The following is a 72089-nucleotide window of genomic DNA, read 5'->3' on the forward strand; positions in this document are numbered from 1 at the left end:
CCATACGTGCATGCTATGGGAATCACAAACCTCAACACAAGTATTTATACAATTCACAACCACCCACTAGCATGACTCTAATATCACCATCTTTATATCGCAAAACTATTGCAAGGAATCAAACATATCATATTCAGTGATCTACAAGTTTTATGTAGGATTTTATGACTAACCATGTGAATGACCAGTTCCTGTCATCTCTCTAAATAGATATAAGTGAAGCAAGAGAGTTTAATTCTTTCTAAAAAATATATGCCCATGCTCTAACAAATCTAAGTGAAGCAAAAGAGCATTCTACAAATGGCGGTTGTCTATGTAAAGAGAAACAGGCAATCCAAACTGCAAATGATATAAGCGAAGCACATGAAGGATTCTATAAGGCCATACTCAAAATATATAGGTGAAGTGCAATGAGAATTCTATAAATCAACCAAGGACTATCTCATACCAGCATGGTGCATAAAAAGAAAAATGAAAACTAAATGCAAAATACGCTCCAAGATTGCACATATCGTATGAACGAAACGAATCCAAAAACATACCGATACTTGTTGAAGAAAGAGGGGATGCCTTCCGGGACATCCCCAAGCTTAGACGCTTGAGTATCCTTGAATATTTACTTGGGGTGCCTCGGGCATCCCCAAGCTTGAGCTCTTGCCTCTCTTCCTTCTTCTCACATCGAGACCTTCTCGATCATCGAACACTTCATCCACACAAAAGTTCAACAGAAAACTCGGTAAGATCCGTTAGTATAATAAAGCAAATCACTACTCTAAGTACTGTTTCAAACCAATTCATATTTTGTTTTTGCACTTTGTATACTTTAATATAACTTTTTCATGGCTTAATCCACTGATATAAATTGACAGTTTCATCAAAACAAGCAAACTATGCATCAAAAACAGAATCTGTCTAAAACAGAACAGTCTGTAATAATCTGAGCATTCACCAAATTAATGATACTTGAAAAATTCTACCAAAATTAGGAAAAATAAACAATTTGTATATGAATACAGTTCAAAAATAATCAGAACCATTTGACGTTCCAGCTAAAAACGTAAAATCGCGCACTACAGCCAAAGTTTCTGTCCTGCACCGTACAAACCATCAAGCAAATGTAAACATCCTAAAGGCAAAACTTGGCACATTATTTTTATATTTAAACTTTATAAAAGAACACAACAGAAATAAATGACTCTCTAAAACTTCCGAGTTGTCTCCCTGGCAGCGCTTTCTTTAAAGCCATTAAGCTAGGCATATAGTGCTCAAGTAATGGATCCACCCGGATCCCAAGGTATATCAAAGCCAATTTTAATTAACAATTATTTGTAATTTAGTGGTGAGCACAAGGTAACATATATCATGTAATGACGAAGTCTAACTCTCTTCCTATGCATCGGCATGTCATAAAAGAACAATTCATGCACACAAAGTAAAGGCCAATGCATAGTATAAACAATTTCTTGCAATTTTGTCATATTGGAAACATAGAGAGGTGGAGATATAGTTCCTCTCTCATAATACTTGCAAGTAGGAGCAGCAAGCACATGCATATTATATTCATCAAAATCATCATGTGCAACGGTAAAAGGTAACCCATCAATATAATCCTTAATAAGTGCAAACTTCTCCTATATAGTGTAATCGGGAGAATTCAAAAGGATATTAGGACTATCATGCGTGGGTGCAATAGCAACAATTTCATGTTTAACATAAGGAACTATAGCAAGTTCATCTCCATAAGCATAATTCATATTGGCATCTTGGCCACAAGCATAGCAAGCATCATCAAAAAGGGATATTTCAAAAGAATCAACGGAATCATAGCAATTATCATAGCATTCATCCTTCGGTAAGCACGAAGGGAAATTAAACAATGTATGAGTTGAAGAGTTACTCTCATTAGAAGGTGGGCACGGGTAGCTAATCCGCTCGTCCTCCTTTTGTTCTTCGCTCTCTTCCTCATCTTTTTCATCCAATGAGCTCACAGTTTCATCAATTTCTTCTTCCATAGACTCCTGCAAAATATTAATCTCTTCTTGGACAGCGGAGTAGTACTCAATATATGGTTCAACATGGGCATTAGAAGCATAATTATCATAGCAATATTTAAGTATGGCAAAATTTTCAGATTTGTAAAGAGTAGCATCATACTTTTCAATCAAAGAAGCAATTCTGTAAGCATCCATAAAAGCAACAAATTCTTCAATTTGTTGAACATCATAGTAACTATAAACACCCTTAGCATAAGAGGATACGATTCCATTATCACTAAACAAACATTGGTAGGTAAGGTGTTTCTTAGGGTCTTCAGAACAACAAGTATAATCATATATTTCACATAAATTACAAGCATAGCATTGCAAACGATGAATTTGATCCAGTAAAGTTTTCCCTTTTTCATATATTCGGTGTCGCACAAAACAAGCATGCTCATCTAAAGATTTGCCCTCAAGTAAGCTAGTTGGGGTTTCAGCATGAGCACATAGGGATCGAAGATGATCCAAGTAATAAGCTTCAGCAGTGTGATAGATTTTGAGTGGTTCTTCAACCATTGGTTCAGTAGGTACAACTAATTTTTTTGGTATTTTGCGTTTCCTACCCATAACTAAAGATAGAAAACAACTTAGAACAGCAAATAAAAATTACTTAGTGATAAAGCAAACAAGCACACACGAGAATATTCACCCCACGCTATTGCTCCCCGGCAACGGCGCCAGAAAAAGGTCTTGATAACCCACAAGTATAGGGGATCACAACAGTTTTTGATAAGTAGGAGTGTCGAACCCAACGAGGAGCTAAAGGTAGAACAAATATTCCCTCAAGTTCTATCGACCACCGATACAACTCTACGCAGGCTTGATGTTCGCTTTACCTAGAACAAGTATGAAACTAGAAGTACTTTGTAGGTGTTGTTGGATAGGTTTGCAAGATAATAAAGAGTACGTAAATAAAAAGTAGGGGCTGTTTAGATAAAGAAACAATAAGGTAAATATATCAAGTGTGGAAAAGTGGTGGTAGGAGTTGCGAAATTGCCCCTAAGCAATTGACTACTTTACTAGACCGATAGCAAGTATTATGTGGGAGAGGCCACTGCTAGCATGTCATCCCTGACTTGGAATTCTATGCACTTATGATTGGAACTATTAGCAAGCATCCGCAACTACTAATGTTCATTAAGGTAAAACCCAACCATAGCATTAAGATATATTGGCCCCCCTTCAATCCCGTATGCATCAATTTCTATGCTAGGTTGAAGCTTCTGTCACTCTTGCCCTCCAATACAAAGTCCTACCAACATACAACTAACCCTAGGGTGTGATCCACGCGCGCAATCATATGATGGGCACCAAAGGACAGCAACATAACCACAAGCAAATTAAATCAATCATAGCAATTCATCAACCACCGATAGGACAATGAAAATCTACTCAGACATCATAGGATGGCAACACATCATTGGATAATAATATGAAGCATAAAGCACCATGTTCAAGTAGAGGGTACGGTGGGTTGCAGGAGAGTGGACCGCTGTAGATAGAGGGGGGAAGGTGATGGAGATGTTGGTGAAGATGGCGGAGGTGTTGGTGTAGATCGTGGTGATAATGATGATGGCCACGGCAGCGTTCCGGCGCCACCAGAAGCGAGGGGGAGAGAGCCCCTTCCTTCTTCTTCTTCCTTGACCTCCTCCCTAGATGGGAGAAGTGTTTCCCCTCTGGTCCATGGCCTCCATGGCACGGGAGGGGCGAGAGACCCTCCGAGATTGGATCTGTCTCTCTGTCTCTCTCTGTTTATGCGTTCTCAGATTCTTCCCTTTCACCGTTTCTTATATTCCCGGAGATCCGGAACTCCGATTGGGCTGAAATTTTGACACGATCTCTATCCAGAAATTAGATTTCTTGCGGCGAAAGAAGGGCACCAACCGCCTTACGGGTGGCCCACGAGGGTCAGGGGCGCGCCCAGGGGGCAGGCGCGCCCCCTGCCTCGTGGCCACCTCGGGCACCGTCTCGCGTGGATTTTTCTTCCCAAAAATCATACATATTCCAAAAAAATCTCCGTCAGTTTTTATCCCGTTTGGACTCCGTTTGATATGGATATTCTGCGAAACAAAAAACATGCAACAAACAGGAACTGGCACTGGGCACTGGATCAATATGTTAGTCCCAAATATAGTATAAAAAGTTGCCAAAAGTATATGAAAGTTGTAGAATATTGGCATGGAACAATAAAAAACTATAGATACGACGGAGACGTATCAGATACCAGCAGGCGCTGCGGCAGTACCACTGCCGCAACATCCGCTCCATGACGCTCGAGGTGGGTGACCTCGTCCTGAGGCAAGTGCTCTCCAGGGAAGGGCTGCATAAGCTCTCACCCATGTGGAAGGGCCCGTTCAAGGTCCTCCTTGTCTCCAGGCCTGGCGCCGCGCGCCTGGAGACACACGACGGGGTACCCATCCAGAACGCCTGGAACATCCAGCACCTCCAGAAGTTCTACCCATGAAGAAAGGCCCAGCGTCTGTGAAGAAGGCCCAGTGCCTGTGAAGATCTCCGCTTGTGACACTCTCACGTAATAATGAGTGGGGCTGTACACGCCCCGTAGTCTCAGGAGTGCCGCCCTCGGGCCTCGGGGGCTCCCTCCCACGTCCTAGTGGTAGCACTTAGCTCCGCGCTGGTGAGAAGACATGAAGACTAGACTAGGTGTCGGACACGGCTTTTCATTTGCTTTCTGTAGTTGGCTCGCCTCTTTTAATTGAAGTTTGCTTTTGGTGTTCTTTGCTGATTTGGTTCCGTCGCCTTCTGCCTCTGTTTCTGTCTTCAGTTTAGCCTGTACACTCTCTCACATTCCTCGCGAGGGGGCTGGACGGGTGCCCTCGTGAGCGTTTTTCCTTTCCTGCCTTTCATCTGCTTTTCGCGAGGCACCCTCATTCGAGCCCACAAGCTGGCGCACCTCTCCTAATCCGTGCCCCTCGGGTACCGCGATACGAAGCGCTGGGTCAAGGCCAGCGGTGCATGTGACCAAGGCTCGGGTGATTGAAGCCTATTAATGAATTTTTTTTGCAGTTCCGAAACGCCTACCAGGCCAAGGAGGCCTCGGCAGGCACCAGGAAGCAAGCGCCTCATGAGGAGGAGAATACTCTGAGCAAGTCAAGCTAAGTTATCTCTACATAAAACGACGATGTTGCAACACAGCACAGGAATGATAAACATAGCATAATACTTGAGAAATCATAGTTTGTTGCACGCCCCTCGAGGGCCCATACTGGCTTCTTTCTTAATACAGGAAGGAAAGGAAGAACGGAATAAAAGCGGTGCGTGCCCCTACAGCGATCTGTGAGGGCGGGATCTTGGTGCTGTCCCGAGCTCATCCAGACCCCTCCTCGCGCTTCACGGAGGCGCGGCGACGAGATGACCCACTGCCACCTTCAAAGCGGGCGCGGCGGCTGGTCGTAACCGCCGCTGTTGGAGCTATCGCCGGAGGAAGAACCATTGTAGCTGGACGAGACATGGTCGGCCCCAAGGGCGGGTTCGCCCTCAACCTCATCACGACCATCGCCAAGGCCGAGCACCTCCTCGTCGTTGTTGACCTCGGGGCAGCACCCGGCGCGGCGACCATCTTCCCCAGACACCCTCATGTAGAGGGTCACGTCACCGTCATACTTGAAATGGAGGGTGCACCGCCTGCCCTGGCCGCGCGCGCGGGCAAACGTCTGCCAGCCACGGGCCAGGGCTATGTTGCCCGCAACGGAGACCTCAACCGCGACCCAGGAAGCCCTACTGCAGCAGTCGTCCTCCTATAGCCAGAGCCCGCCTGGACCTGTGGCCGGCAGCTCATCGGCGAAGAAGCGCGGGAGCTGAAGCCAGTTGCCGGCCGGGTTCTCCGACTAGACGACGAACTCCGGCAGCACCTCCGCCGAGTGGAAGCGTGGCCGGGGAGGCCGCGCGACCGCGGCACGTTTCCCTTCATCAACAGGACTGCCATGATCGGAGCGACCCCTGCCACGTGAAGCGGCACCGCCACGGCTGCGCGGGACCGTGGTGGGGGTCGCGGTGCGCTTGCGAGGACGGCCGTGTCCACGCTTGGGCACCGGAGAGCCGGGCCCCTCGCGAGGGGCCTTCCCCTTCTCTGTGACGGAGAACCTTTTCGACGGCGTCATTGGTGTCGCAACTGACAATGGAGCAAAGGGGGAGAAGCGAGCGGAATGGGAGAGATGGGCGACGGGGGCCCTGCCCCTCCCCATTTATAGCAGAAGAAGGCCAACCAGCGCCCCCCACGATCACAGGTAATGATGGTTTTTCCTTGCATGCAGTAGGGACTCGTCAAGTCGGGCAGTTGTCAAGGCAACATGGGGAAGCGGAGACGCTCACGTCCAATCAACCGCCACGCGTCGACCAAGGCCGTGATGTCTACTACACAACCTTCTTCTTGTAGACGTTGTTGGGCCTCCAAGTGTAGAGGTTTGTAGGACAGTAGCAAATTTCCCTCAAGTGGATGACCTAAGGTTTGTCAATCCGTAGGAGGCGTAGGATGAAGATGGTCTCTCTCAAACAACCCTGCAACCAAATAACAAAGAGTCTCTTGTGTCCCCAACACACCCAATACAATGGTAAATTGTATAGGTGCACTAGTTCGGCGAAGAGATGGTGATACAAGTGGTATATGGATAGTAGATAAAGGTTTTGTAATCTGAAAATATAAAAACAGCAAGGTAACTAATGACAAAAGTGAGCGTAAATGGTATTGCAATGCTAGGAAACAAGGCCTAGGGTTCATACTTTCACTAGTGCAAGTTATCTCAACAATAATAACATAATTGGATCATATAACTATCCCTCGACATGAAACAAAGAGTCACTCTAAAGTCACTAATAGCGAAGAACAAACGAAGAGATTATGGTAGAGTACGAAACCACCTCAAAGTTATCCTTTCTGATTGATCTATTCAAGAGTCCATAGTAAAATAACATGAAGCTATTCTTTCCGTTCAATCTATCATAGAGTTCGTACTAGAATAACACCATAAGACACAAATCAGCCAAAACCCAAATGTCACCTAGATACTCCAATGTCACCTTAATTATCCATGGGTATGATTATACGATATGCATCACACAATCTCAGATTCATCTATTCAAACCAACACAAAGTACTTCAAAGAGTGTCCCAAAGATTCTACCGGAGAGTCAAGACAAAAACGTGTGCCAACCATTATGCATAGGTTCATGGGCGGAACACGCAAGTTGGTCACCAAAACATACATCAAGTGGATCATAGAATACCCCATTGTCACCACAGGTATCCCACGCAAGACATACATCAAGTGTTCTCAAATCCTTAAAGACTCAATCCGATAAGATAACTTCAAAGGGAAAACTCAATCCATTACAAGAGAGTAGAGGGGGAGAAACATCATAAGATCCAACTATAATAGCAAAGCTCGCGATACATCAAGATCGTGCCACCTCAAGAACACAAGAGAGAGAGAGATCAAACACATAGCTACTGGTACATACCCTCAGCCCTAAGGGAGAACTACTCGCTCCTCATCATGGAGAGCGCCAGGATGATGAAGATGGCCACCGAAGAGGGATTCCCCCCTTCGGCAGGGTGCCGGAACGGGTCTAGATTGGTTTTCGGTGGCTACGGAGGCTTCTGGCGGCGGAACTCCCGATCTATTGTGCTCCCCGAAGTTTTTAGGGTATATGGGTATATATGGGAGGAAGAAGTACGTCGGTGGTCCTCTGGGCTGTCCACGAGGCAGGGGGCGCGCCCAGGGGGTGGGCGCGCCCCCCACCCTCGTGGGCAGTCCGGGACTCTCCTGGTCCATCTCCGATACTCCTTGGGCTTCTTCTGGTCCAAAAATAAGTTCCGTGAAGTTTCAGGTCAATTGGACTCCGTTTGATTTTCCTTTTATGCGATACTCTAAAACAAGGAAAAAACAGAAACTGGCACTGGGCTCTGGGTTAATAGGTTAGTCCCAGAAATAATATAAAAGTGTATAATAAAGCCCATAAACATCCAAAACAGATAATATAATAGCATGGAACAATCAAAAATTATAGATACGTTGGAGACGTATCAACATCCCCAAGCTTAATTCCTGCTCGTCCTCGAGTAGGTAAATGATAAAAACAGAATTTTTGATGTGGAATTCTACCTAACATATTTATCCATGTAATTCTCTTTATTGTGGCAAGAATATTCAGATCCATAAGGTTCAACACAAAACTTTAATATTGAAATAAAAATAATAATACTTCAAGCATACTAACAAAGCAATTATGTCTTCTCAAAATAACATGGCCAAAGAAAGCTATCCCTACAAAATCATATAGTCTGGCTATGCTCCATCTTCACCACACAACGTATTCAAATCATGCACAACCCGGTTGACAAGCCAAGCAATTGTTTCATACTTTTGATGTTCTCAAACTTTTTTAATCTTGACGCAATACATGAGCGTGAGACATGGATATAGCACTATATGTGGAATAGAAGGGTGGTTGTGGAGAAGACAAAAAGGGAGAAGATAGTCCCACATCAACTAGGCGTATCAACGGGCTATGGAGATGCCCATCAATAGGTATCAATGTGAGTGAGTAGGGATTGCCATGCAACGGATGCACTAGAGCTATAAATGTATGAAAGCTCAACAAAAGAAACTAAGTGGGTGTGCATCCAACTTGCTTGCTCACGAAGACCTAGGGCACTTGAGGAGGCCCATTGTTGGAATATACAAGCCAAGTTCTATAATGAAAATTTCCCACTAGTATATGAAAGTGACAAAACAAGAGACTCTCTATCATGAAGATCATGGTGCTATTTTGAAGCACAAGTGTGGAAAAATGATAGTAGCATTGTCCCTTTTATTTTTTATTTTTTTATTTGGCCTTTCCTTTTTTTTATTTGGCCTTTCCTTTTTTTGCCTTTCTTTTTTTATTTGGCCTTTATATTTTTTGGGACAATGCTCTATGAATGATTATCATCACACTTCTATTTATTTACAACTCAATGATTACAACTCGATACTAGAACAAAGTATGACTCTATATGAATGCCTCCGGCGGTGTACCGGGATAGCAATGATGCATGAGTGACATGTATGAAAGAATTATGAATGGTGGCTTTGCCACAAATACAATGTCAACTACATGATCATGCAAAGCAAGATGACAATGATGGAGCGTGTCATAGTAAACGGAACGGTGGAAAGTTGCATGGCAATATATCTCAGAATGGCTATGGAAATGCCATGATAGGTAGGTATGGTGTCTGTTTTGAGGAAGTTAAATGGTGGGTTTATGGTACCGGCGAAAGCTGCGCGGTACTAGAAAGGCTAGCAATGGTGGAAGGGTGAGAGTGTGTATGATCCATGGACTCAACATTAGTCATAAAGAACTCACATACTTATTGCAAAAATCTATTAGTTATCAAAACAAAGTACTACGCGCATGCTCATAGGGGATAGATTGGTAGGAAAAGACCATCGCTCGTCCCCGACCGCCACTCATAAGGAGGACAATCAATAAATACATCATGCTCCGACTTCTTAACATAACGGTTCACCATATGTGCATGCTACGGGAATCACAACCTTCAACACAAGCATTTCTCAATTTCAGAACTACTCAACTAGCACAACTCTAATATCACTATCTCCATATCTCAAAACAATCATCAAGTATCAAACTTCTCTTAGTATTCAATGCACTTATATGAAAGTTTTTATTATATCCCTCTTGGATGCCCATCATATTAGGACTAAATTCATAACCAAAGCAAATTACCATGCTGTTCTAAAGACTCTCAAAATAATATAAGTGGAGAATGAGAGTTCATCTATTTCTTTAAAATAAAACCACCACCGTGCTCTAAAAAGATGTAAGTGAAGCACTAGAGCAACGACAAACTACTCCGAAATATATAAGTGAAGATCAATGAGTAGTTGAATAATTATGCAACTATGTGAAGACTCTCTAACATTTAAGGATTTCAGATCTTGGTACTTTATTCAAACAGCAAGCAAAACAAAATAAAATAAATTGACGCTCCAAGCAAAACACATATCATGTGGTGAATAAAAATATAGCTCCAAGTAAAGTTACCGATGAACGAAGACGAAAGAGGGGATGCCTTCTGGGGCATCCCCAAGCTTAGGCTCTTGGTTGTCCTTGAATATTACCTTGGGGGTGCCTTGGGCATCCCCAAGCTTAGGCTCTTGCCTCTCCTTATTCCATAGTCTATCGAATCTTTACCCAAAACTTAAAAACTTCACAACACAAAACTTAACAGAAAACTCGTAAGCTCCGTTAGTATAAGAAAATAAATCACCACTTAGGTACTGTTGTGAACTCATTCTAAATTCATATTGGTGTAATATCTACTGTATTCCAACTTCTCTATGGTTCATACCCTCCGATACTACTCATAGATTCACAAAATAAGCAAACAACATGATGAAAATAGAATCTGTCAAAAACAGAACAGTCTGTAGTAATCTGGATCAAACGTGTACTTCTGGAACTCATAAAATTATCAAATAAATTTCTGGACATGAGTAATTTATATATTAATCATCTGCAAAAATAATTAATTAAATATCACTCTTCAATAAAGAATGGCAGCAATTCTCGTGAGCGCTAAAGTTTCTGTTTTTTACAGCAAGATCGCAAAGACTTTCCCCAAGTCTTCCCAAAGGTTCTACTTGGCACAAACACTAATTAAAAGCATAAAACCACATCTAAACAGAGGCTAGATGAATTATTTATTACTAAACAGGAGCAAAAAGCAAGGAACAAAAATAAAGTTAGGTTGCCTCCCAACAAGCGCTATCGTTTAATGCCCCTAGCTAGGCATGATGATTTCAATGATGCTCACATAAAAGATAAGAATTGAAACATAAAGAGAGCATCATGAAGAATATGACTAGCACATTTAAGTATAACCCACTTCCTATGCATAGGGATTTTGTGAGCAAACAACTTGTGGAAACAAGAATCAACTTGCATAGGAAGGTAAAACAAGTATAACTTCAAAACTTTAAGCACATAGAGAGGAAAATATTATTGCAATTCCTACAAGTATATATTCCTCCCTCATATTAATTCTCAGTAGCATCATGAATGAATTCAACAATATAACCAGCACCTAAAGCATTCTTTTCATAATCTTCAAGCATAGAAAATTTACTACTCTTCACATAAGCAAAATTCCTCTCATCCGGGATAGTGGGAGTATCATAAGAGACTTGAATACTATAAATTGTTTCACATTAAAAGAGTAATGTTCAAAAAAAGGGTAATCATAGTCATGACTAGTTTTATAAATATAATCATCACTACTTTTTATAGCATATGTATCATCACAATAATTATCATAAGTAGCAACTTTGTTCTCATCATAATCGATTGAAACCTCTTCCAAGATAGTGGAATCATCACTAAATAAAGTCATGAACTCTCCAAATCCACTTTCATAATTATCATAATAAGATTCAACATCCTCCAAAATAGTGGGATCATTACTTCCTAAAGTTGACACCATTCCAAACCCACTTTTATCAATATAATCATCATAAGTAGGAGGCATGCTATCATCATTATAAATTTGCATATCAAAACTTGGGAGACTAAAAATATCATCTTCATTAAACATAGCTTCCCCAAGCTTGGGACAAACATTAATCGCAGCAAATATATTCTCAAAAACATCATCTTCATCAAACATAGCATCCCCAAGCTTGGGCCTCTTCATATCATAAGCATAATCATTCTCATCATTAATAGTATGGATAGCACCAATAGTATAGCAATTATCATATTCTTCCAAGCAAGTGCCAAAAAGATTTTCAAGATCATAAGAAGTATCACTATCTTCCACAATTATATTTTCATGAGGCACAACAGTAATAGGAGTAGCACTATTTGAGAGAGATATCTTTTTACCTCTCTTCCTTTTTCTTTTCTTCTTCTTCACCACATCATGTGTGGGTTCAATCCTCTTTTTGGAGCTCCTTATTAATGAGATTGGTTGAATAGGAGGCTCCTCCTCGTTACCTGATTCATCATAAGAAATAATAGGAGGGTATTGGGAAGTCTCTTCCCTTTCATTAGTATTCTCTTCATCTTCTATTTGTTTTCTTTTCTTTATGTAGTTGGCAATATAAGGATTTTCAATACAATTCACTGCACAATACATATAAATTTCCTCTAGATCAAAGCCAAGAAGTTTATCACGGGCAAATACTGGAAGATAGTTAGTTATACGTTTCATTTGTTCATAATCCATAAGCAAACTAAGTTCATTATGATGTGCAAGAGAAATCAAGTCATCACAATTTTTGGAAACGATTAGATCATGAAACAATTTGCATCGGATGGTTAAATGACCATGTTCATTGCAAAGCTCACAAGTATGGCCAAGAAAAATTCAATTTCCAGCACAAACATCTAGCCTTTCTTGCAACAATTTAGTTTCTAAATGCTTATGCCTCTTGCAATATCTATCTTCCCTATTTGATGTGTACTTGCAAACCCAATGCACTCGACAAAAATTGACATGTTTATAGGAGACATTTTAGTCATAACTAGTGCAATCATAATTAGTACTATGGATATTCAAGGAGTTCATACTAACAACATTGCAATCATGCTCATCATTCAAAGATTTAGTGCCAAACATTTTAATGCATTCTTCTTCTAACACTTTGGCACAATTTTCCTTTCCATCATACTCATGAAAGATATTAAAAAGATGAAACGTATGAGGCAAACTTAATTCCATTTTTTTGTAACTTTCTTTTATAAACTAAACTAGTGATAAACCAAGAAACTAAAAGACTCGATTACAAGATCTAAAGATATACCTTCAAGCACTCACCTCCCTGGCAACGGCTCCAAAAAAGAGCTTGATGTCTACTACACAACATTCTTCTTGTAGACGTTGTTGGGCCTCCAAGTGCAGAGGTTTGTAGGACAGTAGAAAATTTCCCTCAAGTGGATGACCTAAGGTTTATCAATTCATAGGAGGTGTAGGATGAAGATGGTCTCTCTCAAACAACCCTGCAACCAAATAACAAAGAGTCTCTTGTGTCCCCAACACACCCAATACAATGGTAAATTGTATAGGTGCACTAGTTCGGCGAAGAGATGGTGATATATACAAGTGGTATATGGATAGTAGATAAAGGTTTTGTAATCTGAAAATATAAAAACAGCAAGGTAACTAATGATAAAAGTGAGCGTAAAAAGTATTGCAATGCTAGGAAACAAGTCATAGGGTTCATACTTTCACTAGTGCAAGTTCTCTCAACAATAATAACATAATTGGATCATATAATTATCCCTCAACATGCAACAAAGAGTCACTCCAAAGTCACTAATAGCAGAGAACAAACGAAGAGATTATGGTAGGGTACGAAACCACCTCAAAGTTATCCTTTCCGATCGATCTATTCAAGAGTCCGTAGTAAAATAACATGAAGCTATTCTTTCCATTCAATATATCATAGAGTTCGTACTAGAATAACACCTTAAGACACAAATCAACCAAAACCCTAATGTCACCTAGATACTCCAATGTCACCTCAAGTATCCGTGGGTATGATTATACGATATGCATCACACAATCTCATATTCATCTATTCAAACCAACACAAAGTACTTCAAAGAGTATCCCAAATATTCTACCGGAGAGTCAAGACGAAAACGTGTGCCAACCCTTATGCATAGGTTCATGGGCGGAACCCGCAAGGTTATCACCAAAACATACATCAAGTGGATCATAGAATACCCCATTGTCACCACAGGTATCCCACGCAAGACATACATCAAGTGTTCTCAAATCCTTAAAGACTCAATCCAATAAGATAACTTCAAAGGTAAAACTCAATCCATTACAAGAGAGTAGAGGGGGAGAAACATCATAAGATCCAACTATAATAGCAAAGCTCGCGATACATCAAGATCGTGCCACCTCAAGAACACGAGAGAGAGAGAGAGAGAGAGAGATCAAACACATAACTACTGGTACATACCCTCAGCCCCGAGGGAGAACTACTCCCTCCTCGTCATGGAGAGCGCCGGGATGATGAAGATGGCCATGGGAGAGGGATTCCCCCCTCCGGCAGGGTGCCGGAACGGGTCTAGATTAGTTTTCGGTGGCTACGGAGGCTTCTGGCGGCGGAACTCCCGATCTATTGTGCTCCCCGAAGTTTTTAGGGTATATGGGTATATATGGGAGGAAGAAGTATGTCGGTGGACCTCTGGGCTGTCCACGAGGCAGGGGGCGCGCCTAGGGGGGTGGGCGCGCCCCCACCCTCGTGGGCAGCCCGAGACTCTCCTGGTCCATCTCTGATACTCCTTGGGCTTCTTCTGGTCCAAAAATAAGTTCCGTGAAGTTTCAGGTCAATTGGACTCCGATTCCTTTTCTGCGACTCTAAAACAAGGAAAAAACAGAAACTGGCACTGGGCTCTGGGTTAATAGGTTAATCCCAAAAATAATATAAAAGTATATAATAAAACCCATAAACATCCAAAATAGATAATATAATAGCATGGAACAATCAAAAATTATAGATACGTTGGAGACATATCAGGCCGCAGGCTATTGGGGCCCGCGGCGCTTTGCACTTGCCCTTTGGCTTCGCCTCGAAGCCAAGCCCGAGCGCGCCTTGGGCCCACGGGCTACTGTTGGCATTCTGGGAACGGGGGTCCCTAGACTTGCCTGCCTGCGACCCACGGCGTGGCTCTGCGAGCGGGCTCGTACGACCCATCTTCACCAACAAGCATTCAAGACCCTCGTGTGGGGCCAAGCCTCGCGAGGTGGACGACACAAGACCTCCTCGGGAGCGGCCTCACTAGGCTGGCTCGTGAGGAGCAGAGAGATCAAGGCAAGTCAAACCTCGTGAGATTCCAATGACGTGAGCAATGACGATCGAAACCAAGCGGGCGCCAGCGCGCACAGTGTCCTTGTTTCCTCTTTGGTGCTAAGAAGGCAAGCGCAGACGAAGAGTACCGAGGCGTCAAGCAAATGTTTCCATATTGGCGGGACTTAGAGCGGCGCCGCTGACGTTGGCGCTTGGGTTGCTTCTTGGAGGGGTCATCCTCCGCTATCTCGTCGTCATTGCCTTCTTTGGGTGTATCCACCATGTATATATCGTATGATGAGGTGGTTGTCCAGTGCCTTGTGGGCGGTGGTTCCTCTTTGCCTCCCGCGTCGTCGTCCATACCGTCGATGTCTTCGGACTCGAAGTCGATCATGTCGGTTAAGTCATCGACAGTGGCTACTAAGTGGGTGGTGGGTGGGCCTCGAATTTCTTCGTCGTCCGCATCCCAGTCCTGCCGGACATAGTTTGGCCAGGATCCTCCTGACAAGGAGAGAGACCTTAATGAGTTCAGTATGTCGCCAAAGGGCGAGTGCTGAAAAATATCCGCGGAGGTAAACTCCATGATCGGCGCCCAATCGGATTCGACAGGAACGGGTGCAGGCAGTTCGGAGTCCGTGGCCAGAGAAGGATCCGGCAGTTTAACAGCACGGCTCTCGTGCAAGGTAAGGTCGATGTTTGGCTCGATCGCCACTGAGGGTAAGGCCTCTGTGGCGGGGTCTATCCACCCATCCATGGTTGGCGCAACTGGCTCCGAATTGAGAATCGGAGCGGCTGCCTGTGCGATCTCCTGGACACTGTCCGATGGTAGAGCTAAATCGTACTCATCGTGACCACATGACGCACAAGGTAGAGGCTCGAATCTGTCGAAGATCAAGTCTCCACAGATATCGGCCATGTAGTTTAAGTTTCCAAACCTGACCTGGTGGCCAGGGGCGTAACTTTCAATCTGCTCCAGATGGCCAAGCGAATTGGCCCGCAGTGCAAAGCCGCCGAACACGAAGATCTGTCCGGGGAGAAAAGTCTCACCCTGGACTGCATCGCTATCGATGATAGTAGGAGCCATCAAGCCTACGGCAACGACGTAGAGGAACTCTCAATGAAAGCACCAATGTTGGTGTCAAAACCGGTGGATCTCGGGTAGGGGATCCCGAACTGTGCGTCTAAGGCGGATGGTGACAGGAGGCAGGGGACACAATGTTTTACCCAGGTTCGGGCCCTCTTGATGGAGGTAAAACCCTACGTCATGCTTGATTAATATTGATGATATGGGTAGTACAAGAGTAGATCTACCACAAGATCACAGAGGCTAAACCCTAGAAGCTAGCCTATGGTATGATTGTATGTTATGGTTGTTGTCCTACGGACTAAAACTCTTCGGTTTATATAGACACCGGAGAGGGTTAGGGTTACACAAGGTCGGTTACAAAGGATGAGATATCCATATCCGTGCTGCCTAGCTTGCCTTCCACGCTAAGTAGAGTCCCATCCGGACACGAGACGAAGTCTTCAATCTTGTATCTTCATAGTCTAACAGTCCGGCCAAAGGATATAATCCGACTGTCCGGAGACCCCCTAATCCAGGACTCCCTTAGAGACCAAGACCAGCAGGACGGCAAGATGGAGGTCACCATGGAGCCCAAGGCAGCGTCACCACCAGAGCCTTTGGTAGGCGAAGACTGCTTTTGTCAGGATAACTTGTACTAGTTGTCCCCTTTCAAATTGGCCGTTGTTGGCTCCTTTCTCGCTCAATATTTGGGGAGAGGACCAGGGCCTCTATAAATAGGATTAGCTACCACAGTAGGAGGCAACCAAGAGGACGACGAACATAGAGAGCCTCAGCCATCTCAACTTGGACTATATCCAACCCATCCTCACACCCACCAAGCACAAGAACACCTCATCTCAGGAGGCTGTTCTTCCCCTTGTATTGTTCATCCTAAGCCAAGAGACAATCCATCACACCACACCGGAGTAGGGTATTACACCACAACGATGACCTGAACCAGTATAAATCTTGTGCCCCTTGTGTTGCGAGTTCGTCGAGCTTGCCTTTAAGATCGTGGCAGGGTTGAGGGTGCGAGTTGGTAGGGGGAGATCTTCGCGCGCACCCCAGTGTTCGAACCTTGAGGGTTTTGCTGGAACCCGAGATCTGACACTAGCATTATCGAAGGGCGTGTGGAGGTTTTTCTCCGACGAATCTCCCGGGATTCTGTTGGCGGTTGTCTTCGTGATCCATGTGGATCCTGTCTTCGTTCGTTTATGTCCGTGTGTCTACAGGTTGACCCTTTCGATCTACGCTTCTTTTAATTGGCGGTGGTTGCTATTCTGGTGCGCTGGTCCCATAAGGCCTTAGCACGACGACTTTCCGACACCCGTGCTTATAGTCATCGCTAGGTGTTCTACGGGCCTGGATGTATTTTTTTTACTTATGGTGTTCTTTATACTACCTTAACAGCTGATGAAGGAGCTATTCGGGATCCCTCCGCTCTGCAACTCCGCTGCGAAGCGGAATGGCATGCAGTTATATTTCGACGAGTTGCTAACAGGGTGCTCTGCGCGCTCCGTTCCTTACCGAAGGAGCAGGGGTTGCCGAATAGATTAGAAGTTTTTCTCGCAAATGTTTTTTTGGAGTACATAGAAATAAGCCACAAGGAAAAATTATTACTCACTAAAATATTTTTAGTAAAAACTAAAATATCGACGCCTGAGAGATTCGAACTCTCGCGGGGAAACCCCATGTACTTAGCAGGCACACGCCTTAACCACTCGGCCAAAGCGTCTTTGTTGTTATCTTTCGCAACTTTGCATCTTTTAAAATCACAAGATCTAACTCCGATTCGTTCCTCGAAACCCCCACTAGCCAGGACACAGCAATCAGACCATGGACAGCGGCGGTGTGTGGCCATCGCTTCCGTCCGCGGCAGCGGCGGGAGGAGCCTCCGGCCCGGACGAGCCTCGCGACGCGCGCGTGGTGCGGGAACTCCTCCGGCCGATGGACGATGGGGCTCGGTGAGGGCGAGTACGAGCCGCGCGTCGTGCACCAGTTCCTGGACCTGGCCTACCGCTAAGTCGGGGACGTGCTCGGCGACGCCCAGGTCTACGCCGACCACGCGGCCAAGCCCCAGCTCGATGCCGACGACGTCCGCCTCGCCATCCAGGCCAAGGTCGACTTCTCCTTCTCCCAGCCGCCGCCATGCGAGGTACGAGTTCGATGAGTAAATAGCATAAAACTACTAGTTTACAGGTTAGGGTTCCAAAAAACTATCAGTTTTTAAATTTTCTCAGAAAGCTACCAAACGTGCGGTCCGCTGTTTCAAAAAACCAAACCCGCGGTGACTAGCGATTTAACCATTTTTCTGACGGATTGGGCCCATCTGTCAGCCCACGTGGCCACACGCGCTCACGGCGCGACAGTTGACGGCCGTTAGCCGACGCGGTCCGGTCGGAACCAAAGTAGGCGGTCGGGCCACACACTCTCTCACTCCCCCTCCTCTCCCCCTCCTCTCCCCCGCAGTGACCTAGGTGGGCGATGGCGGCGGCGTAGTCAAATGTCGTTGGCGGCGAGCTATTGAGCCAAGGCGGCACCGGCCAGGAGGGCGGTGGACAGTCAGAGGTGGACAAATGGCTAGGCAGCTCGAGCTTCCCGGCGCAGCGGTCGCAGCAGCCATCACCGCCCGCGGCTCCTGTGGATCCGGCGAGCTTAGATCTGGAAGTCCGCGCGGCCAGGGCAGTGGCGAAGCGCATCCATGCTGATCCAGCAGGCGGCCACCATTGGGCGTCGTCCTTTGGTGGAGTGAGGTAAACACTGGTCAATGTTTCTGGTCTAGGTCCTTTAGTTAAAATTTTTGGGTGCTTTAGTTCAAATTAGAACTAGAGATAGTAATTGTTTGTTCTTGGCATGCTACTGTATTTTATTGGTTAAGTCAATGTAGAAGAAAGTGCATTTGGTTAGTTCATTTGGTCAGTGCATTCACTGTAATTAGAAGAAAGTTCAGTAATGTTCAGTGACTTAAAAACGGTTGTTTGTCAATTTAATCCTACATCTTAGATGAAGAGATTTGGGACTTGAGGCTACATTTCCAAGGAATAGATAATATGGAGAAAAAGTATTCAGTTTCCTCAGATATCAGTTATCTGACCATATTAGCATTGGTTGAGTTGGAGGGCTATGGCATGGATGCATTTCTGACATATGTAAAGAAAGAGGGAAAGGGGCTGGAGGGTGTGGAGGCCCTGGATAGTGAGGAGGCATTAGAGGAAATGCTTAACTTATTTGTTGATAATAAGGTACTGAACATCAGTGTCAGAAAAGCTACTGATCCAAGCCCAGCAGATGAGGAACAGATCCCCATTGATCATGTTGGTGATCCTGTTGTTTACAGAGTTTCACAAGAAGGTGTTCTGTACCCTGCCTCTAATGCTAGTTTGCCAGCTTTAACCCCTGATGAGCCCTACATGAACACACAGCAAAGCAGCAATTTTAACAAAGGGAAAAAAGTTGTGGAAGAAGAAGATGTAGAAGAAGAAGCAGATGAAGAAGAAGAAGATGTACCAGAGGAAGAAGATGAAGTTGAAGATGACAAATCATCTTCAGATTTTGAGTTCTTTAGGGGTGATTACAGAGGGGAGAAAATTTCTTACAAAGCTTGGTGCAGGGGTGAAGATGAGGCTGGCACTAATACTGCAGAGCACTTTTGTGTAGCTAACTCAGAACCTTCTGAGTTTTGGGAGGAAGAACCAGTTGTTTCTGAAGATGAAGTAGTAGAGGATCCTGCTGTAACTACAAAAGCAGCCAAAAAGCTTAAGCCAGTTAGAAAACCTGGCCCAACTAGCAAGTCTCACAGTGAGCCTGAGCACATCAAGTTTGAAGATTATGTCCCTGAAGCTGATGAGTACTGTTTTCCAGGTGATTTTGGCATAAGTGATGAAGATGATGCACCAAGGCTGCCATCTGGAAGGAAGAGTAGGAAGAAGCAGAAGAAGGAGAGGATATGGTATGATTCATCAAGGCCTGATGCACATGAGCAGTTTGCAATGCATTTTGCTTTGAAAATGTAGTTGAGTTCAGAGAAGCACTTAGAAATTTTTCATGTGAGGACTCTTAGGAATTTTGAGTATCACAGAAATGAACCAACTAGGGTTATCGCTTGGTGCTCTGACAGAAAACATGGTTGTGAGTTTTACATAGTTGCCTCCAAGATAGCTCATGAGGCAACTTTCAGTATCAAGAAGATGAACCTGGATCACACTTGTGGAGCAAGTGGAGAGAACACAAAGGTGACAGTCAATTGGGTTGCAAAGGTTTGTGAGGATACAGTCAGATCCAACCCTGGAGCTGGTGTTGACACAATTATGTCATACACAAAGAAGAAGTTTGGTGTGCATGTGCCTAAAAGCTTGGCATATAGGGCAAGGAAGCAAGCAGTTGAGGTTGTGCAAGGAGATCACAAACTCCAGTATCACAGAATAAGGGACTACCTGCAGTGTGTGCTAGATACTAACCCTGGCAGTAGGTGCATAGTAACAACACATGAGGACCCACTTAACCCAGCTCCTACCCTAAGGTTTCACTATATGTTTTACTGCTTGTTTGCATGCAAGGAGGGTTTTCTGAATGGATGCAGGCCATTTATAGGTAAGTATTCAGAAATTTATATGCTTTTTAAACATTGATGTACTTAGGCACTCATGTTATCATGTTAGCAGGTCTGGATGGTTGCTTCATCAAGCTAAGCACTGGTCAGCAGATATTGGCAGCTACAGGGAGGGATGGCAACAATAACATCTTCCCAATAGCTTTTAGTGTTGTTGATAAGGAAGAGACAGACAGTTGGACATGGTTTCTCACATAGTTGAGAACAGTCATTGGAACTGGCAATAAGTTTGGCAAATACACAATTATGTCTGACAGGCAGAAGGTATTGTTCTGAACCTAGTCTTTACATTTGCCTTTACATTTGCCATGAGTAAAATGTTATTCAGTAGATGAGTAACACTTAAGATTACCTTACATTGAACAGGGATTGTTGAATGCAATAGATGATGTATTCCCTGACTCTCCACAAAGGTTTTGTCTTAGACATATTTATGCCAATTTCCAATCTGCTGGTTTCAGAGGAGAGGAACTTAAGAAACATTTAGATCAGGCTGCCTATTCCTTTACCAAACATGGACATGATTTAGGCATGGAGAATTTGAAAAAAGAAAGTTTAGAAACTTGGCAGTGGTTGTCACAGATACCAGAGCATACCTGGGCTAGGTATAAAATGGACACTGTGTGCAAAACAGACCTGGTAGTAAACAACCTTAGTGAGGTTTTCAATAGAATGATATTGGATGTTAGGAACAAGCCAATCAGGACTATGTTAGAGGGCATAAGAACAAAGTTGATGATTAAGTTTCAGAAGATCAGAGAGAAGATAGAGACATGCAGATGGGAAATCACACCTACTTATTCAAAGATTTTAGAAGAGGGGAAGAGGTGGGCTAAATATTGTGAAGCATACATGGCAGGGCCAGGGATATGGCAGGTCACAAGTAGCTGCAATGCAATCCCCTGTGATTGTAGGATATGGCGGGTCACAGGTTAATTTGAACAATGAGACCTGTGACTGTAGGAGGTGGGACATGACAGCTATCCCTTGCAGTCATGCCATTGCTGCAATGCAGAAAGTGAAGATACACCCTGAAGACTATGTTTCTGCTTTTTTCAAGAAACACATGTATTGTGAAATATATAAGCACATAATATTCCTTGTGCCAGGTCCTGACCATTGGCCTCATACACCTGGTGATGATATTTCTCCCCCTGTGTTTAGAGAAAAGAAAGGTAAAAAACAAACTGCCAGGAAGAAAGGCCTGTTTGAGGTGCCAGCTAAAAAGGATACTTCTAGGATTGGTACAGTGACATGCAGCAACTGCAAGAAGCAAGGGCACAAGATCAACAATTGTGGTGTCCCTTTGAAACCTAAGTTCCAGATGAGGCTGAACAAGCACCAGGTATGTCCATTCATTCCATTGTTACATTCATTGCATTGTTACATTCATTTCATTTGTAGGAAAATAGTTCTAACTAATATTTTTGTGTAGGAAAATAGAGCAAACTACTCTGAGGCTGGTTCTTCAATGGCTGCAACTGCACAAAGGCCACCAAGGGTACCTGCTGCCTCTGCACCTGCACCAACTCCTCCTCCAACAACAACTGAGTCAACACAGACAGCTTCTAGGTCAAGGAAGAGGGCAGCACCAGCTACAACAGCAGCACCACCACCTCTCAAGAAGAGCAGGACCAACACCTCTTCTGCAACAGTAGTACCACCTCCCAAGAAGAAGAACACAACTATTTCTGGCAATGGATCAAGGTCTTCTCCAACAAAGAACACCAGGTCATCAAGGTCTTCTCCAGCAAAGAACACCAGGTCAGCTGCTGCCAATAGAGCTGGCACTGGATCTTTGGCCCTACTTGCTGGATGAGGAGCCATGACTGCCCTAATCCTTCCCCACCTAATGATCTCCATGAATGATCTTCCCCTGCCTCCAGTGAAAACCAGCTCTATTCTTCATCATTGCACTTCTCCAGTACCTTGTTGGAGAGTTGGCGGTTGAACTCCTCTTGCTGCTCATCCTGGGCCGCCTCCAGGGCCCTCTGCCTGCGCCTCCTCCTCCTCCTCTGTGCATCTGCTGCTGTCCTAACCTCCACAGCCTCCCCCTCTTCCTCTGTGACATCTCCCATGTCAGGATCCATCTGTAGGGTTTCTTTTGGGTGGCGGCTGGTGGAGTCACTGGGAAAGGGTGGGGGTGGGGAGGGGTTTATATTGAGAGATGGATGGGGGATTGGGTTTAGTAGGCCTAGGGTTGCATTTGGTCAGAGAGTAGTGGGCCACTAAGCCCAATTACCCACAGAAATAATATATGTACGCTAACAAATAACATATAAAAGATATAAGATCAAGTTGAACACTTAATAGCATAAAAGATCCACAACTTAGTAGCATAAGAGATCCATTTCCACTACTTAATAGCATAGGTGATCCATTACAACACTTAATACCATAGGTGATCCATTACAACTTAACAACATAGCAAATAAGGTTCTTACACTAGGTTAAACTTCACATTCCCCCAAAATGTACACCCATAATCACTTGAAGTCATGCCAGGCCACATCCTTATATAAAGGCCTTTGGATGTACTTACTTCACCAACATATCACAGCAAGTTCAAGACTCAAGGATGGCCTTGATTTGCTCTAACTTCTCCTTGCTGCCATACCCTTCTTTTAGCAGCTCGGCAACAACAAGCTCAAGCTTTGCCTTCTCCTTCTTAAGAACATCTCTGTCAACTTCAACATCCTTCATAGCCTTCCTGGTGTTCCTGATGATATCAGCTTGGCTCTGCAAAATGCACCTCTGCTCTTTTGCAAGTTTGAGCTTTTCCATCTGCACCTCCAACATGGCTTTCTCCTCTAGCTCCTTCTTCTTCTTCTCAAGTTCTTCCTCCTCCACTTGTTTCTGGTACACCTGCTTGTCCACCCTACCATCCTGCCAATCAAACATCTTGGATACATCATCAACAAGCTTGGTGTACTCAATGCAAAGCTTGTCATTTTCAGTCCTAAGCTTGGCCAACTCCCTTTCATGCTCACTCTTAAGCCTGGCCAACTCCTTCTCAAACTTTTCCTTGTCATTTACCCTTCCAAAGTTCTGCTCATGGAACATCTCCCTAGCTTGCACAAACATCTCTGAAGAACAGTTGGCCAAGGCCCATCAACCCACTCTACAACACCACAATTCACACCATTTTCCTGCATTTGTAAATGTGATAAGTTATTACAAAAGGACTGGTACCTTATTTCAATTCCATGATTAACTTGATAAACTTAAGATTTTCTAACTATTAATAACATAAATGAGATATGATAAGTTATTACAATGCCATGATTAAGTTTCCAAAGTGACAAAAATACATATGTGTCTGTCATATCAAACAAATTGTTGCATCATATCAAACATCACTGAACATACATAGCAGAAAACTTAATTGGCATCTAACCTGGACTGGGCAGCCATAGAAACGCCTCCCTGTTACAGGCCCTTCAAAAGCAACACGCTTAATAGGCCTCAGTTGGTGCAGAATGCACTTGGGATGAGCAAGCTCAAGTTGGCCACAGAAAAGGGGCTCCACAGTGGTGTCTGGTTCCTCCTACAACCATAATAACCAACAAACACTAGTTTCAATCTGCACTCAATACCAGAATCAACTTGCACTGTTCATTAAATCCCCAAATCAGCATGAACCCTAACACTGTACAGAGATGAACCCTAGGTTACCTCAATCCTACAATCAAACCCCACCCTCACTAATCAAGAACAGTATCACACACACAACAACAACACTACACTAAGCAACATCCATGGCTGAAGCCTAAGCTACTAGCACCTAACCCTAACCCTAACCCTAGGTGGCAAAGAACTTACCATAAGTCTCATGTCCATGCTGACAACCTCGCACTCCTCCTCCGAGCTGGTTTCCTCGTCGTTCCAAGAAGGCATTGCGGCAAGGAGGTCGACGGCCACCGGCCTCAAAGACGGCGCGCGGCGGCGAGCTCGTACTGGAGCAGGGGACTGGGAGCAGGGGAGTGAGCGAGCACGAGAGAGTGAGCGAGCGTGTGATCCCGACCGACCGAGCGGGTATACTTACCCCAGTTCCGACCGGGCCGGCCGGCTAACGGCCGTCAACTGCCGCGCCGTGAGCGCGCGTGGCCTGACAGATGGGCCCAGGCAGTCAGAAAAACGGTTAAATCGCTAGTCACCGTGGGTTTGGGTTTTTTGAAACAGCGGACCGTGCGTTTGGTAGCTTTCTGAGAAAAATTAAAAACTAGTAGTTTTTTGAAACCTTAGCCTGTAAACTAGTAGTTTTATGCTATTTACTCGAGTTCGACCAACCTCACTAAACACGCAAGAGTATATCTTCCTTAGAGTCGGGCAAATTACTAGGTTGCGTAGCTTCATTCAGTTGGTGAATGACGAGGGCAAGGTGCCACTTTAAACCCTAGATCGAGGACCGGCTTTCCTGTGAACCCGTCAGATTCGGAGGGAGTAATGTTGTGGATTCCAATTGGGGAAACGATAGGCACAACAGAGAATGTGCCGGTGTGTCACAGCAGAAACATTCTCGATACAAGAAATGATGTGTTCTGTTGAGATTTCAGTTAATATCTGGTTCTCAGGAGAGATATTTTTTGGGAAATTTTTAAAATTTAGTAAATTTCAAATAAGGGGCAACTTCTTGAATAAATGAATGCATTCCACAATCAATCAAAGCTTCAGACATGGTGGTTAGAAGCCACCATCCGGAACACAGAGATTGCGGTTTGAGTCCTTTATTTAAGCTCACGTGATGCCGTTTTGTCTACACTCCACACTTGTAGCCCATTCGAGGGACCAACATATCAGTCATTGTTATACTGAAATTATAAGGAAAACATACGAGGGAATGTGGGATTTGAACCCAGATCATCTCAAGTAGTATTCTACCACTAGGACCAAGATGACTCGTTTATCCTTTGGGAAGTTGGAACCTACCAAACTTTTGCTAGTTTGGTGGGTAACTAGGGAGTGCCGACATTTAAATTCCTGGGTGCAGATAGTAACCGATGATGCAATGAGAGTCCAGTTGGGGCAGAAGATCGACGTTCAATTTAGTCCATGTCTTGTTAGGAATGTTCAGCTGAGCCCACAGTATCATTTGTATTATCGACAAATTTTGTTAGATTTGACACTCTTCGTAGGTCAAGTCAAATAATCGCACAGAAGGGAGAGCATCTGTTAGAGCCTCAGATCAGATCGCTATGCCTATGCCAGAGGGCTGACAAGGTATCGGCGAGGAGGCACCGTAGCCAGCACAGATCAGAAAGATAACGGGTAGTGGCGAACAGAGATTAGGGGAAGGCTTCTTTATCGGTAACTTGCATCAGTCGTTGCAGCTAGGGGACATGAGTCGAGACTAGTGTCCTGGACGGATACAAGGTCAAAACTGCTGCAGAACGTGACTGCTGCAAGTTCTATTGAAACGACTCTTAACTTGGGGAACAGAAGAGACTATTTCGTTGAACGAACTCTCAGCCAATTCCAACTCAGGTGTGCCTGCCTCTGGGTTTATCCGATACGGAATTCCCCACATACATTCCATAATGACTGTTACCTGCCAATTCACTGATACACCAGTGTTCTCACTCCCGCCCCTTCAATTCTTCAGGAACAAGCTAACATTCCATAATGACTGTTACCTGCCAATTCACTGATACACCAGTGTTCTCACTCCCGCCCCTTCAATTCTTCAGGAACAAGCTACGCATAGTACAAACAATGTTTTGGAATGCATGGATAGACATCTATAGAAACACAAACAAACAGTGTATGATTCTTATTGTATATGAGGCTGGCATCTGAAGATATTACCTAAAATGTTGATGAATCATATTAGGCAGTACGAAGATATTAGAGATTGAGGGTCATGCACAAGTATATCCACTTGCATGTTAACTGCTAAGAAGTGCAACTAAACAAGATCTTGGGTGAATAAAGGCTATGAACAACTCATGTGGTTATGCTTTGAAGTCAACTGCTTGTTTTACTTTTTATCACATCCTTGGAAACTCAAGCTGACACAAAGTACTCTATATGCATAGGTGGATGGCAAGTCTTTTTGCTGATGTCGCAGGTTCTACTTGAGTTGGCGCGCAGCCGGAACAAAATCCCGCTGCCCAAGTCTATTGCTCCACCTGGCTCGATTCCTCTGCCACCTGAGCAGGACACTTTGTTGAGCGAAAACTACCAGCTTCTACCCGCATTGAAGCCGCCAACTCAGATTGAGGAAGTAGAAGATGACAACGAGGGAGCCGACGCAAGCCCTGCCAATCCTAGTTCAAGCTATCCGCAGGATCAGAGGGGCAGCGAGCAACATCAGCCTCAGAGCCAGAGCCAGAGGGTGTCTTTCCAACTGAACGCGGTGGCTGCTGCGGCTGCAAAGCGTCCTTTGGTGACAGTTGATCAGTTGAACACGGGCTAACTAATTGTAGATTGCTGGCTGGTTCCTAGTGCTTGTTCCCGCGAGCCTGCTTGCTGATGCTTCCGTAGCTGCTGCGACCGCCCTTTCTGACTTGTGCCCTCGTATGGCACCATGAAAAATGCCGAGTGTCGAGGAAAGGGAGCAGCCTTGCAAGTAGTGTTTACTGTAGCTGCACACCTCGGGTTAATTAGTTTCCGTCCATTATTATCAACTTATTGATTTCACTTGAACTGTCCCGTTCGTTGTTTCTGAATGCTAAGTCGGTGTTCTTATTATGCTTTTGGCGGCATGACATGTTTGGTTGGTGGAAATGAGGACCTAACAATACGTGCACGTCCTATAAACCTACATAGAGGGAGTACCAAGTGTACAATATATAGAAATAAAGATAAATCTGTAGTGCCTCGACAATCATCTTCTGACCTGCACTACTTTTGTTTCTCTATCAGTGTTTGCTTTTTTGACTAGGGAGTAGGATGGACTGATTACCTTCTGTGCGTGGAGCATGGAAGAGTTAGTGAGGAATAAAAACAAAAACAAGACAGCCCGTCTAGCTCAGTTGGTAGAGCGCAAGGCTCTTAACCTTGTGGTCGTGGCTTCGAGCCCCCACGGTGGGCGACCACTTTTCAATTTTGTTTTTTGTACTCTCCAGGAATCAATTTGCATGCAAGTACTGCATGAATATGATGGATGGCCACTGGCTAAAAAACCAAGACGCTCCAGTTTATTTACAGCATCAGCTTGTAATTTGTACACAGGCACTGGCCTTTTGCTCGGGCTGTGTACTGTTTTCCAGTAAAGTTCACGTCGCTGTATATACTGCGGTCTGGTTGAGGATCAATCAGTTGGGAGAGGCCACTTCGAGTGTGCATGTCAGCATGTGCGACCTCTGAGGCCATGGCGCTCTCTGACGGCGTCGGAGACAGAGAGGGAAGGGGGAAACAGCCGTGAGGGCTAGGTGGCGTCACGGGGAGGTGAGATGGCAAGGCGGCCATGACCAGGGAGAACGGGGTGCTACGGGAACGAGGAAACGCGGTCCGGTGCGCGCTGGCTGTCGTGCCACTTGGGTGGTCGCCACCGGTTTGACATGCCAAACGCACTCCGGGGGATTTCTAGACATCTTCTGCATTCCAAAATCTGGCCAAGGTATGCCTCACTGATAGCATAGATGAGAGCCAGGAGAGATGGGTCCAGAGGAGAACAACACTAATTCTTATGAGATTGCCATGGAACAGAAAGGAATAATAGCATGTATGTACCTTTGCAGAACTTCAATATCACTCAATTCAGCAAAGTATATGTCTCACAATGCAATTTCAGCAGATATTTGCCTTGTCCGTCTCTCACAAATCCGGTTAAGTTCGACGTTGAATTTCACAGGCATGACACAAATTGGTGAGGGATACAGACTAGCAGCAGCAGCACGTCAATTGCCATGTCATGCCTTGGTGAGTGATACAACCAGCATAACTCTCGGGTTTCTGGCGTGCTTGACCTGTGACCTGCGCTGCAGGCTCAAGTGCTTCTCGCCGGTCCTCACGAATTCATCCATGATCTCTCCAGGCGATCCAAAATGCTGGACTATTATTGGCTCGAAAGCAGCTCTCAGACTGTTCACCAGCCTGTTTGGGGTGAGGAGCGCGCGGTCCATGCCGCTTATAGGGTCGTGCACCCGCATCTCTGTGATTGAGAAGGAGCCCTCTTCTTGGATGATCTCTCTCAGCTCTTCGTCGGAAGGTCCATGCACCGGTATGTACAAAGAATCAAGTTTTTCTTTGTCAATCACACCCTGCTAGTTATCCAAAAATGCTCATTAGCAAATGACAACATGGTTCAAAAGTAAAGCTTGCCTTGGTTTTCCGTCAATTAACCGGGCAATTCTCTTCTTCTTAATCAATGAAAATGGCAAGTCTTTTGCCTTGTTTCATAAGAAAAAAAGTAAAGCTTGCATTTACCTCTGAGGCCATGGTGCCTAAAATCTGAGCTGCAGTTCCCCAGATGAGAGAGCTCTCGGTGACGGGCTCATCAGAACGCCTCCCCTGGAGCGAAACAACCATCCGGCCTTCCGGGACCAATTCTTTGGCTCTCAGCTGCAGGAAAAGCGTGAAATCTTTCCTGAATTGCTGTGCATAAGCTCCAGCGACCACTGGGAGTCTTTCACGCCTGGCATTCTCATCAATGTCATACGCCGGGATCTGGTTTATCCTCAAATCTTCAGGAGCCTGTACCTCTGAACGATCAGATAGTGAAGGGACGAATGCTACTGGAGTGGTGTCAAACAAACTCATACCTTCGAGAGCCAATAAAGACTGTTGGATGAACAGAAAAGATGCACGGAGGCACTAAGGAAGAGCCTCTCATTGAATGACCCTGGCACAGCACCAGTTACGACAAGAGGCTCGCCGATTTGACGGACCGCAACCAGGCTTTTCACCACCGCGTTGAAGTCATTGTATGGGAGATCATTGAGGAGTACAGAGACTTCCGGAGGTGGCTGCCGCAACCAAAGAAAGTGGCTGTGGGTGGCCTCGAGGGCGATGGACACCAGTGCTACCGCATTTGGGCCACAGGAGCAGCCCAAGTCAGCAATCACCATCTTCCCGTGGGACATGGTGGTGGTGTTGCTGCATAATTCGACGATCGCTGCTTCTATCAGGGGCTTCATCCTGTTCTGCTCAGCACTCTGCAGTCGACTCGTACTTCTTCAGAAATCTAGTTTAATCTTTCCCAATATTGTTTTTATTTTTCATTATGGTGTTACTTTAGTTGTTAGTAATGTAAGATATATTATGAGCAAATTCCTGATGAGACAGTCTTCAGAAGCCAAGTTTCAGGAGAAGGGGCCGTAGAAACAACACTCATCAGCTAATTAAGAGAGCAGAAATTACCTGAAAACTGGAGTTGTGAGCGTAGCTAGTTTCGCCTTGTCCATGATTCATATGCACCATCTGTTTGGAAGCCATGGCTTTGCTTGCAGCAGGGCTAACCTCCAGAGACTTGAACCTGAGAGAGCAAGATTAGGAAGCAGGCGGTGAGTTGGCAACGATGTACTGGAAGTTCAGCTCTTGTTTTTTTATGCTAGCTGGGGATGGCTCTTCTGGCTGCTTATTGGGCAAAGCAAATGGGTCAACGTGCTTATCAATCCTAGGGCCAGCTCATACACAGGTTTAATGAAAGATTGGGTCAAACCCAAATCAGCATATAATACATTAACAACCTATCACTACCAGAGTTTGTCTTATACCAGCTACCTGTTATTTTGAGGCCATTGCTCCGCTTGAGCTGGAAGTTCAAATTTTCTTTTACAGTGCTCAACAGGGATGACTGTTCTGGCTGCTTTGGGCAATAAAATGGTCAATGTGCTTCTCAATCTGTTATTTGTAACTGCTGTTTGGGCCAGCTAGAAAGACTAAAGGGTCGAATTCGGATAAGAAAAACAATCTGTCACTACTACAGAGGATATTTGTTTAGACCAACAGGATCGTTATTTGACATGGTTAAATTTTGTTGGCTCTTCCAGTTGAATATACAATCAGATACTAACTGAATTTCCGGCATATATATTTTTACTGTAATTCCTAGCACAATACTAGCATTACACAAGCACCATATTGAATATACAATCAGATACTAACTGGAGTGCTCACATATTGTCCTTTCAGGCGGTTGGTAACTGCCTCTGATGGACTGACCTATCACTGACGATCTGGCGGTCCTGTAAACCGCCACTGATGGGTTTTTTGAACAGCTAGAGATGGCATGTTCTGTACTAGTGAGGAGTCCTATTCTATTTTTCAAATTACCATATGAACAGAAGGGAATTTCCTATACATCAGCGGAACATCAATATTAAACTCAACTACATTGTCAGATAAGGGGAAGATACAAACACTTGACAATGATAATTAAAATTTTATTTCAGCAGGTACTTATCTTTTTGTCTCTTCAATTTTACGAACATGCCATGCCATTGTGATAGATATAAGCTAAGAAGTCACACACCAGTTGCCATGTCATGCCTTGGTAAGGATAAAATCCACCCTTTGTCGAAAACCCCCCGATAAAACCAGCATCACTCTCGGGTTTTGGTACACACAGCTTGCGAGCTGCGTTGCAGGCTCCAGTGCTTCTTTTCGGCCCTTATGAATTCATCCATGACCATGTTCCATAAAAAAATGGTTCCGTTAAACATGTGCATATGGTATACATCAGAATGTTGAATACCTTCAAAGCACGCTATGGATTTTAGTCTACGGAATCAAGTGGGCACACGTTTGGCCTCAAAGAAAGCATCTGTTCACTATCATCAAATGTGATGTTACCTTTAGGGACCTGATAATCATGCCTTTGCAAGGGATACAACCAGCATAGCATAAGGACATCTAGCCCTCTCCTCTTGCAAGCTTCCCTCTAGGACCCACCGCCGCTCCGTGGTCTTCACGAATTCATCCATGACATCTCCAAAATGTTGGACCAATACCGGCTCAAACAAAGCTCTAAGAAATCTCGTGAACCTGCCTGGGGTGCTGAGAGCATTGTTCATATCGGTTCTAGGGTCATGTGCCCGCATCTCCCTGATTGAAAAGGAGCCCTCTTCTTGGATGATTTCCCTCAGCTCTTTGCTGGAAGATTCATACAATAGCCCATAAAAGGAACAAACTTTTTTTTTCAATCACACCCTGTTTATATAACCATAAGATCATGAGGTCAAATATAGTGCCCGCACGAGTTCTATCGCAAAAGATACATGCTAGAAAAGAAAGTAAAGCAGTTTACCTCTGAGACCATGACACATAGAATCTGAGCTACAATTCTAAAATATAAGAGAATTTGGTGGCGATTGCATCAGAACGCCTCCCTACCAGAGAAACAATCATTCGGCCTCCTGAGACCAACTCTTTGGCTCTCAGCTCCAGAAAAAGTGTGAAATCTTTTCTGTACTGTTTTGCATAAGCCTCAAGCACCATGGGAAGAGCCTTTCATGCCTAGAATGCTCATCAATGTCATATGCTGGGATGAGATTTTTTGTTAGATCTTCTGGAGCCTGTAAACATAAGGTTTTGCTTACAGAGTCAATGAGTAATGCAGTGGATTGATCCATCCAGTAGCATCAAACTCACACCTTTGAGAGCCAATGCAAGCTATTGGACGAGCAAACAAGATGCAAGGATTCACTGGTGAAGAGCCGCTCGTAAAACGAGCCTGGTGTGATACCGGTCACGGCAACAGGATCGCTGCTTTGACGGAGCGTGACCAGGCTCTTCACCACCGTGTTGAAGTCGTTCTCGGGGAGATCGTTGAGGAGCACACACACTTCCGGTGGTGGTTGCTGGAACTGAAGACAATTAGCGTGGATCGCCTCAACGGTGATCGATACCAATGCAAGCGCATTTGGACCAGTGGAGCAGCCCAAGTCCACGATCATCATCTTGCTGGGCTGCAAGGTGCCGGTGCTGCTGCATAATTCAATGATGACCGCTTCAATCAGGGTTTTTTCATCTTCTTCTGCTCAGCATTCTGCAGTTGACATGTACTTATTCAGAAAAATCTAAATCTATCCCAATTCTTGTTCTTATTTTGCATAATGGTGTTAATTTAAATGCCAGTAATATAAGATATATTGTGAACAAATTCTTGGTGAGAGAATCTTCGGAAGCCAAGTTCCAAGAGACCGTAGAGTCAACAGTACTAAATTAATAGACAGAAGAGAAAATACCTGAATACTAGAGTTGAGTATAGCTAGTTTCCCCTTGTCCTTGAGTCATAATGTGCGCCATCTTTTTGGAAGCCATGGCTTTGCATGCAGCACACCCAACCTCCGAAGACCTTGAACCTTAGAGGGCAAGATTAGGAAGGAGATGGTGATGGTGCCCTTCAATTCTATGTTTTATATGCTGTTCAGACTGCTTATTGGGCAGCCCGTTAGGGTCAACGTGCTTATCAATCTCAGGGGCTGCTAATAGGAAGGTTGCATGAAAGATTAGGTCTAATTCACATCAGGATATAATAAATTAACAACCTGTCACTACTAGAGTTTGTTTTAGATCAGCAGATTTGTCATTTTGAGGCCATGACTTTGATTGCACAGTGGAACTTCAATTCTTCTTTTTATAACGTAAACGTGTTAATTATAAGGTAGAAAGGTTGAAGGGTCAAATTCAGATAAGAATAACAACCTGTCACTGCCAGATATGATATTGATTTAAGCCAGCAGAATTATTATTATTTGACATGGTAGAATATGTTGGCTCTTCAAGTTGAGTATGGAAACAGAATAATGATTGAGTTTACCCTACATTGTTTCTTTACCGGAATTTCCAGTACATGATTAGCATTAACATGATCACAATGAGATTTACTGAATAAGAACAATAGATTGGAGTATTCACATATTGTCATGGACCATACAGCAAGTATGACAGCAGTGTCAGTTATCACCAAGATTAGCAATGTAATTACAAAGTTACACGAACAGACACACATTTGTCAGTGAGAAAAGAGAGCTATATTGATTACTAAGAATAAGTGTCACAATCTCAAGCAGTCTGGGTGCTTAGTTTCTGTACTGTTTCTGCTCTTATCCTCCCTCCAAACTCTTGAAGATTCTTTTGTGTGTGTCTCATTCCCAATCTCCTGATCGGATAGATTGGAAATACATAGCATGTTACAACTGTTTTGCCACAAAAAAAATTGAGTAAGTGCTACAATCTCAAGCTTTGTAGAAGCCATACATTACAATGTGTTGTACACGTAAAAGCTAGTTGAGCGAGTTCATGGACAGCCGCATTTGCTAATGGATATAGATCAAAGGAAACAAATGCAGTGCCTCTTAAACAAAGAAAGAAAGCAGGGACACATCACTTATCTGGTCATCTGATCAAGCACTTATTTCAGTAGACACACCCTCGCCGCGAATTTAGTCGGAGCACCCCGCGTGTGGACCACCCAGCCAGTCGTCACTCGCAAAGCAGTGCCTTGATCACCATGAAAACTGTAGCCTTAGTTGGTGGTCGTGTTCGGCTCCGTGATGCCATCCATCTACCTTTCTCCCGGAGCAGTGTGTCGACCACATGTCCATTCAACTCGGTTCCCCAAGAGGCCATGATGACATGCGGTAGAACTACTTGCGCACGATGATCTTCCAGCGTGTCCTGCACAAGCGGCTCCGCCCGTCGGCCGTGTACAGAGCACCTAAGGAGGAGGGTAGGCGGCATTTCGTCGAACTGATGGCGGGCGCTGGAGCGCAGAGCCCGACTTAAAGGCCCCCTCTTGCCTTTCCATTTCTTGTTAGCAATCCGGCGCCCGGCGACTCTAGTAGAGGCAGATTAGCTTCTTCACCTCCAGCGACGGCGCAGGTAGCAGAGGTAGCCGACTGCGCCGCCACGTTCTTTGACCACCTGCACGCAGCCGCCAGCCAGTAGTGGAAATTCCGTCAGTATCCGCGGCGCATGGGGCGAGAGGAGGAGGGATTTGACCGAACCGAACCTGCGGCAAGAGTGGGCGACGTCGACGCCCTGCGCTATGACGACGAGGAGGCGCTTGAGCGCGTCGGCGTCGAAGAGGTGAGTCGAGGAGCGCCGGGATGGCGGCGGCGGCGGCGTCGTAGAGGCGCGCGTTCGTGGCCGTCAGCGCCACCACCTATCAAGCCGCCGCGCCGCTCGCCTGCAAAACGAACATTCCTGACTCTCTCCGGCCGCGGCAGCGAGGGTGCTTGGCGGCGCGGATCCCGCCGGCCGTCGTGTCTCGCCCGGGAGACGAGTTAATTGCAAAAAAACCACCATATTTGGGGCTTCTTCTGCGGAAAACAACCTGGTCTCTAATCATTTGCAAAAGACACTGCGCATTCGGTAAATTTTTTGCAAAAAGCACTGATCACTTGATTTGCAGCCTCTAAGGGCGTTTCCGACAGGTGGGACCCAAAATAGGTGACGTGGCGTAACGGCGAGGCGGACGGCGCCGTTACTCACTACTTGGTCAAACCGACGCGGTCGGCTCGCCCGACCGCACTAGCTCTCTCACAAATCTCGCCCGCACTCTTTCTCCCTTCTTCGTTCTCCTCTTCCTCTCCGGCAGCCGCCGGCCGCCATGGTGTCCTGGAGCGAGAGCGAAAGCACTGATGGCTCCGCCGCGCAGTACAACCTCACTCCCGACTCCCCTCTCAAGGTCAGTTGTTCCTCTGGTTCTCTGTTTGTTTTGGCCGCCGCTCATTTGTGTTCTAGGGAGTACGTGTTCTAGGGTTCTACTAGTTCTGCTCGTTTTGAACAAGTTTGTGTTGGATTGCCCAGATCCCAGCTACGAGTGATGACCCGTTGTTCGAGGGTGCTGCTGACGATTTGATGGTGATGTGCGAGCATGGGAATCCAGGGAGGAAATGTGTTGCATTCGAGGGGATAAGCACTGGGAGGAGGTTCATTGCCTGTGCCACTGAAGTAAGTATTTAGTCCTAGCTTTGCAGCAGTCCAGTTCATCATCTAGGGTTCATATTTACTGTTCATGGTCTAGGGTTCATAGGTATTGTTCATGTTCTGTTCTAGGGTTCGTAGTAACTGTTCTATGGTTGATAGTAACTCTTTATTAACTGAATCTGGTAGATAAACTTAACTGAATATGGTAGATTGACTTAACTGAATATGGTAGATTAACTTAACTGAATCTGATCAATTAACTTAACTGAATCTGATAATTAACTTAACTGAATCTGATCAATTAACTTAATTGAATCTTGTACTTTAACCTAACTGAATGTGGTACATTAACTTAACTGATTTTTTCTGTAACTAATTTAATCTGTAACTTCTTTGCAGGGTGCTAATAATTGTGGATTAGTGCAGTGGGTAGATGAGGAGTGGCCAGATCATCTGCAGAATGCTCTTCACAAGCTGTGGATTATGTATGAGCGTAGCCAGCATGACAATAGGATGGCATGCCTGGAGCATTCATCTACTGTACACATACTCACACAGCAAAAAAAAGAGCTGCAGGAGACATATGAGAAGCTTGTTGAAGATGTTAACAACCTCCTAGATTCACAGGATAACCTGCGTGAGGTAAATCATAAGAATGATGATGCTGAGAACATTACAATCAGTGTGGAAAGCAGCTTTGCAAAGGATGAGGAGATCAAAAAATGGAAGGCTGCTCATGACCAGTTAAAGTTAATTCATGTAGCTCAAGCCACTGTCATTAGGAATTTGAAGTTCAAGCATCTCAAAGAGAAGGAAAAGATGAGCTCTGATAAGAGGACTTTGAAGATTTGCTATGCTGACCTGAAGAAAGAGAAGGATGACCTGAAGAAAGAGAAGGATCAGGTGGACAGTTGCATTGCTGAGCTGATGAAAGAGAAGGAGAAGTTGACCATGGAGAAGAGTACTCTTGCTTCCTGCATTGTTGAGCTCAAGACAGCATGTGATAGTAACAAGAGAAAGCTTCACCAGATTAAGGCTATTTGTGATGAAGACTAAGTTGAGTTGTAGTCTGACCATGTGGGTCATTGTCTTTTGTAATAGCTTTGGACTAAAGCTTGTAATGTGTTAACTTTGGCTGTGTTGAACTCTATTAATTCTGTAGTTGGGTTATTTGTGATGAAGACTAAGTTATGTCCTTGAACTATGAATCTTAAGTACTAAGTTGGGTCATTTGATGTGTTCTTTCATTTTATGTTATGGTTTGTGATTAATGTTGTGTGAGGAAAGTTTTGGCCGAATTAAGGTGAGACCTAAGTTGTGTTTTGGCCCAAACTTACTCATTTGGTGTTTTCTCGATGTCGATCCACCCCAAATGACCTAGCTTACTGATTTAGGGTTTTGTCGCCTTCGATCCACCCCAAATGACCTAACTCACTCATTTGGTGTTTTCTCGACGTCGATCCACCCCAAATGACCTAGCTTACTGATTTGGGGTTTTGTCGCCTTGGATCCACCCCAAATGACCTAACTCACTCATTTGGTGTTTTCTCGACGTCGATCCACCCCAAATGACCTAGCTTACTGATTTGGGGTTTTGTCGCCTTCGATCCATCCCAAATGACCTAACTCACTCATTTGGTTTTTTCTCGACGATGATCCACCCCAAATGACCTAGCTTACTGATTTGGGATTTTGTCGCCTTGGATCCACCCCAAATGACCTAACTCACTCATTTGGTGTTTTCTCGACGTCGATCCACCCCAAATGACCTAGCTTACTGATTTGGGGTTTTGTCGCCTTCGATCCACCCCAAATGACCTAACTCACTCATTTGGTTTTTTCTTGACGTCGATCCACCCCAAATAACCTAGCTTACTGATTTGGGGTATTGTCGCCTTCGATCCACCCCAAATGACCTAACTCACTCATTTCGTTTTTTCTCGACGTTGATCCACCCCAAATGGCCAAACTTACTCATTTGTGGCAACAACAACAAGCATCATAAGAGCCATCATCGACAACAACAAGCACTCATGCATCATAGTCTTCAACATAACTATAAACAGTACTCATGCAAAAAATCTTGAACATAACTAGCATCATAAGAACAATCATGAACAACAACAGAGAAGCAATGATCATAACAACAAGCACTCATGCATCATAGTCTTCAACACAACCATAGTCTTCAACACAACCATAAATAGTTCAACACTTAACCATACATAGTTGAACACAACCATAAATAGTTCAACACAATCATACATAGTTCAAGCATCACCAATTCCAGAATTCAACACAACCATAAACAGTACCATGCCAACATAGGCAACATGCTTCATAATGTTTTTACCATCAGCAGGACACCACAAACTTACCTGCTTCCCTTAGAACAATTGAACCACTCAGCCATCTTAAAAGATGGTTTTCTGACTCTTCCAGTACCTGCTGGTCTTGGAGGGATGAAGTTTTTCTTTTGCCTACCAGCAGCAGTAGTAGAGGTACTTGGCCCAGCAGCTGTAGAGGAACTGGGCCCAGCAGAAGATGCACTAGTAGTAGCTGCCCTTTGGAGCTCTCCTGGATGCAGCTGGAGCTGATGGAGCTTTGCTTGCAGCTAGTGTAGCTCTTGTGGGTGCCCTTGGAGCAGGAGGAGCTGATGGAGCTGCCCTTGGTACTGCTGGTGTAGCTCTTGTGGGTGCCCTTGGAGCAGGAGGAGCTGATGGAGCTTTGCTTGCTGTTGCTGTGGCTCTTGTTGGTGCCCTTGGAGCTGTCCTAGCATCAACTCTTCTATTTTCCTGGAATTACAACATAGACAGATTATATAAGATAGGAAACTTGCATAAACATAGACAAATTATAAGATAGTCACAAAGTTACCTCATGTTGGTTCCTTCTCATTGCCAGAGCTGGCTTAAGAGTCTTGTGGCAGCTACTGTACCTATGCCCAGCCAGGTTACAATTACTACAAGTGATTGTACCCATCCTAGAAGTATCCTTGGGAGCTGGCTTCTCAAACCTACTCTTCCTCCTCTTAGTTTGTTTCTTTCCTGGCTTTTCTTTGAAAACTGGTGGCTCTATGTCAGGGGTACCAGTCTTTGGCCATAGATCAGGCCCAGGCATAGGGTAAACTATTGGACTGTAGGCTGCTTGGTACATGGGTTTCTTGAAGAAATCATTGACAAAATCTTCTGGGTGTAATTTTGCCTTGTTGATTGCAGAAACTGAATGATTGCAAGGAACCCCTGTCATGTCCCATTTCCTACAACCACATGTGTATGCTTGCAAATTAACTGCATATGCACTTTCTCCACTTGTAACTTGGTATAGATCAGGTCCAGCTTTGATAGATTGATAGTATCTTGAATGATGTTTTGCTTCTTCTAGCTTTTCAGCATATGTTGGGCATATCTGCCACTTGGCTGTCTTAGTCTTAGTTCTATTTGTGTTGAACTTAACTAGCAACTTAGTTCTGATCCCATCAACCATAGTTTTAATTGGCTTGCCTCTGACATCAAGTATCATCTTGTTAAACACTTCACTAATATTGTTGACAACCAAGTCAGTTTTACAATTATTGTCCATGGCATGTCTAGCCCATGTATGTTTGGGAATCTTACTAAGCCATTTCCAAGCTGCCTCACACTCTCTTTTCATGCCATCCATTGCTACATCATATCCATGCTCAGTATATAAATAGCTAGCCTGATCCATGTATTTCTTTAACTCTTCACCTCTAAAGCCAGCAGTTTGAAAGTTCTGATAAATATGTCTAAGGCAGAATCTTTGTGGGCAGTTTGGAAAGACATTATTTATGGCTTTAAGAAGGCCCTGTTTGAAACAACTAAAGTGTAACTAACAAGGCACTTGTTGACATATGATAGTGTATTAGATATGATAGTGTAGAGGAGCAGATTTTGGTTTTACCTTTTGTCTATCAGATATGATAGTGTAGTAGCCATACTTCCCATACTCACCACCAATGGCATACTTGAGTTGTGTTAAAAACCAGGACCAGCTTGCAGTGTCTTCTTTGTCAACTATTGCAAATGCAATAGGAAAAATGTTGTTGTTACCATCTCTTCCTGTTGCAGCCAAGATTTGTTGCCCTGTGGTAAGCTTTATAAAACACCCATCAACACTTACAACAACACAGAGCACATTAGAAACAAAGTAGTGCACATGAACAAGCAATTAGCATAATAAGTACATATGAACAAGTAATTAGCACAATAAGTACCTATGAAAGGTCTGCAGCCATTCAAGAAACCCTCTTTGCATGCATTTAGGCACATGAACAAGCCATGGAATCTAGGATTCTTGCTAGGATGTGCCCTCAAATGCTTTTTTGTAACAATGCATCTACTTCCTGGATTGGTATCCAATACATCTTGGAGGTAATCCCTTATCCTTGTATACTGTGCCCTTTGATCTCCTTACACCACACTCTTAGCAACTTTCCTTGCTCTGTAGGCCATGTGAATGGACACTTCTATACCATGTTTCTGCTTCAAATTCTCAATTATGGATTGGACTGGTGTGTTAATGTTTGTCCTCAACTGTTTCTCACACTCATGTGCCAACCATTTGGCAATTACTTTGGTGCTCTCTCCTACTGCAACACAATTGTGGCACAAGTTCATTTTCTTTATGCAAAATGTCTTCTCATGTGCTATCTGAGAGGCTGCAATGAAAAAAGGGCATTCTGCACTACTGCAAACTGCAATAACCCTATCAGAACAATTCCTATAAAAGGAATAGTTTCTGTTCTGTGAGATGTGGAATGTTTGAAGTGCCCTCCTGAATTGGCTCACATCTAGGAAACATAATTTCTTCACAAATTGCTCATGTGGGTTCTCTCTCTTCTCATCATACCAAACCCTTGGTTTCTTCTTCTTGGCCCTACTCTTCCTACCAGCTGGAATCTTAAAAGCTGGTGGCTGAGCCTCATCATTGTCTTCCTAGCTTAAGTCACCTGGGTTGCTCTCCTCATCAGAGGAAGGGTACCAGTCCTGTTCTATAATTTGATCTATACTTGCATGAGATCTGGTTGTTGGCCCCTTTCTCTGACTGCCTCCTGTGCTGCTTCCTCCTATGCTGCTATTCACTGCTGCCTCCTGCTCTGCTGCCTCATCCTCATGAACTCCCTCCTCCTCATCTGGTTCATATAGCTCTTCAACATAAGTGTCCCCTTCAAAGTGGTTGAGTGGATCATCTCTATGTTTCTTCATTGCCTGTAGCCTAACAATTATGTCCTCATCTGCTAGAATCTCACTATCAGTATCACTGTCAGTACAATCTTCAGCAAGCAACTCTGGAAGTTTCCCTTTAGCTAGTCAGTATTTCTCTTTTCTTTTCTTATTGCTCCTGAACTTCTCAATCTCTTTATTCCTATTCTCCTCCATTTGTTGCTCTATTTGCTCTTGCTCCCGATCAATGTCCATGAAATACTTGTTACGGCATATCTCTCTCAAGGTAGTTTTGGTGATTGATGACAACATGTTTGCGGACTAATCTTGTGATTTGAATAATTCACAGATTCTCCCCTGGCACGAGACGCCTTCTTCCCCTCGGAGTGTATTTCAAGACGGTGTAGCTCTTTCGTTTCTTTCCCGGTGGACTAGTTGCGTAGAGGGCACCGTACTATCAAGAGGGGGTCCACTGGGTTTTGCATGGGTGGAATCGTCACGTACACATCAGCTTCTCATCCTCCGAGCATTTCCTTTCCATTGAAGAGATCTCTCCTCTCTTCCTTGTCCTGTCTGGGTCAAAGCGGTAGTACCGCGCACCCAGCGGTAGTACCGCTGAGGAGCCAAGCGGCAGTACCGCTCCGCAGCGGTAGTACCGCCCGTGGCTCCACAGCAGTAGTACCGCTGGGGGCCTGGCACCTCCGCCTTGTCCTCAGCTTCTTTGAGAGATTTCTTCTCTCTCTCTTGCGCCCCAGCGGTAGTACCGCACTGCCTGCGGTACTACGGCCGAACGGTCACAAGCGGCAGTATCGCTCCACACCGGTACTACCGCCCTTGACCCCACTGTCGTAGTACTGCTGGGCAGGCTGGCTCCTACCGCCTCGATTCGAGAGGTCTTTTTCTTGTGTCAGGTTTTGCGGCACTAGTCACGGTTGTAGTGGCGGTAGTACCGTTCCAGCAGCGGTAGTACCGCCCTACCACCGCGGTAGTATCGCATTTGGGTCCGTTCCCTACTAGTCTCCTCAGCGCGGCAGTACCGCTGGCTGGAGCGGCAGTATCGTTGTCCTGGCGGTAGTACCGCCCCCTCTCAGCGGTAGTACCGCCCTGTGCGGGGCTGGTTGGTGGGGGGCAACGGGATTGTTGCCCCCACTATAAAAGGGAGTCCCCTTCTTCCTTCTCACCTACCTCTTCCGCCCCCAAGCTCCATTTATTGCTCAAGCTCCATTAAATACTCCAAGCTTCATTTTCGCCCGATCTATCTCTCTATCCAATCAAACTTGTTGATTTGCTCGAGAGTGGTTGAGAAGGCTCCGATCTACACTTCCACCAAGGGATTTTCGATTCCCCCACTCATCCCTAGCGGATCTTGTTACTCTTGGGTGTTTGAGCACCCTAGACGGTTGAGGTCACCTCGGAGCCATATTCCATTATGGTGAAGCTTCGTGGTCTTGTTGGGAGCCTCCGATTAAGTTGTGGAGATTGCCCCAACCTTGTTTATAAAGGTTCGGTCGCCGCCTTCAAGGGCACCAATAGTGGAATCACAACATCTCGCATTGTGTGAGGGCGTGAGGAGAATACGGTGGCCCTAGTGGCTTCTTGGGGAGCATTGTGCCTCCACACCGCTCCAACGGAGACGTACTTCCCCTCAAAACGAAGGAACTTCGGTAACACATCCTCGTCTTCACCAGATCCACTCTTGGTTATCTCTTACCTTTACTTGTGCAAGCTCTTTAGTGTTTCTACCCTTGCTTGCTTGTATGCTTGTTGTTATTGCATCATATAGGTTGCTCACCTAGTTGCACATCTAGACAACCTACTTTGATGCAAAGTTTAATTTGGTTAAGAAAAGCTAAAAATTGGTAGTTGCCTATTCACCCCCCCCTCTAGTCAACCATATCGATCCTTTCAATTGGTATCAGAGCCTCGTCTCTTTATTAAGGACTTTATCGTCCAAAGAGTATGGTTGATACCGTAGACGGTGTGGAGGAACACTCCGGTGTGAATCCGATCTCGTCTACGGGAGATGGGGGAACTTCGGTCTCTCGTGAGGAGTTCAATGTGGCCTTGGAGACATTGAAAACCTCCATGACGATCGAAGTTGAAAGCATGTTTACTAAATTTCTTGAGGGGCTTAAACTATCCACCGCACCGTTGAAAGTGGGTGATCCCGCCAACAAGGTGTCGGATGCTATCCCCGACAAGGGGGAAGCTAGTAGTGAAAAGGCTCCTTCTTCTAGTGGAAAGAATGGCACCAACATCTTTGCCCATGTGGAACCACCACTTGTTTATGGTGGACCGGTTCCTTCCACTCATTTGAATCATGCCGGTCCTCCCCCTAAGATTGTGAAAAATGAGGATTTTGATTCTTGGGTTTACCGCTTTAAACGTCATTTAAATCATGTGAACACTAACCTTTGGAGAATCATTGAAGAAGGTTTCTATCCACATGATCCAAGCAACTTCACTCCTCGAGAAGCCACGGACAATCAATTCAATGAGAATGCTCTCTTAATCATTCAAGATGCAATTCCACCCGAAGACCTACCTCATCTTCGTCCCTTCGCCTTGGCCAAAGATGCATGGCATTGTGTCGTGTCTCTCTACCGGGGAAGCGCAAGCATTCAACGCTCCAACTATGAAGTGGTACAAGATGAGGCCGATGATTTTGCAATGAAGGAAGATGAAGAACCTCGTGAGCTTTATCAGAGAGTAACCAAACTCGCGGTCTCACTACGAGATCACGGGAGCAAGGACACGGATGACAATTGGATCAAGCGCAAATTCCTCAAGGCAATGATGCCCTACCACAAGGCCATGTCCTCCGTCATTCGTCAAAGATTGGACTTCCACACTTTGACCTCAAGCGAAGTGTTGGATGAGTTTGTGGCCATGAACATTTTGGACAAGACCGCCGACAATGCGGTGCTCCGTTCTCAACGGGCAAAGAAGCCTAACCTTGCATTGAAAGCCAAGCTCACCGTGGAAGAAGAAGAAGATGAAGAAGAGGAGAGCAACCCTGAAGATACGAAGTATGCATATCATGAACACATGGCACTTGCTTCAAGGCAATTTTGGAGCAAGAAAAACTCGAGGCCCAACTTTAGCAAAAACAACTCAAGTGGCACAAGGGGCAAGAAACATGTAAGGACTTGCTACAATTGCGGCAACGTGAGTCATTTCGTGCGGAATGCCCGTATGAGAAGAGGGAAGACAATGGTGGCAAACTCATCCGAAAGGACAAGGCCAAGTCGTTCCCCAACAAGAACAACTTCACCAAGAAGACTCCTCCCAAGGCTTTGGTTGTGAAAGAAGAGTACAATGAGGATGATGACGATGATAAAGATGATGAGTCGGTTGCCATGGCCTCCGTTGCCATTGCAACAACGTCACGGGTGTCTCTCTTCGACTCACCCAACGAGAGCATCACCGCCAATTGCCTCATGGCTAAAGCCACCAACAAGGTAACCTCCAACATCAAAACTACCATCATTAATCATCCTTCCCCAACGGATAGCATTAATGAACTTGAGGGAGCTAATGTGGAGGCTAACGAGTTTGAGGCCTTTATGGGCAAACTCAAGGGAAAATCCAAGAAGCATTTTGTTGCTCTCTTGGAACAATTTGGTGAGGCCAATGACATGATCGAGGCTCACGAAGACACCATCCTAAGATGGAAGGGCATAGTCGTGACTATGCCGATGAGATTTCGGATCTTTCCAATGCTCTTGAGGAAGAGCGGGGTCTTCGTTTGGCTCTTGAGGAGTCACACAACGTTGATCATGCTAAGTTAAAGAAATATTATGATCATGCCCTCATTGTTTCTCGTGTACTAAATTCCGAGAAGGCCAAACTCGGGGTTGATCTTGCTAGACTCAAAGAGGAGTTTGATATACTTCACAAGGCCCACAAGGCCTTGAAGGGTATTCACGCTAGTCTCAAGGAGTCTCATGATCAACTACAAGTGAAGCTAACTAAGGAGAAAGCAACTTTTCCTCATATGGTTTTAATTGATAATGCAAATGCTACTAACCCGTGTTGTGAGCATATACATCTTGTTGAGGAAAATGCTAAGTTGAAGGAGCAACTTGAGAGAGGTCTTGCGACTTGCATACAAGGCAAGAAGAACCTCAACAATCTCTTGATCAACCAAAAGGGAGGTGTGGCCAAGGAAGGGGTTGGGTACGTGCCCGACTCCAAGAACAAGAAGAAGAATGACAAGACCAAATGACCTCCTCCCCTCATGCAAACCTTTGTGAGGGAGGGAGAGAGTGTCCCCGAGGAGAAGAAGAAGAACAATGTCAAGAAGGGCAATGTCACCCCTCCCAACAAAGCCGGCGATTTTAATCCTTCTTATGTGTTATGCCGTGCTAGTGATGGGCATGTTTATGCCAAATTTGTTGGTTCTCTTCATGAGTATATTGAATGATCTATTTGGGTTCCTAAGACCCTTGTTACTAACATCAAAGGACCCATTACAAAATGGGTACCTAAAACCAAGCATTGATCTCTTGTAGGTGTTTGCTTCCGGTGGTGGATCATGGTTGCTCGATAGCGGAGCTACAAATCATATGACCGGAAGCAAGGACTTGGTGGTGGACGTGCACAAAGTTCCATCTATGCCCACCAATGTCGAGTGGGGTGACGCCTCATCCTCTAAGGTATTGGGACTTGGCAAGGTGGTCATCTCTCATGATCTCACGATCGAGAAGGTCATGCTTGTTGAGTCCCTTGCATACAATTTACTTTCCATTCGTCAACTTGCAATCATGGGCTTTGCCACTTTCTTTGATATCGATACCGTGGCCCTCTTGTGGAGCAAGACTCTTAAAGTAGCTTTTGTTGGGCATGTCGAGAACGGTCTATATGTGATTAACTTTTCGGAGCGACCCACTAAGACCGCGACATGCCTAATGGCTAAAGTTGATGTGGGATGGCTTTGGCATCGCCATTTAGCCCATGTCAATATGAGATCTTTGCAAAGTCTTCTCAAGGGGGACCATGTCCGTGGACTAACGAATGTTAGTTTTGTTAAAGATCGTGCTTGCAGTGCCTGTATCAAAGGAAAGCTACATGAGAAGGCTCACCCTCCCACGACTATCATTTATTCAAAGAGGCCCTTGGAGCTCCTTCACATGGATCTTTTTGGGCCCCCATCCTTCGATAGTCTTGGAGGTAGGAAGTATTGCTTGGTGATTGTGGATGACTACTCAAGGTACACGTGGGTGTATTTCTTCAAGAGGAAGAGCGAGACCCAACAAACCGTCATTGACTTTGTAAATGAAGCACAACGTCAACACAATGCACAGATCTTGACAATAAGAAGTGACAACGGCACCGAGTTCAAGAACTACACCTTGGATGAATTTCTTAGTGATGAGGGAATCAAGCATCAATATTCCGCACCATACACCCCTCAACAAAACAGTGTTGCGGAGAGGAAGAACCGGACGTTGATGGATGCGGCAAGGACCATGATGGCGGAGTTCAAGTCTCCGTACAACTTTTGGGCCGAAGCCATCAACACCGCGTGTCATGCATCCAATCGGCTCTACCTCCGCAAGGGCTTGAACAAGACTCCATATGAGATACTCACCCGTAACAAGCCCAACCTCAAGTACTTCCGAGTATTCGGGTGTAAGTGTTTCATTCTCAAGAAAGGTGTTCGGTTGTCTAAATTTGAGGCTAGAGCTTATGAGGGCATATTTGTTGGTTATGCTACAAACTCTCATGCTTACCGTGTCCTCAATAAATCCACGGGACTTATTGAGGAGACGTGTAACGTGGAGTTTGATGAGAATAACGGCTCCCAAGTGGAGCAAAGTGGCACTTGTGATGTAGGTGATGAAATTCCTCCTCAAGCCATAAGAAGAATGGGTGTTGGTTTCATCCTACCCATTGAGGAACCCCTTGTGGCCGAAGGAGAAGGACAATGCTCCACTCAAGTGGAGCCATCACCAACCCAAGGCCCACACGCTTCCGAAGAACAAAGTGAAGGCCCTCAACCTCATGAACAAGACCAAGGGCAAGATCATACTCAAGACGGTGTTGACACACCAAGTGATGCCCAAGGTCAAGTTCTCTCCCCCGAGCAAGTTCAAGATCAAGAACAAGTTCATGACGGTGCTTAAGATGATCAAGTAACCGCTCCTCAACTCACCACCGAGGAGGAATTAGAGCGTCGTGCCGCCAAGGTTGCTTCCAAGCTCTCCACCAAGGATCATCTCATGACGAATATGCTTGGAAGCTTAAGAAAGGGGGTAAGCACTCGTAGACAATTAGCAAATTATTGTGAGCATCACGCATTTGTCTCTTGTGTGGAACCCCACAAGGTCTATGAGGCGCTAGAAGATCCGGATTGGCTCAATGCCATGCACGAAGAACTCAACAACTTCGAGCACAACAAAGTATGGAGATTGGTGCCAAGGCCAACGGGGAACCACAATGTCATTGGAACCAAGTGGATATTCAAGAACAAGCAAGATGCCCATGGGATTATCATTCGCAACAAGGCTCGTTTGGTAGCACAAGGCTACTCCCAAGTCGACGGTATCGACTACGGTGAAACCTTTGCTCCCGTTGCTCGTCTTGAATCCATTCGCATGTTGATTGCATATGCTTCTCATCATAACTTTAAGTTACAACAAATGGATGTGAAGAGTTCTTTTCTTAATGGTCCCATTAATGAATTGGTTTACGTCAAGCAACCCCTCGGGTTCGAGGATCCCTACTTTCCCGATCATGTGTATCAACTCGATAAGGCACTCTATGGCCTTAAACAAGCCCCACGTGCATGGTATGACCACCTTACCGAGTTGTTACAAGACCGTGGTTTTGAAGTTGGGCTAATCGACCCCACTCTTTTTACTAAGAAGGTCAAAGGGGAGTTGTTTGTGTGCCAATTATATGTTGATGATAGTATCTTTGGTTCTCCTAACAAAGCTTTCAATGAGGAATTTGCTACTCTCATGACCTCAAAGTTCGAGATGTCCTCCATGGGAGAGTTGAAGTTCTTTCTAGGGTTCGAAGTGAAGCAAAGAAGAGAAGGAACCTTCATCAATCAATCCAAATACACCCAAGACATGCTCAAGAGATTCAAGCTAAGTGACGTCAAGCCGGCCTCCACTCCAATGCCCACCAAGTGTCAACTTGACTTAGATCCCAATGGTAAAGTGGTGGATCAAAAGGTATATCGTTCCATGATTGGTTCCTTGCTTTACCTTTGTGCATCTAGACCGGACATCATGTTGAGTGTGGGAATTTGTGCACGGTTTCAAGCTGCACCTAAGGAAAGTCACTATGTGGCGGTCAAACGAATCTTTCGATATTTGGCTCATACCCCAAACTTTGGCTTATGGTACCCAAGAGGATAAAACTTCAAGCTTGTAGGGTACTCGGATTCCGATTGGGCGGGAGACAAAGTGGATAGGAAGTCCACTTCCGGAGGGTGCCAATTCCTTGGTTGCTCTTTGGTAAGTTGGTCTTCCAAAAAGCAAAGTTGTGTGTCTCTCTCGTCCACTGAGGCGGAGTATGTTGCCGCCGGTAGTTGTTGTGCACAACTTCTATGGATGAGGCAAACTTTAAAGGATTACGGTGTAACTTGTGACAAAGTGCCTCTTTGGTGTGATAATGAAAGTGCCATCAAGATCTCTCTCAACCCAGTGCAACACTTCAAGACGAAGCATATTGAGATTCGGTATCACTTCATCCGGGATCACATTAGGCGAGGAGAGACTGAGCTCAACTATGTCAACACTCATGACAACCTTGCAGATATTTTCACGAAGCCCTTGGATGAAGCAAGATTTCGCGAGTTAAGGCATGAGCTAAATATCATTGATTCGAGCAATGTGGCTTGAACCCGTGCACACCCTACCACACTCAATTTGTTGTCCAGTTTAGGTGTAGGCATGGACATAGGGGGAGTGTTGTTCTCTCAATGAACTCTCCCTCCCCCCATTATGCATAAATTGATCAAGTCTTTCACTTTAGCCATTGTTAATGGCACTTGTGCTTCAAAGACGAGTTTTGGTCATGGGCCCAAGGTTAAAATCTTCGCGGTGCCATACCTTTTGACTCAAAAATAGGTGGCCTCGGCCACCGCCCTCTTTTGAAGAGGTGTGTCTTGGTCGTTTGCTGGTGTGTTGTTTTTCTCTTGCCGTTTTTGTCGTTTCTTCGAGCTAAAGTCGTGTTTGTTTAGTTGCCGTGGCGTGCTGGGCGGTACTACCGCTGGTGGTGCGCGGTACTACCGCTCGTAAGCAGTACTACCGCCCCCCCCAGCACGGTACTACCACTGGGGACGAGAACAGGGGGTTAAGTCGGGGCAGGGGGAGGTTTCTTCTCCCCCATACCCATTCACTTCGCCCCTCTTTTCTCTTCCTCTCTCCAACCTCCACTCGCCGCGGGAGGGCTCCGGCGGATCTCCGTCTCCGGGGCGTCCCTCTCCATTTCCTTTGGTGGAGTCGATCCCCACCTCGTCCTCTTGCCATGGATGCCGGTATTTCCCCCGTTCCTTCCTTCGTTTTGTCTCTTTTTCAGATCTTGTTTCTTAGGGGCAATGGTGGTTGCATCTCTAGATTTTTGGCTAAATCTAGGCTTGAGTTGGTTGGAGAAGGCAACTAGACTATCTTGATTAGAGCTTGGTAGGATTATTTTTGAATTTGGTAGGCCGGTAGTGCCGGATCTGACCACGGTAGTAGGAACCCGCTGTTTCACCGCCTTGTGCTAAGAAACTGCTGTTTCTCCGCCTCAAGCGGTACTACCGCTCTCTTTGGAGTGGTACTACCGCTTGACCTAGAGCGGTACTACCGCTCCCTTTGGGGCGGTACTATCACTTGGGGCGGTACTACCGCGGGCAGGTCACGGTACTACCGTTGCATGCCAATTTCCATCATTTTCCTGCCTTACCTTGATCTTTTTGTTGAGTTTGTTGGCTTATGCTCGTTCTTTCTGGTTGTTTTGCGTGTTCTTGTGTTTGGCTCCAGGTGATGACCCTTCCGAGAAGCAAGGTCGCTGTATCAACCCCGGGCGTGCCACATCAAAACGCTACCACACCTCAGAGCCAGCCGGTGGTTCCTCGAGCACCCAACCGCCTCCAGCAAGTGCATCTGCAAGTGTTCCTCCACCTCAGCAATCGAAGCGAGCCACCCACAAGCCCAAAGGGAAGACTGTGACTGAGATGACCAACAAGGAATTTTGGGAGAAGCGTCGCCGCAACCCCTATGCGGTGGACCAAGAACCCACTTTGGTCAACCGCCCGTTCTGAAACCATTTTCAGCTTGCCATCTACTTTGATGTGATCAAGGTTAAGAAGAATCTTTTTGTTGATGTTCGCTCCATTGATACTGATGCTATGGAGAAGGACCCAGAGTACTTTGGCGAAGCCCTTCAGATGTGCACTCAGTTGAACATTCTCAGGATCATGCAATTCAACAAGGATTTCGATGCGGATTTGGTGGCTCAATTCTATGCCACCGTCCATCTTGGGACGGATGTCGACATGACTCTGACATGGATGACCAATGGCAAGCTGCTTTCCGTCAAGTGGCAGGCGTTCATGGGGTTACTTGATGTGGTGGATAACGGGCTTGAGACTCCTGTCGGTTTCCGTCCTCACCGCAATGCTACATCCACCCACAAGCAAGCCCTTTGGCCCTACTGCACTGTGAAGGTTCACCCACTAACTGAGAAGAAGACCTATGAGCTGTCTCCGTATCTAGACATTCTTCATCGCATATTCCGTGAGACTCTCTTCCCTCGGATTGGGAATCTGGATATGGTCCACTCTTTCCTCGTGGACATGCTCCTTTTCTGTCAGCATGAGAAGGAAGCAAGCACTGGAGAGAGCCTGAATATCTCTCATGTCATGTGGTCTGAACTTCTATCTTCCGTGTCTGAGCGCAAATGTCCTATCTATGGTCCATTCATCATGAGGCTCATTAAGAGGGCCTGGGCACAGACTTATCCCAGAGTGTTGCTAGAGACTGGAGACTTGGTTTCTCATGAGATCAAGCGTCTGAGGAAGAAGGACAACTGGACAGCACCTCACACAAGGGGTCCATCTGCTACTGCTGCCACAGGGGGTCCGTCTGCTGCTGCTGCTGCCATGGGGACCGAGGGTGAGGCTGCTACTGATGCTCATGAGGAGGACTTTGGCCCCTCTAGTGCAGAACCGTCGTGGGCACAGAAGCTTAAGCGCAAGATGAAGAAGCTTTTCTGCATGGAGTCTCATGGTCAGTACATGACTCATGTGGCGGAGAAGCATGCCAGGATGCGCCACAAGGAGCTCATGCGTCAGATGGGAGCAACAGTTGCCAGTGGGTCTGAGGGTCAGATCACTGAAGAGGAGGACTGGATTCATCAGAATTGCCACTAGACCGACTCCGATGCCGAGCAGTTTTCGACCCACGATGAAGATGCAGAGATGTGATGTTCGAGATCTTCCTCCTCCCATCACCTGGAGTCGTAGTGTCACTCTATGCCCTTTTTGGTGTCTCACTGCCAAAGGGGGAGAGAGTGTAGGGATTTGCTTCTTGTGTCGTGCTTTGAGTCGTCTTGTGGTTTCTTGTGTGTTCTCTCGGTGTCCTTCTTTGGTTTGGTTTGGTGTGAGACCTAAGTTCTAGACATATGGTGTGAGACATATGCTCCCTATCGCTACCTTATTACTTATGTCATTTCAGAGTACTATAGTTTATTGTGAGATGCATGCTTGTCCTGCTTATTCTCTTCTCTCATATATCTTGTACTTAGTATTGTTGGACTATAAAATATAGGGGGAGTGTTGATCTGAATGTGTGTGTCGTGCTATCTCTTGGTGCACACATTCTGGGGGAGCCCGTCTATATTTTGTAGTTCTTAGCTTTCTTCGTTTCATTTCTTTTCCTTGCGCAAATCCCTTATTGTCATCAATCCACCAAAAAGGGGGAGATTGTTACGGCATATCTCTCTCAAGGTAGTTTTGGTGATTGATGACAACATGTTTGCGGACTAATCTTGTGCTTTGAATAATTCACAGATTCTCCACTGGCACGAGACGCCTTCTTCCCCTCGGAGTGTATTTCAAGACGGTGTAGCTCTTTCGTTTTTTTCCCGGTGGACTAGTTGCGTAGAGGGCACCGTACTGTCAAGAGGGGGTCCGCTGGGGTTTTGCATGGGTGGAATCATCATGTACACATCAGCTTCTCACCCTCCGAGCATTTCCTTTCCATTGAAGAGATCTCTCCTCTCTTCCTTGTCCTGTCTGGGTCAAAGCGGTAGTACCGCGCACCCAGCGGTAGTACCGCTGAGGAGCCAAGCGGCAGTACCTCTCCGCAGCGGTAGTACCACCCGTGGCTCCACAGCAGTAGTACCGCTGGGGGCCTGGCACCTCCGCCTTGTCCTCAGCTTCTTTTAGAGTTTTCTTCTCTCTCGCGCGCGCCCCAGCGGTAGTACCGCACTGCCTGCGGTACTACGGCCGAAGGGTCACAAGCGGCAGTACCGCTCCACAACGGTACTACCGCCCTTGACCCCACTGCCGTAGTACCGCTGGGCAGGCTGGCTCCTACTGCCTCGATTCGAGAGGTCTTTTTCTCATGTCGGGTTTTGAGGCATTAGTCACGGTTGTAGTGGCGGTAGTACCGTTCCAGCAGCGGTAGTACCGCCCTACCACCGCGGTAGTACCGCATTTGGGTCTGTTCCCTACTAGTCTCCTCAGCGCGGCAGTACCGCTGGCTGGAGCGGCCGTACCGCTGGCTGGAGAGGCCGTACCATTGTCCTGGCGGTAGTACCACCCCCTCTCAGCGGTAGTACCGCCCTGTGTGGGGCTGGTTGGTGGGGGGCAACGGGATTGTTGCCCCCACTATAAAAGGGAGTCCCCTTCTTCCTTCTCACCTACCTCTTCCTCCCCTAAGCTCCATTTATTGCTCAAGCTCCATTAAATACTCCAAGCTTCATTTTCGCCCGATCTATCTCTCTATCCAATCAAACTTGTTGATTTGCTCGAGAGTGGTTGAGAAGGCTCCGATCTACACTTCCACCAAGGGATTTTTGATTCCCTCACTCATCCCTAGCGGATCTTGTTACTCTTGGGTGTTTGAGCACCCTAGACGGCTGAGGTCACCTCGGAGCCATATTCCATTGTGGTGAAGCTTCGTGGTCTTGTTGGGAGCCTCCGATTAAGTTGTGGAGATTGCCCCAACCTTGTTTGTAAAGGTTCGGTCGCCGCCTTCAAGGGCACCAATAGTGGAATCACAACATCTCGCATTGTGTGAGGGCGTGAGGAGAATACGGTGGCCCTAGTGGCTTCTTGGGGAGCATTGTGCCTCCACACCGCTCCAACGGAGACGTACTTCCCCTCAAAACGAAGGAACTTCGGTAACACATCCTCGTCTTCACCAGATCCACTCTTGGTTATCTCTTACCTTTACTTGTGCAAGCTCTTTAGTGTTTCTACCCTTGCTTGCTTGTATGCTTGTTGTTATTGCATCATATAGGTTGCTCACCTAGTTGCACATCTAGAAAACCTACTTTGATGCAAAGTTTAATTTGGTTAAGAAAAGCTAAAAATTGGTAGTTGCCTATTCACCTCCCCTCTAGTCAACCATATCGATCCTTTCAATACTCATGCCTCTCCTCACCATTGTGGACTACAAATTCTGGTTCAATGCTATCATGTGTGTGCATGACCTGGACTGGCTCTGGTTGTGGCTTCACTGGACTAGGGAAAAGTACTCCAGATGTATCTATCTGATACACAAGTGGCTCACCTGTTTCAGACAAAGGAACCTGGTCTTCATACATAGTGCCTCTGTTCAAATCAGCTGGTGTTGGAGCATCACTTCTCATTACTGTAATATTAACTACAGTTTCTCCTTTACTAGCTAGCTCATCCAGCATCTCCTCCACCTTGTCATCATCTGTTAACTCTACCATTCCTGACACCCCAACACCTGGATCTCTGACATAATACATATAATCTCTACAAGAATAGCCTTCTAACTCTACAAGTGCAACTAGATTCCAAAAAGTTATGTCTGACAGGCTTATATTTCTTTCCAAGTTATCTCTGTCAAAGAAATGAAATCTGACTTCCCAGACTTCATCATCCAAACTACAAACAAAATTATAGTAAAATATTCAGTACAAAGCTACTTTAAATGTTATATTCAAAGTTTAGTTAAAAGATTATTCAGTTAACAGATAAGTTAACACTTCAGTAAAATTACAGTAAAATGTTCAGTTACAAGTTCAGTTAAATGCCAAAAAATTAACACTTCAGACAAATGTTAAGTTAACAGATAAGTTAACACTTCAGTAAGATGTTCAATTAACAAATGTTTATTTACTAATTCAACTAAAACAGTAAATGTAACACTTCAATTAACTAAATATTCAGACAAATGAGTAAACTTAACACTTCAGTTTGCTGAATATTCAGACAAATGTTCAATTAACATATAATTTAACACTTCAGTAAAATGTTCAATTAACTAGTGTTCAGTTACTAATTCAACTAAAACAGTAAACTTAACACTTCAATGACCTAAATATTCAGACAAATGTTCATTTAAATATTCAGACAAAATTTCAGTTAACCCTACAACCCTAACGCAGGAACAACAACCCTAGAACACTAACCCTAGAACCCAACTAGACGAACACCAGCCCTAGAACCCTAACCCTAGAACCCTAACCATACAACCCTAAACCTAGAAGCCTAACCCTAGAAACCTAAACTACAAACCCAATCGGGGAAAAAGGGAGAACGCAGATGCATTACTTACCAGACGCCGCCGAACGAGGATGCCCAGTTTTGGCTGCCCATCGGATCTTCCTTCACAGCTCGGGCGAACGCGGCCGCCGCCGCACATTCAACTGATGGGTTTGCCGCCAGTAGTTGGGGAGGAAGCGGCGGCTGAGATGGATTTGAGCTACCACATAACTCCGGCGGATCTCCATCAGCGCCGCACCTAGCATCAGCAGCGCCTCCGTCGCGGGATTTCGCCGTCGCCATGAGTGGGAGCATGAAGGAGGGAGAGAGAGTGCGGGCGAGATTTGTGAGAGAGCTGGTGCGGTCAGGTGAGCCGACCGCGTCGGTTTGACCAGGTAGTGAGTAACGGCGTCGTCCGCCTCGCCGTTACGCCACGTCACCTATTTTGGGTCCCACCTGTCGGAAACGCCCTCAGAGGCTGCAAATCAAGCAATCAGTGCTTTTTGCAAAAAGTTTACCGAATGCGCGGTGTCTTTTGCAAATGATTAGAGACCAGGTTGTTTTCTGCAGAAGAAGCCCCAAATGTGGTGTTTTTTGCACGGGACTGCCCAGTTCACAAGCTGGGCCGGCATTTCCCATTTCCCTCTTTCTGGGCGGCACTATATCTAGGCCGGCAGATGGCCTGGGCTTTCTGTGGGCCTACACCCATCCGTGCATTGGACCCAGGACGCCGTTCCCTCAAAAAAAAAAGATGACCCGGGACGCCGCTGCACACAGTACACTGCCTCTGCCTGTATCGTTGGAGCTCTGTGTTTTGGTTTCAAGAGAATCTAAATGGTTGATAAAACACGGGACGAGCAACATATGGCCGTCGCTACTCCAACTTCACCTAGAATTCCAGCTAGCTGCATTCTGAACTAGGATACCATTCATAAGTCGGCCTGCAGCGTTCAGTAGCTCCACTTCCGCAGACCCCGGTAAGCAAATCTCTAAACCTGTTTCTAGCCTTAACAGAGATTTTGCAGAATTAACAAAGCTTGTGGAGAACAGCAGGACACGGCATACATTCAACGATTCAGTGGCACTGCTAAATTCTGAAAAGGGGGAAAAAGGTTGAGCTGACATTATCTACTGCAGAAATTAAGAACCACATTGCACACAAGATAGCATCGAACTTAACAGTGTACATAACATGTCCTAATTAAGATAGGAAATGGTAATTCCATCACAGAAGATACACCCAAGAGTCAAAAGTAATTAATAACTGCCATCAGATCAGAAGATACAAAATTTGGCATGATATATTGCTCCCAAAACAATTTGTAACATAACACTTAATTGAGTAAGAATTTACAGCCCAAAATTGGCTAATCCTGTGGTAACGTACGCATGCTGAGGTCTTTTCATTTGATATGATAGTTCAATCCCACTTGTCTTTTACAGCTACATCAGGATCAAAATTGTAGCATCATACATAATTGCAATCCTAGGTCTAAGAATTTACAGCCCAATCTTCTGAACCAACTGCAACTTGCTTGCATCACTAATCCCTCTATGATTCCTGAGGTTTTCATCACAGGGCCCCCAACCCAATCCTCTGGGCCCATGTGTATCCATGTCGGCAGGAGCTAAACTGAAGCACCATTTCTTCTTCAGAGAAGAAATCGAACATGTCCCACATTCGTGTCAGCAGTTCGAGCCGAGGTGAAGAAGAATTTTATTGAAAGTATCTGTCGTTCCAGCAGCAAAAGGAAAACACCTGTCAAGCAAAACTGTGTAATCATCTGAATCTAAAAAACAACAACTTAGGAAAGGGAACTGCATATTGTGTCAGAAAGTTTTATGTGCAATTGTACTACAGATTCTGTAAGATCGTTGTGGAGTAACGCCCAGAAATCCAACAATGAACAATACCTGTATCCTCCAAACAAGATATGATGTATGTTAAAGTGTCAGGCAAAAAACTACTGAATGTACAAGACCCATCTAGAAAACACCAGCCACAAATTGTGTCAGGATTTTTATTTTGTAAGCAAAACACATATTTAAGTTCTGAGCACACGTAAAATACCAAGCACATCTTCAGTTCACTACAGCAATCGAGCTACAAATTTTGACCATTCTGCAGTAATGCCCAGAAATCCAACAACAAAGAAGTTACAAAAGTCCGGCTGCATTCAGAAAAAATAGATGAACATTCACAGTAGTTCCACAGACCCCGGTAAGAAAATCTAAACCTATTTCTAGCCTATAACAAAGATATTGCAGAATTAACAAAGCTTATCTAGAACAACAGGACACGGCATGTATTCAACAATTCAGTAGCAGTGCTAAATTCAGAAAAAGGGGAAACGAGGTTCAGCTGACATTATCTACTGCAGAAATTAAGATCCACATTGCACATCAGAAGATAGCATCAAACTTAACAGTGGAGGATTGGGTACATATCACGTCCTAGTTAAGATACCAAACAGTAATTCCATCACAGAAGACACAACCAAGAGTCAAAAGTAACTCGTAACTACCATCGGGTGAGAAGCTACAAAATTTGGCATGATATATTGCTCCCAAAACTGAGCCATGATGCCGTAGAGTATATGATATAGAGTAAAATGCTTATGGTTTGCTTTTAGCAAACAAAGTAAGCGTAACAGTAAAGGTTGTGACTAGTTTAACTAAGTGACTTAGCCGAAGTGGTATGATGAGATCTTGAATGACTGAAGCAGTAGAGAGGCCGGATGTGAACATCTTCAGAGATGGCCGTTGTATGCAAGAACTCTGTTAAGCGCACTGACTTCCATGGCAGGATCCCAGCAGGGCCGGTGCCACTGCCGTCATTGAGCAGGGCAAGGGCGCAGATAGCTCTTCCCAGGACCAGTTCATCTCTGGGTCCGCAAGAATCTTCGCCAAGAAGTCGTCTTCCAGTTCCACCACGGGATTTGGCGCGGAAGGAGGGGGCGAAGGGACGGGCGACGGCAGATTTGATGGAGGGGGCAACGACGGTGTTAGACTATGTATAGCTTCTGTACCTATGTACGTATTGTAACAGAACCATTATATATAATGAGATATGCCACCCCTAGAGGGTTGTGCTGGTTCCCAAAACTTATTGTCTTACATGGTATCACGCTAGGTTACGATCGCTTCCGCTTCTAAACCCTAATACCCGCACCGCCGCCGCAGCCGCGGCCGCCTTCACCGCCGCCGCCGCGCCACCGATCGCGCCGCCGCCATGTCGAGCGCCGCCACCACCGGTTCCACTGCTGCGGGCTTCCTCCCGGCCTCTCTTGCGGCTCTGCTCAACCTCCCGCTCGATGCCGTCTCCGTTCCCGCTCCGATCGGGACAAGGAGCATCGGCTCCGTCTTCTCCACGCCGCCGGCGCCCTCGCTTGGGCGTGATCTCGTGGTCCACACCGCGGCGCCGCCGTCCGCTGCGGACTCCGCAGGCGTCGTCCCGCCGCTCTTGCCGCAAGCGGATCACACCGCCCCGCTGGCGGGGTTGGCGGCGTCCGCCCCGGCTGCGGGCCTTGCGGCGTCCGCACCGGCCGTGAGCTTTGCGGCGCCCGCCCTGGCTGCGGTCCCGCCTCCTCCCGCATCGGCTTCGGTGCCTCCGGCTGCCTCCATGGTGTTTGCACCCCAGGCAGCCTCATCGATGGGATCGTCTTCGCCGCCGCCGTTTCACTTCGGTCATCTCATCACCATCAAGCTCTCCGCCGACAACTACATCTTCTGGCGTGCGCAGGTTCTCCCGCTCTTGGGGAGTCACTACCTGCTAGGCTACGTCGACGGATCGCTTCCCTGCCCACCCGCGCTGGTAGACAGCGTGCACGGTCCGGTCTACAATCCGGCCCATCGCGTCTGGACGGGGCAGGACCAGGCGAACCTCTCCTCCATCCAGGGGTCGCTCTCGCCGGCAGTTGCCGGCCTTGTTGTCTTCGCGAAGACGTCTCATGAGGCCTGGACCATCCTTGAGCGCACCTTTGCAGCGCAGTCCCAGGCTCGTGTCTCTGCACTCCGTCGTCAGCTTGGAGAGTGTCAGAAGCTTGACTCCACTGCCACTGAGTTCTACAACAAGGTCAAGGGCCTCGCCGACACATTGGCCTCCATTGGACAGCCCCTAACCGACTCCGAGTTCAACTCGTTTATTGTCAATGGTCTTGATGAGGAGTATGATGCCTTAGTCGAGATCATCAACGAGCGGGGCAACTCGACACCCATGCTGGCACACGAGGTTTTCTCTCGGCTCCTTCTCACTGAGCAACGGGTCGAGACTCGCCGCACCAGGGGCACTGGCTCCCTCTCGGCCAACGCCGCCACCAAGGGTGGCCGCTCTTCTTCATCACCCCGGTCTCCCTTGGGGCTGCCACTGTCGCCCGCCTCGGCCCCCCCACCTACTGCGACCTTACCGGGGGCTGGTGGTCCACGTGTGTGCCAGCTTTGTGGCCGCAATGGGCACTGGGCCTCCAAGTGTCATAAGCGCTTCCAGCGAAGCTTCCTTGGTCTTGGCAATGACGGCAAAGATACACGCAACAATGCCCGTCAGGTCGCCATGGCTGATCGTCCCTCGCCGCAGAAGCAACAGGGACACACTCAGTCCTACTCCATCGATCCACACTGGTACATGGACTCTGGAGCGACAGAGCATCTGACCAGCGAGATGGGGAAGCTTCACACTCGTGAACCCTATCATGGCTCCGACAAGATCCACACCGCCAATGGAGCAGGTATGCACATCTCTCATATTGGTCAAGCATCTCTTCTCACTAGACATGCCAATAGGAGTCTTCAGCTTCGCAATGTTCTTCGAGTTCCATCTGTGACCCGTAATCTTCTTTCAGTTCCTAAACTCACACGTGATAATAATGTGCTTTGTGAATTTCACCCTTTTGATCTTTTTATTAAGGATCGGGGCACGAGGGACATTCTTCTTAGTGGGCGGTTGTGCCAGGGCCTCTACCGTCTGGAGCATCCTGGCGTCGCCCGTGTTTTAAGTGGAGTTCGGGTCTCTCCGTCACAGTGGCATGCTCGTCTTGGTCACCCGGCCACACCTATTGTCCGTCATATTTTGCGTCGTCATGAGCTTCCTAGTTTGTCTAGTAATAAAGATGTAGCAGTGTGTGATGCTTGTCAGCAGGGGAAGAGTCATCAACTTCCTTTTTCGGAGTCCAGTTGTGAGGTGAAACATCCTTTAGAACTTGTGTTTTCAGATGTATGGGGTCCTGCTCAGACTTCTGTCAGTGGTCATAATTACTATATCAGTTTCGTTGATGCTTATAGTCGCTTTACCTGGCTTTACCTTATTAAACGCAAATCTGATGTGTTTGATATTTTTGTTCAGTTTCAAAAACATGTTGAACGTCTTCTCAAGCACAAAATTGTTCATGTCCAGTCGGACTGGGGGGGCGAGTATCGCAACCTCAACTCCTTCTTTCAGTCGCTTGGGATAGCTCATCGTTTAGCATGTCCACATACACATCAGCAGAATGGTTCAGTCGAACGTAAGCATCGTCATATTGTTGAAGCTGGTCTTACTCTTTTGGCCCATGCCTCTGTTCCGTTTCGGTTTTGGAGTGATGCTTTCACCACTGCATGCTTTCTCATCAACCGTACTCCCACTCGTGTTTTAAACATGAAGACTCCCATTGAGGTTCTCCTTAATGAACAACCTGATTATACCTTTTCAAGGTATTTGGGTGTGCTTGTTGGCCGCATCTTCGTCCATATAATAAGCGCAAGCTTGAGTTTCGTTCTAAGAAGTGTGTTTTTCTTGGCTATAGCTCTCTTCATAAAGGTTACAAATGTCTTCATGTTCCCACTAATCGTGTCTATATATCTCGGGACGTCGTGTTTGATGAGCATGTTTTTCCCTTTGCCAAACTTCCTGTGTCCACTGTCGAACCACCATCTCTGCATTCATCCTCTGTTGCTTCTGACCAATTTGATGATGTTGCATACTCTCCTTTGCTGTTACCTAACCATGGTGCAGGAACCGGACGTGGGGCTCGTTTGGAGCTTTTGGAGGATTCACCATCATCATCACCGCCTTCTGATGGGCACGTTGATCGCCCTATGTTGCATGGCATCGATTTGCGTGCCCATGCATGGTCACCGGAAGAGCCCGTCGCGCCGAGCATCTCCACTGCTCGGTCCGTTACGCCAGCGACCGCCGAGTCTTCAGCGGCTCGGCCTGTCACGCCGTCTTCGCCCGCGGCTCGGCCCGTCACGCCGTCTTCGCCTGCAGCTCGGGTCCGTGACGCTGTCCTCACGTCGCCTTCATCCGCGGATCGGCCCGCGACATCGGCCGCGCCACGGCCCACTATGCCGGGCTCGCCATCGGCCCGGTCTGTGACGCCGGCGTCGCCAGCTGCTTCGTCTGCTCTGCCGGTTTCGCCGGTCGGCCGACCTTCTTCGCCGACCGAGCCCGAGGCTACTGTGTCTGGCTCCTCGTCACCGGCTGACTCGTTAACGTCGCCGTCCTCCAGCCCGTTGCAGGCTGCTCCGTCGACCTCGATGGTTCCTGTGTCCCGACCACATACACGCAGTCGCAGTGGCATTTTCAAACCTAAGGAATGTAAGGATGGTACGGTTGCTTGGTTGGCTGCTTGTTTGGCTGCTGCTGTTGCGGATCCATCTTCTGAGCCTCGCTCATATCAGGCTGCCCTGCGCATTCCACATTGGCGAGAGGCTATGGAGCAGGAGTTTCATGCTCTCCTTCGTAACAAGACATGGACTCTCGTTCCTCCACCACCACGGGTAAATATTATTGACTCAAAATGGGTATTCAAAGTGAAGAAGCATTCGGATGGATCTATTGAGCGTTACAAAGCGCGACTTGTCGCTCGCGGTTTTCGGCAGCGCCATGGTCTTGACTATGAGGACACCTTCAGTCCTGTCGTCAAGCCTACCACTATTCGGCTTCTTCTCTCCATTGCTGTTTCTCGTGGTTGGTCACTTCGTCAACTTGATGTGCAGAATGCTTTTCTACATGGTTTTTTGGAAGAAGAGGTTTATATGAAACAGCCGCCTGGTTTCTCTGATCCTGATCGTCCTGACTATATCTGTCGTCTCTCCAAAGCACTATATGGTTTGAAGCAAGCTCCTCGTGCCTGGCATGCCCGCCTTGCCTCCGCCCTTCGTGCTCATGGGTTTGTGCCGTCCACTGCTGACACTTCATTATTTCTTCTACAGAAGCCAGAAGTCACTATGTATCTTTTGGTATATGTCGATGATATTATCCTTGTCAGCTCTTCTCAGTATGCTGTTGATGCTCTTGTCTGCTCTCTTGGTGCTGATTTTGCGGTCAAAGATCTTGGGAAACTTCACTACTTTCTTGGAGTTGAGGTCACTTCTCGTGCTATTGGTCTTGTCCTTACGCAGAAGAAGTACTCCTTGGAGTTGTTACAAAGAGCGGGCATGCTGAAGTGCAAACCGACCACCACACCCATGTCGTCTACTGACAAGATAACAGCTGTTGATGGTGAGCTTTTGTCTCCTGCAGATGCCACAGAGTACAGGAGCATTGTTGGTGGACTTCAGTACTTGACGATCACGAGACCAGATATCTCTTATGCTGTTAACAGGGTTTGTCGGTATCTTCAGGCTCCCAGAGATACTCATTGGGCTGCTGTTAAACGCATTCTTCGTTATGTTCAGTTCACCCTGACATTTGGTATGCATATTCGGCCGACTTCCTCTCGGGTCCTTTCGGCCTTCTCTGATGCAGATTGGGCTGGTAGCCCAGATGACAGGCGATCCACGGGGGGTTATGCAGTATTCTTTGGCCCTAATTTGATCGCCTGGAGTGCTCGGAAACAGGCTACTGTGTCACGTAGCAGTACTGAAGCTGAGTACAAGGCTGTGGCTAATGCTACTGCAGAGATTATTTGGGTGCAGTCTTTGCTTCAGGAGTTGGGTTTGTCTCAACCACAGCCTCCTATTCTTTGGTGTGATAACATCGATGCTACATACCTTTCTGCAAATCCAGTATTTCATGCCCGAACGAAACACATTGAAGTTGACTATCACTTTGTACGGGAACGTGTATCACAGAAGCAACTCCAGATCAAGTTTATCTCATCTAAGGATCAACTTGCAGACATCTTCACTAAGCCTTTACCACTGCCACAGTTTGAGGCTGGTAGGCGCAATCTTACCCTTCTCAGTTCTTTAGAAAGTGGCTAAGATTGAGGGAGGGTGTTAGACTATGTATAGCTTCTGTACCTATGTACGTATTGTAACAGAACCATTATATATAATGAGATAAGCCACCCCTAGAGGGTTGTGCTGGTTCCCAAAACTTATTGTCTTACAGACGGAAACAGGAGCTGCCGTCTGGCTGCGAGTGATTCGTCCATGGGGGCCTTGCTCTTCTTGGGTGCAGACGCGTGCAGAGATGGCGGGGAAAGACGAGGGCCATCGTCCGGCGTCTTCCTCTTGCGCGCGGACACCGAGTTCTTGGAGGCGAACTTGAGGAACCGCGGGCTCTGGTAGATCTTGCAGAGGCAAAGAACCGGCCTCGGCTCGCCGCCGTCTTCTTGGCCGACGCTGAATTCCATCATGAGCCACTCCGGCGGCTTCTTGTCTTCCTTGGGACTGGGCGTGTAGGTGAACTTCTCCAAGCGCCCGACGGCGTGGCCCTCGGCGCCGACGACGTCATTCCCTCGCTCTTGTTTCCACGTGCCTTTGCCTCCTCCGACGATCCGGCACTTGCGGACGTCCTGGGCGCTCCTGGGCTTCACGAGGCTGAAGAAGTACCAGTTCTTGCTCTCGCCTTGAGCCCTCGCCGGGCCTGGCAGGCGGCCGGAGACGAGGGAGGCCGGATCTGTGGCGTATACGTCTGCCTCGTGGAAGAACTGCTTGGTGGCGTCCGGGAGGGGCTGGCCGGAGATTCTTGGGCGGAGGTAGAAGGAGACGAGCTCGCTGTCGGTCGGGCAGAAGGAAAAGCCGGGCGCGGGCTCGGGAGGAGGCGGCGGCGACGCGATGGGCGGAGGCGAGGTGGGTGACGCGCGAGGGGTCAGGAGGGAGGCGGCGGCGACGTCATGGGCTAGGGTTTGCGGCGGCGGCGGGTGGTACGGAGAGACGCGGCGGCCGGCTCCCCCCCATTCGAACGACGGGTACGGGAAGCAGGCGAGCTCGCCCTCGCTTGAGTAGAAGGAGGAAGAGCCGGGGAGCGGCAGCGACGCCATGGGCGGGCTAGGGTTTGATGCGAGGAGGGGAGGAGGAGGGGGGCGCGCCGGAGGCAGGGAGAGGCGTCGGCGGCGGATCCAAATTTATGGACGCGCGAGCTGTGTTGGGGGTTGGGGTCGGGGACTTGGCGCGTTTCCTCTGGCGGCCCTCCCCAACTTTTCAACCCAATGGCGGTAACCGGATTTGAAGCGAAATGTTTCCATTCCTTTTTGAGTTAGCCTTGAAGCGAACTTGGAAGGCCAGGTGCGCACGATTGTTGCTAGTCGGATTGAGCTTGGGACAATTTCCATTGTTGGAATGGGGGAAGGGGGGGTCGGTGTTGCGATGAAGCTTTTGCCGTGCCGCGGCATGCTGCAGTGGGAGCATCGTCGGGGCCGTCGGTGCTGCCATGGAGTGCTGCGATGTAGCTCGCCACGAGAGACCGCCCATGCTGCAAGGGGGCTAGCCTGCTGCGAACTGGTCGCTGGTAGTGCATCGGTGGCAGCACAAGCGAAATGTTGCGACGCAGCTCGCTGAGAACATTGATGTTGCAGTCATCGCCATCCCCAGCAGATGTCGATGCCGGAAGAAAAGGAGGTCGAGGGGCACTGCTGTTTGTGGTTGCAATGGAGGGATCAAGGGCGCTGATGTACTACGTTTTTTAGAGAAAAGATGAGAGACTAACTTTACATATAAAGCCCACAGGCGAGAGTGACCGGTACAACCAACCAAACAACCCAACAGAAAGAGTTCACGACAGTTAAAGGCTGCACATGCATCATTACACAAATTGACGGCCAGGCCAACTACCTACGCACAAAAGACTGGAAACTAAGAGAGCCCCAACAACAACCTAGGGCGTCGGAGGTTGATCCTGGTTAGAGATAGAAATCGATGTTGCCCGAATACGCGAGATCAGCAGCTCTGTTGCACCCTTGTCTCACTCCTTAGGGCATTTCTAACCGAACCCCAAGAAATAGAGGAGGATATGGTGGAGTAAACCCTTGTGGAGTATATTTGCTCCACTAAGATTTGGCCGGACCTAGCCGATCCCCTATATTTAATGGAATAATGTTTTTTTCTAAACTTTGCAATTCTAGTATACATTGCAACTACAGACTAGCACACATATAGAAACTAAACATGAATTTGAATGTTCAAGCAAATCACGAATATAGTTTACAAACTGAATTCAAACTTTACAAACCGAAGTATTCAAATTTAAGCACACTGAATGGTCCAAATGTAGCAAGCCGAATTATTCAAATTCAAGCACACTGAATATTTTTGTTACCTCTAGGACGCGGAATTGTTTTGACCAAGGTGACCCATTATAGATAGATGCCACCCGCAAGGTAGTAACCCATCGAGTAGTTGTGCCCATTGATGGAGCAGTCACAAGTAGGAGCATCTCCTATAATAAGTCTGGAGAACCGTGGTGATCTCGATGGCACATTCAAGTCATTGTGAGAGCCAGGAAAATTAAATAATTGATGCCATATCCAAAGATCCTTCGCCGCAACTCCCTCAAGAATGATCGTTGGTTTGTTGGTGTAGCCTTTGTTGTTGGGAACGCAGTAATTTCAAAAAAAAATCCTACGCACACGCAAGATCATGGTGATGCATATCAACGAGAGGGGAGAGTGTTGTCTACGTACCCTCGTAGACCGTAAGCGGAAGCGTTATGACAACGCGGTTGATGTAGTCATACGTCTTCACGATCAACTGATTCTAGTACCGAAAGTACGGCACCTCCGTGATCTGCACACGTTCGGCTCGGTGACGTCCCACGAACTCACGATCTAGCAGAGTGTCGAGGGAGAGCTTCGTCAGCACAACGACGTGATGACGATGATGATGATGCTACCGGAACAGGGCTTCGCCTAAGCACCGCTATGATATGGCCGAGGTGGATTATGATGGAGGGGGGCACCGCACACGGCTAAGAGATCAATGATCAACTTGTGTGTCTCTGGGGTGCCCCCTTCCCTCCGTATATAAAGGAGTGGAGGAGGGGGAGAGGGCCGGCCTCCTAGGCGCGCCCAAGGGAGGAGTCCTACTCCCGGTGGGAGTAGGATTCCCCCTTCCCTAGTTGGAGTAGGAGAGGGAAGGAAGGGGAGAAGGAGAGAAGGAAAGGGGGACCGACCCCCCTCCCAATTCGGATTGGGCTTGGGGGGCACCTTGGCCGCCTCCTCCTCCTTTCCACTATGACCCCTTAAGGCCCATTGACTCCTCGGGGGGTTCCGTTAACCCCCCGGTACTCCGGTATATGCCCGAACTCTCTCGAAACATTTCCGATGTCCAAACATAGTCATCCAATGTATCGATCTTTATGTCTCGACCATTTTGAGACTCCTCGTCATGTCCGTGATCACATCCGGGACTCCGAACTACCTTCGGTACATCAAAACACATAAACTCATAATACCGATCATCACTGAACGTTAAGCGTGCGGACCCTACGTGTTCAAGAACTATGTAGACATGACCGAGACACGTCTCCGATCAATAACCAATAGCAGAACCTGGATGTTCATATTGGCTCCCACATATTCTACGAAGATCTTTATCGGTCAAACCGCATAACAACATATGTTGTTCCCTTTGTCATCTGTATGTTACTTGCCCGAGATTCGATCGTCGGTATCTCAATACCTAGTTCAATCTCATTCCCGGTAAGTCTCTTTACTCGTTCCGTAATGTATCATCCCGTAACTAATTAGTTACATTGCTTGCAAGGCTTATAGTGATGTGCATTACCGAGAGGGCCTAGAGATGCCTCTTCGATACTCGGAGTGACAAATCCTAATATCGATCTATGCCGACTCAACAAACACCATCGGAGACACCTGTAGAGAATATTTATAGTCACCCAGTTACGTTGTGATGTTTGATAGCATAGTAAGTGTTCCTCCGGTATTTGGGAGTTGCATGATCTCATAGTCATAGGAACATGTATAAGTTATGAAAAAAGCAATAGCAACAAACTAAACGATCATCGTGCTAAGCTAGCGGATGGGTCAAGTCAATCACATCATTCTCTAATGATGTGATCCCGTTAATCAAGTGACAACTCATGTCTATGGTTAGGAAACATAACCATCATTGATTGAACGAGCTACTCAAGTAGAGGCATACTAGTGATACTCTGTTTGTCTATGTATTCACACATGTACTAAGTTTCCGATTAATACAATTTTAGCAGGAATAATAAACATTTATCATGATATAAGGAAATATAAATAACAACTTTATTATTGCCTCTAGGGCATATTTCCTTCAGTCTCCCACTTGCACTAGAGTTAATAATCTAGATTACATTGTAATGATTCTAAAACCCATGGAGTCTTGGTGCTGATCATGTTTTGCTTGTGAGAGAGGCTTAGTCAACGGGTCTGCAACATTCAGATCCGTATGTATCTTGCAAATCTCTATGTCTCCCTCCTTGACTTGATCGCGGATGGAATTGAAGCGTCTCTTGATGTGCTAGGTTCTCTTGTGAAATCTGGATTCCTTTGCCAAAACAATTGCACCAGTATTGTCATAAAAGATTTTCATTGGACCCGATGCACTAGGTATGACACCTAGATCGGATATGAACTCCTTCATCCAGACTCCTTCATTTGCTGCTTCCGAAGAAGCTATGTACTCCGCTTCACATGTAGATCCCGCCACGACGCTCTTCTTGGAACTGCATCGACTGACAACTCCACCATTTAATAAAAATACTTATCCAGTTTGTGACTTAGAGTCATCTGGATCAGTGTCAAAGCTTGCATCGACGTAACCATTTACGACAAGCTCTTTGTCACCTCCATAAACGAGAAACATATCCTTAATCCTTTCAGGTATTTCAGGATGTTCTTGACCGCTGTCCGGTGATCCACTCCTGGATTACTTTGGTACCTCCTTGCTAAACTAATAGCAAGGCACGCATCAGGTCTGGTACACGACATTGCATACATGATAGAACCTATGTCTGAAGCATAGAGAATGACTTTCATTTTCTCTCTATCTTCTGCAGTGGTCGGGCATTGAGTCTGACTCAACTTCACACCTTGTAACACATGCAAAAACCCTTTCTTTGCCTGATCCATTTTGAACTTCTTCAAAACTTTATCAAGGTATGTGCTTTGTGAAAGTCCAATTAAGCGTCTTGATCTATCTCCATAGATCTTGATGCCCAATATATAAGCAGCTTCACCGATGTCTTTCATTGAAAAATTCTTATTCAAGTATCCTTTTATGCTATTCAGAAATTCAGTATCATTTCCGATAAACAATATGTCATCTACATATAATATCAGAAATGCTACGGAGCTCCCACTCACTTTCTTGTAAATACACGCTGATGACCCACGAGTATAGGGGATCGCAACAGTTTTCGAGGGTAGAGTATTCAACCCAAATTTATTGATTCGACACAAGGGGAGCCAAAGAATATTCTCAAGTATTAGCAGCCGAGTTGTCAATTCGACCACACCTGGAAACTTAATATCTGCAGCAAAGTGTTTAGTAGCAAAGTAATATAATAGTAGCGGTAGCAAAAGGTAACGATAGCAAAAGTAATGTTTATGGTATTTTGTAATGATGATAGCGATAGCAACGGAAAAGTAAATAAGTGAAGAACAATATATGGAAAGCTCGTAGGCAATGGATCAGTGATGGAGAATTATGCCGGATGCGGTTCATCATGTAACAGTCATAACGGGTGACACAGAACTAGCTCCAGTTCATTGATATAATGTAGGCATGTATTCCGACTATAGTCATACGTGCTTATGGAAAAGAACTTGCATGACATCTTTTGTCCTACCCTCCCATGGCAGCGGGGTCCTTACAAAAACTAAGGGATGTTAAGGCCTCCTTTTAATAGAGTACCGGAACAAAGCATTAACACATAGTGAATACATGAACTACTCAAACTACGGTCATCACCGGTAAGTATCCCGATTATTGTCACTTCGGGGTTAATGGATAATAACACATAATAGGTGACTATAGACTTGCAAGATAGGATCAAGAACTCTCATATTCTGATGAAAACATAATAGGTTCAGATCTGAAATCATGGCACTCGGGCCCTAGTGACAAGCATTAAGCATAGCAAAGTCATAGCAACATCAATCTCAGAACATAGTGGATACTAGGGATCAAACCCTAACAAAACTAACTCGATTACATGATAGATCCCATCCAACCCATCACCGTCCAGCAAGCCTATGATAGAATTACTCACGCACGGCGGTGAGCATCATGAAATTGGTGATGGAGGATGGTTGATGATGATGATGGTGACGGATTCCCCTCTCTGGAGCCCCGAACGGACTCCAGATCAGCCCTCTCGAGAGGTTTTAGGGCTTGGCGGCGGCTCCGCATCGTAAACGTGATGATTTCTTCTCTCTGATTTTTTTCTCCTCGAAACCAAATATATAGAGTTGGAGTTGGAGTCGGAGGAGCTCCAGGGGGCCCACGAGGTAGGGGGGCAGGCGCGCCCCCCACCCTCGTGGACAGGTGGTGGCCCCCCTGGCCTTCATCTTTTGCAAGGATTTTTTATATTTTCCAAAAAGGTGTTCCGTGAAGTTTCAGGTCATTCCGAGAACTTTTGTTTCTGCACATAAATAACACCATGGTAATTCTGCTGAAAACAGCGTCAGTCTGGGTTAGTTCCATTCAAATCATGCAAGTTAGAGTCCAAAACAAGGGCAAAAGTGTTTGGAAAAGTAGATACGATGGAGACGTATCAACTCCCCCAAGCTTAAACCTTTGCTTGTCCTCAATCAATTCAGTTGATAAACTGAAAGTGATAAAGAAAAACTTTTACAAACTCTGTTTGCTCTTGTTGTTGTAAATATGTAAAGCCATCATTCAAGTTTTCAGCAAAGATTATAAGTAACCACATTCACAATAACACTTAGGTATCAAGTTTACTCATATCAATGGCATAATCAACTAGCGAGCAATAATAATAAATCTCGGATGACAAGACTTTCTCAAAACAATCATAATATGATATAACAAGATGGTATCTCGCTAGCCCTTTCTGAGACCGCAAAACATAAATGCAGAGCACCTTTAAAGATCAAGGACTGACTAGACATTGTAATTCATGGTAAAGAGATAAAGTCAAGTCATACCCAATGTAAACTAACAGTAATGGATGCAAATGATAGTGGTGCTCTTCAACTGGTGCTTTTTAATAAGAAGATGATGACTCGGCATAAAAGTAAATAGGTAGGCCCTTCGCAGAGGGAAGCAGGGATTTATAGAGGTGCCAGAGCTCGGTTTTGAAATATAGGTGAATAATATTTTGAGCGGTATACTTTCATTGTCAACACAACAACCAAGAGATGGCGATATCTTCCATGTTACACACATTATAGGCGGTTCCCAAACAGAATGGTAAAGTTTATACTCCCCCTTCCACCAACAAGCATCAATCCATGGCTTGCTCGAAACAACGAGTGCCTCCAACTAACAAGATTCCCAGGGGGAGTTTTGTTTGCAATTATTTTGATTTAGTTTGCATAAAGCATGGGACTGGGCATCCCGGTGACCAACCACTTTCTCGTGAGTGAGGAGCGGAGTCCACTCCTCTTGAGAATAACCCGCCTAACATGGAAGATACGGACATCCCTAGTTGATACATGAGCTATTCGAGCATACAAAACAAGATATTTATTTGAAGGTTTAGAGTTGGGCACATACAAATTTACTTGGAACGGCAGGTAGATACCGTATATAGGTAGGTATGGTGGACTCATATGGAATAACTTTGAGGTTTATGGAGTTGGATGCACAAGCAGTATTCCCGCTTAGTACAAGTGAAGGCTAGCAAAAGACTGGGAAGCGACCAGCTAGAGAGCGACAACAGTCATCAACATGCATTAAAATTAATCAACACCGAATGCAAGCATGAGTAGGATATAATCCACCATGAACAGAAATATCGTGAAGGCTATGTTGATTTTGTTTCAACTACATGCGTGAACATGCGCCAAGTCAAGTCACTTAAATCATTCAGAGGAGGATACCACCCTATCATACCACATCATAACCATTTTAATAGCATGTTGGCACACAAGGTAAACCATTGTAAGTCATAGCTAATCAAGCATGGCACAAGAAACTATGATCTCTAGTTGTCATTGCAAACATGTTTATTCATAATAGGCTGAATCAGGAATGATGAAAAATCATATTTACAAAAACAAAAGAGGTCGAGTTCATAACAGCCTTTCTCATCTTAGTCAGTCCATCATATATTGTCATAATTGTCTTTCACTTGCACGACCGAACGATGTGAATAATAATAATAGTGCGAGTGCATTGGACTAAGCCGGAATCTGCAAGCATTCAATAAACAGGAGAAGACAAGGCAATATGGGCTCTGTTGTCAGATCAACAATTATGCATATAAGAGCCACTTCAACAGTTTAATCGTGGTCTTCTCCTATCGACCCCCAAAGAAAAGAAAAGAAATAAAACTATTTACACGGGAAAGCTCCCAACAAGCAAAAAGAAGAACATGAAATCTTTTTGGGTTTTCTTATTAATTACTACTACAATCATGGAAAGTAAACTAATTAAAAGCTACAACTATTTTTTTGGTTTTTCTTAAGGTTTATTAAACACACAAGAAGAAAGCATAAAAAGGAAAATAAACTAGCATGGATGATACAATGAAAAAGTATGAGCACCGACATCTATCAATGAGTTTGTGAACATGAATGTAATGTTGGTGGGAAATACGTACTCCTCCAAGCTTAGGCTTTTGGCCTAAGTTGGTCTATGGCCACGGCTGGCCTGGCAGATATCCATAATAATAGTTGGGGTCATACTGCGATGCAGCGGCTATCGCCTCCTAGGTTGCAGCGTGGCAACGAGCGGCCTCCGCTCTCCTCTCGTACCCATCTGCATCCTCTCTGGTAATAACATATCTTCCTTTTGCCTGATAATCAAAGAATGCAGGAGCAGGGAGAGTAATACTGACAGCACGCCGTCTGTCAAAGATTAGTCGATACTGGAGAGGTGATTCATTCCTCACGACAAACTGGTGGTGAACCATAGCATTAAAATCTAAATAAGCAGGAGGCAACTCAATATCATCCTCGCGTATGGCTATACCAAGAAAATTAGCTATGCGGGTTGCATAAATTCCACCAAAGAAATCTCCATTAAATCTATTAAGATGCAACCTACGTGCAACAATGGCTCCCAAATTATAAGATTTGTCTCCTAACACAGCACTCCTAAGAATACTGGGGTCAGGAACACGCATATGACATGCTTCATCTTTACCATTAATGCATCTACCTATGAAGAGAGCAAAATAATGTATAGCAGGAAAGTGAATGCTCCCTATGGTAGCTTGTGTTATATCTCTAGATTCTCCCACAGTTATACTAGCAAGAAAATCTCTAAATTCAGATTTGCAAGCAGTGGTAAAATCCTCTAAGTCCATAGTGTAAGAATTTTCATAAAGATCAAATAGGACAGTTGGAGAATTACGTGAAGATGAAAATTAAAACCTCCTCACAAAGGAACTAGTGAGATGGTGATACTGGCTGCACTTCTCTTCCTCGAAGCTCACAAGATCAGTGTTACGCAAATATGTGTTAAATTCCTCCTTAATTCCCGCTCGATCCATAAAGTTCTCAGAAGGCCATTCACAAGGATGCACTGGAGCGTCT

At 45.9% G+C, this 72089-nt stretch overlaps 1 protein-coding gene, 2 non-coding genes and 2 pseudogenes across 3 annotated transcripts; 2 read left to right on the forward strand and 3 right to left on the reverse strand.

Moving 5' to 3' along the window:
• Positions 1-17585: 17585 nt before the first annotated feature.
• Positions 17586-17667, reverse strand: TRNAS-GCU (transfer RNA serine (anticodon GCU)). Its single transcript has one exon. It is a non-coding gene; the product is annotated as a tRNA-Ser (tRNA).
• Positions 17668-17768: 101 nt separating this feature from the next.
• LOC123058860 (transcription initiation factor TFIID subunit 9-like) lies at positions 17769-26956 on the forward strand (annotated as a pseudogene).
• A 544-nt stretch (positions 26957-27500) lies between these two features.
• TRNAK-CUU (transfer RNA lysine (anticodon CUU)) lies at positions 27501-27574 on the forward strand. The gene has a single exon. It is a non-coding gene; the product is annotated as a tRNA-Lys (tRNA).
• A 624-nt stretch (positions 27575-28198) lies between these two features.
• On the reverse strand, positions 28199-34744 carry LOC123057060 (inactive anthranilate O-methyltransferase 1-like; annotated as a pseudogene).
• A 22268-nt stretch (positions 34745-57012) lies between these two features.
• LOC123057061 (uncharacterized) lies at positions 57013-63416 on the reverse strand. Its single transcript, XM_044480224.1, has 3 exons — positions 63340-63416; positions 62545-63150; positions 57013-57241 (listed from the first exon to the last, which is right to left on the reverse strand). The coding sequence occupies exons 1-3, from the start codon at positions 63414-63416 to the stop codon at positions 57013-57015; spliced, it is 912 nt and encodes a 303-aa protein (XP_044336159.1).
• Positions 63417-72089: the final 8673 nt, after the last annotated feature.

This window comes from Triticum aestivum, chromosome 3A (assembly GCF_018294505.1).
Source record: "Triticum aestivum cultivar Chinese Spring chromosome 3A, IWGSC CS RefSeq v2.1, whole genome shotgun sequence".
NCBI classification, from domain to species: Eukaryota; Viridiplantae; Streptophyta; class Magnoliopsida; order Poales; family Poaceae; genus Triticum; species Triticum aestivum.

What these genes read in the sequence shown, in the direction of transcription:
- LOC123057061 (XM_044480224.1), bottom strand. Translation starts at nt 63,416, where the DNA reads ATGGCGTCGCTGCCGCTCCCCGGCTCTTCCTCCTTCTACTCAAGCGAG. An exon ending in GCCTGCTTCCCGTACCCGTC is followed by an intron (nt 63,151 to 63,339) that starts GTTCGAATGGGG and finishes CCCGACCGACAG; the next exon opens with CGAGCTCGTCTCCTTCTACC. An exon ending in AGACGGCAGCTCCTGTTTCC is followed by an intron (nt 57,242 to 62,544) that starts GTCTGTAAGACA and finishes AGCTATACATAG; the next exon opens with TCTAACACCGTCGTTGCCCC.